General features: G+C 38.9%; 1 protein-coding gene and 1 long non-coding RNA gene across 3 annotated transcripts in view; one reads left to right on the plus strand and one right to left on the minus strand.

Moving 5' to 3' along the window:
• Positions 1-19959: 19959 nt before the first annotated feature.
• ngfra (nerve growth factor receptor a (TNFR superfamily, member 16)) lies at positions 19960-59970 on the plus strand. The gene is made up of 6 exons (XM_008416290.2): positions 19960-20339; positions 22382-22544; positions 32612-32974; positions 43931-44162; positions 46488-46696; positions 54540-59970. Exons 1-6 carry the CDS (start codon positions 20301-20303, stop codon positions 54590-54592), a joined length of 1059 nt encoding a protein of 352 aa, XP_008414512.1. The 5' UTR covers positions 19960-20300; the 3' UTR covers positions 54593-59970.
• Positions 59971-66970: 7000 nt separating this feature from the next.
• LOC103468903 (uncharacterized) overlaps positions 66971-71931 on the minus strand; it is a 20735-nt gene continuing 15774 nt past the window's right edge. Inside the window, exons 1-4 of one of the 2 annotated variants that reach the window (XR_534264.1) lie at positions 69711-69973; positions 68697-68811; positions 67341-67611; positions 66971-67216 (exon numbers count right to left, since the gene is read on the minus strand). This is a non-coding gene — a long non-coding RNA (uncharacterized LOC103468903). Of the gene's footprint in view, positions 67217-67340; positions 67612-68696; positions 68812-69710; positions 69974-71931 lie in introns of those variants that run through there. The other variant, XR_534265.1, reaches the window with a different exon arrangement.

Below are 71931 nucleotides of genomic sequence, written 5' to 3' on the forward strand. Positions count from 1 at the left end.
CCCGCTCGTTACAGGACGGCTGTAAAGGACGGGGGAGGAGAGGGAGAAATGGATCTCCCCTCTCTGCCTCTGTGTTCAGGCCGTCCTGGAGACGATTCTTAGCCCACATCCATCTCTATTAGCAGGACAGCACACCGGCCTGCAAGCACCCACTTTCTGGCTTGTATCTGGTTTCACTGCCTTCTGTTTTTCCAGGTGGGGACGAAAATCTGGAAACAAAGATGTGCAGCGACGGAGGAAAAAGCAGAGGATAAAGGATTTAAATCTACTGAAAACGAATTCCAAGCTGGAATCTCCTGGATGATATCAGGGGAAAAAGTGTGGACTGTGCATCTCACCATGTGCAGCCCATAAAAACACCCTCGGTTTTATGACCGCAAAAGAAGAAAACACAAAATGTGTAGCGAAGAAAAAGACTTTGAAGTTCAGTCTGAGGGAATTATGTCACGGTTCCACAAAAATAGATTTCTTTTTCTTTTTGCAGATGCAGTTCAAGAATAAATAAAAACCTGATCTGATCTTCTGGTTGTGTTTTTATCATTTTATCTCAGAGATGTCAAATTCATTTTCATTTTGGGCCAGATCAAACATCTGAATGCTCTTAAAGGGCCGGTTCTGCCAGAATGCGTTGATAAAACCCCCATAACTGCTAAAATAACAATAAATAGCTGTTTCTTAAAATTAAACAATACTGAACATATTTTCAGTCCATTCAGGATGTTTTTGTGATTGTTTTTGTGATTTTTCTGGTGCTAGAAATATTTGAAAATAATTATATTTGTACTAATGTATGATGCTAAATGTGACATTTTTTGAATCGCCACATCGATCACGAACTATAACTTGACATCAAGTAAGGCTGACCAATGTTTTCGGTCGTTTTTAAGAAAAACGTGCAGCAAAAATCCTAAACAAATGTGGGAATCTGTAGATTCTGTGTGAGTTTTACAGATTTGTGGAAAACTGGAGGGACTTATTGATGTAACTGGGAGTCTAAAGGGCCACATATAAAGCAGAAAGCTGAGGTCGCTTCTCCCTACATCCAGTGGGTGGCGCAGGTTGCTACAATCAATAGTAACCACACAGGCACATCCGCTAGAAGGAAACAAGCGCACCCAGTATAAAACTTTCATTCTATTGGCTGAGAGGTTGCCAGGCAACGGTGCATTTTTGTTCCAAGCACCAGCAGAAGATGATTGGAAGTGAGCAGAGACAAACAGAAAGGTTTTAAGGAAACAGAGTGAATAATTGAAAGAGAGCAGAAGTTTTGAGAAGAAAGACATGAAGTCCTGCTTTCAAACTGAAAATGTGCGCTCTCGAATTATAGCAGAAAAATACCCCATAAATTCATGAGGGGGATTCTAACCGCTGCTTTAAGATAGATTTGTAAAAATCTAAACGGTAATAAATTTTCACCTCCTCTGAGTTTGATTCAGTCAAACCCAGAATTAATAATATTAATAAATTAAATTCTATGCTTGCAGAGCGAAAGAGCAAAGAAAGCCTCTCTGCATGCTGGCCGACAGACTTCTATGCCACAAATTTAGAGAGAAAATATTGTTTGGTGAGTGAAAATCTAGTTAAGCTTCTGTTCTCAGAAGTATTACGTCCTCATTCCTGATTCCCAAGAATTGGGAAATCCAGGAAATCAATGTGGGAACTTTTGGCCTCGTTGAGACGCCATTAGGAGACGACAGTTTGCCTGTGGGGATAATTTCAGGGAAACGGTTCAGCAGTGGCCTTGCTTCTGAGGGAGTGATGGAGGAGCGCAGGTCAGAAGTAAATGAGGTACATTTGGCTTTGCTACCAGCTGGCCCAGTCCAGTACACACACACACACACACACACACCCCCCCACACACACACACACACACACACGCACACACACACACACACACACACACACACACACCAAGCCTTCCATTTTCCATCCACGTCTGTCATTGTGCCTCATCAGGGCATGATGGGGCAGGGTAAACCTCAGGGGCAAAGTTCAGGAAGCAATTAGGGGAAGTGACTGCACACCAGTGGCTGAAACTCCAGCTCCATTCTGGAAATGTGTCTGTTTCTCAGAAGGTCTCCCTCGTTAAATCATTAACCTCACGACTGGAGGCCACTAAGGAGGAAAAGAAACACAGTCGTAAGCTAGAAATTTAGATGACATTTGCGTCAGAAGAGCATATCAGAGCAGCACAGGAAGAGTCCCCCGTAGATCAACAGAGGCTTGCTGACCTCTGACCCTGAAGTCGATTTCACCTTCACACATTTATCTCCCAAATGTGGACAGGGAGGTAAAGCGCTGTTGAGGCATTTTATCTCTGCAGCAGCACTTAAATAAGATTCTTTATTTTAAGTTGAATTTTCATTCAAATTAAAGTTGTGCGATTTGACAATAAATTTGCTTAATGAATCCATGGCAATTTTGAAAAACAAAATGAAAAAAAAGGTGCAAAACTGCATCACATGATCAACAACCAGATGTTACCACTGGTGGAAATGACAAAGAAGATGACAGGAAGTGGTAGGAGGATGACACCTTATTAACTGATTAATCTTATTCATCTATGCATTTCTATTTTAATAGAAACACAGCAATTTTCTTTTTAGTTTAGTAAAATATTAACAAAGTTTGTAACAGAAATGCAGGTAGTGTCTTCCTACATCTTTCTTATGCAGCATGAAGAAGTGAATCCTAAGTTTCAATTTATGTCCAGGCATATTTACTGGCAATTATTGCATTTTATTGTCACAAATATTATAAAAATCACATTTTCATTTCCAGAAAATGTATCCTAATAACTTAATATAATTTTCAATTTCAACAATAGTGTGAATTTAATTCAAACCTTTTGAAATTAATCATTGTGATGCCATAACATACACTGTTTAAGTTTTTAGAAACTTGGTTTAGGGGAAATGCTTTATGATTAAACGCATACAAAGCAAAAAAACAAAACAAAACTTGTACATTCATCCTAAATTATAAATTATTTGTATGACATAATCCTGAAATCAGGAGATGGAATTCACATCTTTTGGATTGGAAAACATTATAAATCCATTTCTTTATCACTTTTAAGAAGCAGAAACATTTAACAAGGGAAAGTTTAACCAAAACATCAAGGAAGTGACAAAAGAAGCACAGCACTTGAAGCCCTGCAGATCTCACTGGTCACAATTAAGGTCATTAGAAACAAAAACTGGGCCAAACGTTTCATTTATGGGACAGTTTTGAGGCCAAACACGATGCGGACCAAAAATAACTCAAAGATCGATCACACATGTACTTAAAACAAACCCGCTTCCAAATCACTTATCTTTTTTGGAATGTATTCATAAAAATAGCTGGTTTTGTAAAAAAGAAGAAGAACATATAAACTACAGATAAATATGGAGGAAGAGGGTTTTGGAACGGCCTATTCAAAGTCTGAACTTGAGATACCATAAATAAGCTGTTTATTCTTAAAAACTCAAATTAAAACAACTCTCAAAAGACGAGTTGAGGGAGTTTTTCTCACAGAGGTCCAGTTTGTTCTGAGAAACTGTTGAATGTATTTAGCATTTGAAAGCTAAATTGGACGAATCTTTGACGAAGTTTTTCTGTAACATTTGTTATTTCGTAAAAAGCTGCTGGCTGAATTTTGGTGCAACAGTCGGAGTCGAACTAAAACTCGGTCATGTGGAAATTATTTTATGAGCTCTTCATGTTGCAGTGCAGGTGAAAACATTTTCCAAGTGGCTTGAAAAGCTCATCCATTTCGACAACTCAGCCCCGATAAGACGGGTTATTTTGCACATGACAGGATCCATCAATAACGAGCGGCTTCGATACGGTCATTACCATCATTTCACTGCCAGCAGCTATTTGACACTCCGACCAGAGGTACTTTTCCTGCCGAGGAAAACGAACGCCTGAGAGGAGAGACCTGCATGAATGACAACAACATAACGCGAAGTAAGGAGGTTATTGAGATGCATGCTGGGTAAAGACGGATGAGAAGGCGCCGCCTGCAAAACAGCGAATAAAAACCAGGCGAATGCATACAGATTTCAAGTTATGCTAAACGGACACATCCAGTTTGTTACTCCTGGGTAAACACACACTCTGGACGACACACACACACACACACTGATGTTTATTTAGCGTCTGTGCTGAGGATTTCCAGGACATCGGAGGCCAACCGTGAACATGACCGGTTATGGTCTTTGATCAGCGCCAGTGAGACAGAAAGCATGATGGGATGGAAACACAAGATGACTGCACACCTAACAAACAGCACTTAAAGATGCCCACTCGTCTCTGTTACTGCTGCCTGCAGTAATGCAATCAAATCAAGATGAGGAAATACCAAAACATGCACACAATTCTGCATGTTCGGAAAGCAATTAAGGCGTTTATTATGCAGTAATATCTAATTTAACTGAGCTATTTGTGGAAGTCCAGACCACAGGAAGATTATCCTCTGCAGATAGAGGACGCCTGGGTGAAGGTGGAGGAAAAGGATCAATTTATGTTTGCTCACGATTCAATATCTGCCATCCAGCTAATATTATTGCTCCAGTTTCACAGCCTGGTTTGCTCTCAGTCGATACCGACACAAATCTTCAACGCTTCTTTACTCTTAGATCAGATTTTCTTCATGTAGGGGCTTGCAGAGGTTTCCATGCATATTGAACTTGTGTCACAACCACAAAGTTTGTTGTACTTTATGACGATATAAAAAGAGCTGCAAGCTTTAAAAATATTTTACTTTTTTTTTTTTTAATCTGGAAAGTTTGGCAGGAGGTTTACCAGCTTTGCACATATTTTTAGTGGGTCAAATCCAGTCAGATTGGATGGAAAGAGTCAATTTTTAACTCTTGTTCCAGTTTTCAATTTTAGATTTATGTCTTTGAGCTTTGACTGGGCCATTCCAACACATGAATGTAATTAGATCAACTCCACTGTAGCTGAAAATGACCGTCTGTCCTCCAATATTTTTCTGATTATTTGTCCATCCATCTTCTCTGTGCCTGCAGGATGATGCTGCCACCTCCATGTGTCACTTTATGTCAAAGTTTAAGCACCTTCTCCATATATTTGCAGCAGAAAGTTATTTTTACGACTTTCTACCACTCTTCCATAAATGGCAGCAGATGTTTCATATTTTTATCCTTTTTCTCTCACTTCACATTCACCTGCACATTTTGTGTTGAGGGTTTTGTTAATTTCTTTTTCTTCTACAAACTCTGAACACACATTATGTGCATGTCTGGCTCTTGTGATGATCACAGTAACAATTAGGAGTTCATAATGGCACCATAATTGATTAATCATCAACGAAAGGCAGATTTACTGACTCAGGGCTGATCGTAATGTGCAGTTTCCAAACCACAGAATCACATCCGTCCTCGTTCACCAACGGGGAGCGAGAGCAGCTCGTCTTTTTAGACGATTACTGTGGTTAGCTGAAGTGTCGCAGTGAGAAGGACGGAGCGAAGGAAACGGATAAACATCTTTTCTCCCATTAAAGCTGATAACCGAACGATCTCATCTTCACTCTGACGACGCTTCAAACGCAGCTTTCTGTTCTCATCGTTTTCAAGGGAATGATCAATAAAGTAACTCAATACGACAAAACGAATGAGCTACTACAGTGCAGCTAAACACAAAATACATCGGAAAACCAAACCTTAGCAGACATTAAATGAAGAGCTAAATGTTGTCTCCCTGTCCCGTCTGCTGAGTTTGATTCAGTTTTTGTAACTGAACACAGTCTAGGGAATACAGCCGTTCAGCAAAGGAAAGAAAGACTTTGAATCCATGTCAGCTCCTGCCGGTAAACGATAAACGACTTCCTGTTATGGCAAGGAGGGTTCTTTAAACTGTGTCCAAAATCCATTTTCCTCCTCAGGAAGATTAAATTATGGATAAAGCCAAAAACAGCTTTGTTGTCATCGCTGAGTTTCAATTGGATGAGACGCCGTGTTTCCACCAAAATGGATGAAAAACAAAAATAAAACAGCCCTTATGAGGAGTATCCACCTGTTGGCTCGTTTTTACCCTTTTTGTTGCTTTTACGGATCAATTATGAGCAATAAAATCTGATATTTTGACAGAAAAATATCAGTCTAAATGTCAATAAAATTGAAAAAATATGTAACATAACATAAGTTGATCGACGACGGATTTGTAGAAGCAATAAAAAGAGTAAAATGTTATTTTCTGAAAACACATAATATCTGACACACAACTAAACAACCCCTTAATGTCATCTCATATTGGTTGCACCAATATGTGCAAGTGGGAATTATTTGTATTTTTATCAACATAAAAATAAATAAGAGGAATTGGGGATGGAAATGTTTCACATACTGCTCATGGTGTTAAACGCTGAAGGCTAAATAACATCAGGTTGGAATATTTGTGCCAAAACATTTTCTTTTCTACCGTGAGCAGGCATTTGGAGCGTTTCCTTCATCGTCTCCAGCTCATCTTTCACAGCCGCCGTTGCTCTGTCGGGAACCTGCTGCACGGCTCTCTGAAGGTCTGGCTTCAACATGCGTCGCTTTTCATTTCACTTTCACTACGAGAGGAAAAAATAGCTCCTTACAATGCATGATAAATAGGAAGGAAACATCTGGGCTTCAGAGTATCTTCAGTGTATCTTTGCCAGGGTCAAACATGATACAGGTTTAATGACGCAAAGAGCAAAACCGATCCAAACAGTCAATCACTTCTGCTTGGCGCTGGTTCACTTCCTGATTGCATGAGTGAGACAAACAGAGCACAGGTTAGCACCACTTTGAAACATCTGAGAAAATATGTAAGTTTTCAAGCTGCGTCTGTATAAAACACAGATGTTGCAGACAAAGAGAAGCCTTAAACACAGTATGACCCCAGCATTATGTTTTAACCACTCAGTCATTCCTTATCTTCCTGCTGCTGAGGTGACAGATTCAGTCACTGTGACGCAGCACGTTTTAGGGAACCTTAGCGGTGCTGAGAAACGGCACCACATGTTTTTAGCAGACGTCCAGGCGAAGATTAGCACACCTGTTACACATCTAAAAACTGGAGTTATTGCTGCTATTCAGCACAGAGGATGGCATGCGTTCAGTCTTCACAAATCATGTCCAGTGTTCATGCTGAAGGCAAAACCTGCACAGGAATATGCAGATTCCAGTGAGTACGCCGTCTATACTTTGTTTTATCTAACTCTGGTGTTTCCTCTGCCTTTTGTCTCTAAAATAAATACCCTCTGGGTCCAGCATGATGCACTTAAAAGTGACCTGCTATGCTTCCTTATAGCATGTTTTTTTTGTTCTAAATCTTTTTTAGATAATATTTCAGTTTGTGTAGTTTGTGCTCCTGTCAGAATGAGCTGTTTTACGGCGTCCTGTCACTTTAAATCCACAGTGGCACACCCACTAGAAGGAAAGAAGTGCACCCAATATAAACCTTTCATTCTATTGGCTGAGGGGTTGCCAGGCGACAGTACTTTCTTTGTTCCAAGTGCGAGCAGAGAATGATTCGCAAGCGAGTAGCGAGGTTTGCGAGCGAAGGTTTGATCTGAGCAGAGACAAGTTTTGAGCACTTGGAGAACGGTTTGAGAAAACACAGTGAGTATTTGACAGAGAGCAAAAGTTTAGAGGACAAGAATTCAAAGTTTTGAGAAGAAAGACATAAAATCCTGCTTTCAAATTGAAAATGTGTGCTCTCGAATTAAGGCGGGAAAAGTCCTCCATATCACACCAGCCGTTCTGGATCTCAGCTCTGGTTGCTAGGTGACGGTCTGGGCTTCACTGGGATTGCTAGGCAACGGGTAGTTCCTACTGATTTGTGACGTTACATTCTGGGAGGTTTATGAAACGGCTCATTTTCCAGACACAAAGAACAGAAACTTTCTGCTAAAAACCAGCAGCGCGATTTTTTTCTCAGTGTTCTGAGAAGCACAAAAGAAGTTTAAAAAAGTGAAAACTGTGAATTCTGAATAATAGTTTGGAGTTCCTAAGGGGAGAAAATATACAGTATTTACCCCTTAAGAGACATTTTAAAGACCTTGCTTCAGTTTTTCTACCAAGGTGTCATAATATTTCCCTGAATTGCTGCTCTGCTTGTCTCCCAGGACGTCCAGCTGGACAAGTTCTGAACAAATGCTCGAGCTTCAGCTGAGAAAAAAAGATCACAACTAATTATATGAGCCATATGCTTTACCTCAGCATACATTAACTCACAGCTTCCTTCATTAAATGAATTACGATGATCTATACAGAGAATAAGGAGCCCTAATTCCCGCTTTTCTTACATCCACGTGTTCCTTGGCTTGTGGAGTAAACGGCTCCCTCAGGATCCATGTTCATAGAGCCAGATCTTTCCATTTAAGTTATTGGAAACTTTTCCAAAATCCAGCACAGAGTCCAAATCAAAGACTTTTCATCTTGCAGTTTTTCTCTTTGTTCTCAGCCATAAACCTCCAGCGCTCTTAATGAGGCAGACATGTAACAGGTTAAAAAGATTATAATAAATCACATGAAGAGAAGACGTTTCAAAGCAACTATTAGGAATTAATATCAACAAAGGTTTGTATGAAAATGTTGTGTTTATCTATTGAAACCATCTATTTACATCTTTGGCAAGAACTGATAAACACCAGATGAATTTACATGATGTTTTGCTAACATTTTATATGAATAAACTGTAATAATGACCAACAAACATCCATAATCAAAAACACTGGAGTCTAAAACCAAAGTAGGAAAGTTGAAAGTACAGACGACCCATATATTTTTCCTCAATAAAAATCCTTGTAAAATATTTCCTTTTTGCTTTTTCAGCAATAAATTATACATACAATGTTACAATGAAACAAAGCAGGATGAACTCATTATTTTAGATTGTAAAAAGAGTAAATCTTGTTAGAAATGTTCAATAAATGTTGCCAGAATCCGTTTTTTGAGGAATGAAGTTGAAGAAAGTTTGTGACCTGACTTCCTTGAAAACAAAAACATTACTAATTAAAGAAAAACACTTTGTCTTGCACCTAAATCTTTTTATTTATTTAATTCATAAGAGATATTTAATGAAACAACAAAAAACATCAAGCTTCATGAGCTCCATTTGCTGGACGATTACATTTCTACAATTTTTAACTGCATTTTTGGGCCCAAACAAAATGGTACCAAGGACTATTAAGAGTCCCCACACCACACTTTGGCACCTGATCTAAAATATAAGGGTGATTAAATTTTAGCATTCAGTCTTTATCAGTCAGAAAAATCACCTGGACTGTTTAGTTACAGCTGAACTCAGTGAAATCTCATCTGGGTACCTCGCCGAAATTCACCGACCTCATAAGAGTGACGCATTTCTTCACCTTTGAAGGGATCTGCATAAGGTGGATTTACACACCTGTTTTCATGGCACATCTGGATCCCGGGATTGGCGCCGTGACCCAGAAACTTTGACAATATGGTGTGTCAAACTGATGGCAGTAAAATTTATGAGATGATTTATCTACTCCTCATTCTTTAACTTAAAAAAATGCAGTTATTACAGGAGTGAGACTTTTCACATAAATCAGGAAGACAGCGTGCACGCTTCTGAAAAAAGGCACAAAATTTTTACATTTCTTCATTGTGGCTCGTCTTTTGACAAATTTTCTTCTGCCTCTATCTGCACCGCTCTCTTCTGTCAACTTTCCCACTTTACTTTTGTTTTCTTTGCCTTGTTATTAACCTCTGTGTTGTTTTGGGGGTCTCGGCGTGTTGTTGCGTCTTGTTTTACTTCCCCTGCTTGTCTGCCTGTGTAATTGCCCTGATTGTTCCCACCTGTGTTCTGTCAGCCCCGTTTTGCTTTTTCTCTTCTCCTCGATGCTCCAGCCCTGAAATCCCTGCGTGACACGTAGAGGAACCCTGCAAACGGACATGTTTGACATTAACGGCTTTCTTTCATTTCAGCGTTTCTTTCTCTGTTTTACAAAGTTAATTAAAGTCTTTTGTTCCTTTTTTTTCTCCAGGAACAAAAGACGTCTTGCAGTTGGGTCATCTCTGTAACCATGGTTATTATTGTTAACTAAAACTAACAAAACAATGAAAACTGAAATTGAGAAAACGTTTTTGCCAACTGAAATAAAAAACAGCAATTAATAGGGAGAAACTACGACTCACTGGAAATATAGTGAGTATGTATAAAACTAAAACATGCTGAAATTATAGTTTTTATTTATGAACCAATGTCAGTTATCACCAAATTACGGTAATCCGTTTTCCTCCTGGTGGCGCTTGTGCTAGTCTGAAAAATGGCGACGAAAAAGTTGGGAGAAAACATGCGAGTCAGGTTGTTGTAAAGTGAATTAGACAAACAACAAAACACAATGACATAAAACCACACTATAATGAAAACCCCAACACTATTATTGTCGTGATGATTTAATTAAATGGACCCAATTGCAGCAGGCAGGATAAGTAATGAGAAAATTTAACAAAAATACAAGAATCCATCTTACAAAAATGAGAAAGTCCAGGTTAGCAGAAAATATCAAAAGAAAAATCCAGCAGGAGATAAAGAGGAGATAACAGAGGAAACGGGGAGGAGAGAGGAGACGAACCGGCAAGGAGTGACCGACAATGAAGTGCTTAAATACTGGGAGACTGACTGCTGGAACCTGGGCTAATGAGCTAACTGACTGCAGGTGTGAGAGGCAGAGAGTACACAGGTGAACAGGCAAAAAACACAAACACCAAAGAATAACTGGACTAAAGGAACCTAATAAAACTACAACAGAAAATAACCACAACTTGAATCACTAGGGAAGAACAGAAGTGAAAAACAAGACAGAGCTTGAGAAAAAAAAACTAAGGAACACCAAAAATGACCAAAATCAAACTCAAACAACCCCAGATCCTAACAATTGTCCCAATTGGCCGATTTCAGAAGAAGACGTGGCTCTGGTTCTGCAGGAGGTTTCTTCTTGTTACAAGGCGTTTATTTTTCTCTCTACTGAGAACTGAGGCAAATATTTAAAAACTCTGAAAAATAATAATGATTAAACCTGGATTTAAGTTAATAAACTATTACCTCTGACTTTTGTCACAGTCAGGACCCAGAAAACATTTGGCATGTGAGGTAACAGCAAGCTTATGATGACAGGCATGGACAACAGTGGGTATGAAGTGTCTAATGCACTGCGCTACACTTCACTGAGCATGGAAATAGTCTCATATCACAGGGCTAAAAGAAGCTAAAGAGAGAGAAAGCTGCTCTGCTTCCTCCAGCTGACACAGCTGGCCGACCTCAGCGTGAAGCCGCTGTGAAGATCTGATTAAACGGTTTGGGAGGTATGAAAATGGCCAGGCGCAGAGCTACAAATCCAAAACCATAAAGGTGCCTGGGAAGAGGCGCGCTCACCGCGTGTTGTCTGTCTCTATTCCTGTTCGTCATGCTCTCTCAGAGCGACTCGCTTTACAAGAAAACCCACAAAACACCTTCTGGCTTTGTAAATGTGAGGAATAATTTAAACAGTTTTGTTTATGATTTTAAAAAAAGGACGGAACAGACAATACATCCTGAAGAAGCTCCGGTCAGTCAGTGTAATCTCTTCTGCTGCCATAACAGCCAGAAAATACAAAAAAAATAAAAAGTCTCAACACTGGAAAAATGAGGCTGGTTCAGTTTCTTCAAAGAAGGACCATTCTGAGCTGCTACACAGACTGCTACAGGAGACCCTTCCTACTGACAGCAAGCAGCGTTAGATAATTTCAATTTCCCTCTGACATCAATACTTCTTTTAAATTAGAATTGCCTCATAATTTCAATGGGAATTAGTCAAGAATTTGACTAAATTGCAAAACCCCAAAATCTTATCAATTATTTTTGTCTGGGTTCGATTGCAAATATCTCAGTACACATGAAATGAGACTAACTTAAAAGTAGCTTTGTAGCAAGACATAGAGGCTTTTTTAAAGTAAATAACTCCTTAATACTGATGAAAAAGTAGCAGATAAATTGTCTTATAAAATGGAGAAATGTCTTGTTATAAGATCTGCCAAAGGAACTGGGACTTTATTTTTATCAATATTAAGGGATTATTTACTTAAAACAAGCTCCTATATTTAAAATGTTACTTGTAAAATAGTTTTTGTCTTATTTCAATATGTTTGCATTAGAAACTAGATAAAAAATAGAAAACTCCAAAGCTTTAAATTAGTTTATTTATGAGTCACCCTGAGCTCAGTTGGTGTCATTTGAACTCTTTCCAGGTGCAAATTAATGAATTAACAGTAGTAAGAAATAGACATTTGTGATTTCAGTCACAACAGATCCTAAAGCAGCATGTTGCTTGTTCAAATCATTCAGATTACCTAATATTATCAGACAGGTTTTACTGAAATAATTTATCTATTTCACAGGTTTGGCAGAAATCTTTCTTATTTTTTCATTTAAATTATGAGTTAAGGATGGGAATGGCACATCCAAGCAGCCAGGTTTTTGGCTGATACTAAAATATAATAACCTGAGACATTTTTTTTATTTAAAATTAACATATTGATATACACAAAGGTTTTGCAGGAAAATTATTTGGAAGAACAAAAATTATATAGCATATATCTTCTCTCAAATACAGTTTACTGCATCATAAGCAACTAAGCATCAATCAACCATCCAAAACATGTCAAATTTGAGGCCCATGGGCAAATATTAAGTCCAATCAATGCAGTTTTACTGCCAAATTATATCAATGAGTCCCTCCAGTTTCTGGAGATTTATCGTAGAAATTCACACAAAATCAACAACTTTTTTGCACTAATCAATAATTGGGAGTTTATTGCAGATTTTTCTCAAAATTTGTCAAAGACTTTACTTGTACTAAACATTTGCCTCAGCCTTAATTGATACAGCGAGTAATAAAAAGTCATATTTGCTGAATAATTAAGTGCACAAATTAGTACCATAAACACTTTGACTTTTATTACAAAATAATTACAAAAGTATCACAAAATCCTGGAGGAACTGAAACGATGTTAAATAATATTAATTAATTATCAGAACTTAGTGATATTTTAACAGTTTGAACAGGTTTTACCAATACATTCTGGCATAACCGGCCCTTTAAGAGCTTTCAGGATCTTGATTTGGTTCAAAAGGAAAATGAGTTTGGCACCAAACAAACAATAAACAAACAATAAACAACAATAAACAACAATAAACAAACAATAAAAATATATTATCTCTGTAAAAATACAGCACTATACTGAGCCAATCTACTTCATTAAACCTCGATAAAACATTATATTTGATTATTTTCTAAAAAAGAAAATATTGATCCACTCACTTTGGTTTCTTGTTCCACAGATTTATATGTGACAGAAATGAAAACATAAAGAAACCTAAAAGGACACAAACAGGTTTTCATGCTAACGTTGAAGCAGAACTGCAGCTGCTAAATGGATCCAGATGAGAGACTCTTCATGATGCAGCTCCAAAAGCAGATGAGTCATCACAACCATTGTGTAGCCATCACCTGAATATTAATTAGCATTTGGGATAATAATGATTAATTTAGCAGTTTGGGCATGACCACTTCAGAGCACTGTTTGTCACCCTGCTGCACATGTGCAGAGGGATCGTTTCCGAACAGACAGGTTGAGTCCTGGGGGATTTTACGGAGCGGTCCTGAGTCGGTTCACTGTATTTACCATGAACCAGCACACCGAACACGCCCATTCCTGCTAAAACCAGACAGAAAAACTCCAAGAGTAAGCAGGTGCACCGTTACATTTCAGGAGTTAAAGAAAAAAACGTCTGGTCCTGTTTTTGTCTTTACATGGCTGGACCCCCTGCTGTCGCCATGTGGGGCAGCAGCAGCAGCAGCATGAAAACTGCAGGCTGTAAAACAGGTGACCCCTCGCAGCATACCTGGCAACCAGAAACCCACAGGAACAGGGCACAGCTTGTATTTACACAGGTGAAAGTTTAGACATCTGAAACAAACAGCATCTCTTTCAACAAGACGTTTCATATCTTGTTTAGGTTTTTGTGGCTGCATTGAGAAAGCATCAGCTGGTAATTCGGTATTTAACGGAGCTGCTTAGCGATTCAGTAACGGTAAAAAGGAAGATTGAGGTTCAGGAAACCTTCATTTTCCTGAGAAGAGTTTATCTGTATAATCCACAGATTGCTCTGTGGCTTATCTAGATGTAGTAAGAGCAGATAAAACACGAGCTGCAGAGATTAGGCTGAAGCTGCAGTGATAACGTCTTTAGCTAGTAATAAAATCTAGCCTCCTGTCTTTAATGGCTCACTGTTCATCCTCAGCCGTAGGACAGATAAACAACTAAATGATTATCTAAATACCTGGGACGCACCTGTTCGGAAACTGTTGAAATGTCAATTAATTCTTAAAATGTAATATTATTGGACGTCTGTTCAGTTCCTCCAGGATTTTGTGATACTTTTGTGATTATTTTGTAATAAAAGGCAAAGTGTTTATGGTACTAATTTGTGCACTTAATTATGACGGTAAATGCGACTTTTTATTACTCGCTGTATCAATTAATGCTGAGGCAGATCTTTAGTACAAGTAAGAAAGTCTTTGATATATTTGAGAAAAATCTGCAATAAACTCCCAATTATTTATTAGTGCAAAAAAGTTGATATTGTGTGAATTTCCACTATAATTCTCAAGAAACTGGAGGGTCTGATTGATATAATTTGGCAGTAAACAGATAAAAACTGCACTGATTTGACTGAAAACTTAATATTTAAGCACATTAGTGTTTAGTCTAAAATCTAGAGGGCCACATAAAAAGCTACGGCGGGCCGGATTTGGCCCACGGACCTCGAGTTCTCATTATATAAACCTGATGGTTAAATGTCACAACTCTAGCTAATTATCTGACCCCAAAAATGTCAGCGTAGATGAAAAAAATGATTTCTCTTAATATGCTTTCTGGGTTTTCCATCCATCCATTTTCTTATACCCTTGTCCCTTAATGGGGTTGGGAGGGTTGCTGGTGCCCATTTCCAGCTAACGTTTCAGGCAAGAGGTGGGGTCACCCTGGACAGGTTGCCAGTCTGTTGCAGGGCAACACAGAGACACACAAACACGCACACACTCGCACCTGGTGGCAATTTAGACATACCAATTAACCTAACAGTCATGTTTTTGGACTGTGGGAGGAAGCCGGAGTACCTGGAGAAAGCCCACCATGCACAGGGAGAACATGCAAACTCCATGCAGAAAGACCGGGGCCGGGAATCGAACCCAGAACCTTCTTGCTGCAAGGTAACAGCTCTACCAACTGTGCCACTGTGCAGCCCTTCTGGGTTTTCTCATATTGCTAATTTACTATCATATCTTAGAGAAACAAATTCGTCTAACTGATCTAAATCCACATTGTTTTCTGTCTAATGGCTTATAAACTCTTTCTTCCCAATCAATTGTGCTGCTGCAATGCGATATGTGCATAGAAGGTGCATGTAACCCACCTGGAGCTTTGTCAGTGCTCATCTGTTTATCCATATCATGATGTATTGACCTCATACTCTAAAGGCAGTTTTCCATATTTGGTTGTCTGTTGGATATGTTTCCTTCCCATCTGATACACTGACGTCAGAATCAAGAGAAATGTTTATATCTGATTTATTTTTCGTGACATTACAAGAAAACCATATTGATAGAAATGCCAAAAAACATGATCCAAAATTATTTGAACATGTTGGCATAAATAACATGTTTTTTTTTTTATTTACTAAAAAATGCTGTTTGTGATACGCCAAAACTCATAATTACATCTTTTGTTATATTTTTCACCTGCTGGGTTGATGACGCGTTTTGGTCCATTCTGTGCTGGAAGCGATAGAGTAAACACATAACCTTTACTCGAGTATTTGTTTATCACGTTGCAGTTGACTGGTGTAATTTTAGATAATGCCACATGGTGTCACTGTTGGCTGTAATAAAAAAAAAAACAAACAAACAAACAAACCAAAAAAAAAAAACAGTAAAGTGAATCTAGATCGCTTCCCACACACACTCACACAAAAATAAGAGTGCAGTGGAACAGCGCCGGATCCGAACACAACTTCTGAAGGACCTATTTTGTGCCCTCAACATTTCTCTGCGGAAGACTGAATCATTTTTATGAGCAAAACTAACAAAGGCTATAACAGGTGATCGTTACCTTAACGAGCTAAAACCAAACAGTTTTTATCCGCAGAATGCCTTGACAGAGCAGACGCTGCCGCTGGAGACTCTTTAAATGCTAACGGATCTCTGCGCCAGTTGTACGAAGCCCGGATCGGACACAGAGCCATAAAAGTTCTTACCGGATCACACAGTCCGACCGAAGGAAGCAGCAGCAAAACACCAGCTCTGATAGCCAACTCTGTCCTCCTCTTCTGTTTGGTCCTCCTCATCTCAATTTGAAAAGGCTTAACAATCGCTGTTTTGGCTATAACTGTAATTGGATAATTAGACGTAATTTACCCAGAATGCATTGCAGCCTGAACAACATGGTTCATGTGACATTTGATTTAATTAAAAATATTTAAATAACAAACATATATTATTTAAATATTATTTTTAAAATATTACATTTTTAAATATTTAATATTTCGTTTCAATATTTCATATTTAAATATTTTATTTAAATATCGTCACATGAAAAACTAAACAGACTACAGTATTATTACTGTGTTGTTTTTACATCCAAATAAATATTTCTCAAATAAAGTCTAATCTTGGATCCTTTAGAGGAGGATGGAAGCAGAGGGAGAATCGATGAGTCGGAGCTTGAAGGCATTCAGGTCTCTACGGTGAAAGCTAATCGCCATGTGGCAGCTGCACCGGGAGGCTGCTCCCTCTGCTGATAATCTGCATGAAGACAGATGTCAACATCAGGAAGATTGTTTGAAAAGGAAATTAGGACGGGTCTGAAGCAGGTAGAAACTGTTTCCCTGGTGACACCAGCTGTTGTATACCACGTCTTGGATCGATATCCATCAGCGTTGTGTTTTCTTGAATGGAAAAACTAATCAACAACTAACACGATTACACTTCCTGAATGTGTGTTAGTGGTTTTAGAGTGCTTTTCCCCAAATTAGTATCATTTTGAAACAAAAATAAACACATAAAAATGGTGAAGCAGCTGGTTTTAGCGTGGATTAAACTTCAGCAAAACATCAGAGGAGTTTCCACAGAGAGAGATTTTACTACATTTGATCAACATTGAAAAATCACTAAGAGGAATTTCACAGTTTTACACTTAAAACAAGTTACCATATATTTCTGTGCACATTTACTCTAGAATCAGAGAACAACATTTCTGTCACTAAAACTTTGGCGATCATGACAAAAGGAGCCATTTCTGACTCAGCTGAGTCGACCCCTGGTGGTAGAAAACGGTCCTGCATGCTCCCGGAAGGAAAACGAAAACACATTCTTGGTATTTGCTCTATGAAAAAAAGATATATGAATAATTCATAATCTTAAGGTCGGGAACACCTGCACATGTTTTGTTGAGAAATCAGTTTGTGTTCAGCCACTTCTGCAGAAAGGTTTTGAGGCGATATATGTGGCGCACTAAGTGGACAGGTGTTTCCAATGCTCCCTCCATTTACATCCAGAAACATTGAAAACATACTTTAGCATAATGAGGTCCAGCAGAGCAATGCCACGGTCTTCAGTGATCAAGAAGAAATGTTTTCTCTTTGCAGTCACTGTCTGATTTTGTGTCAGTTGTTGTTCCTTTTGTGTTTCACTGAGATCATTTCATGTCTCATTTTGAGTGAACTGTGTCTTTTTGTGGTCGTTTTGCATCTGCTGTTGGTTGTTTTCGAACTTAATTGTAGATTTTTTTTTCTCTTTGAGGATAATTATGCTCAACTTTGATCGTTTCTAGTCAGATGTTGCCCATGTTGATTCAGTTTTACATCACATTTGTTTTATCTTACGTCTTAATTTCTGCGTTTTCTTTAGTTCCTTTCATTACAGTTTCTCTTTATTTCATGCTGTACAGTGTTAACATTTTGTGCTGCGTTTTTCTTGGTGATCTTTTAAACTTTTTATTGAAAATGCATGAGTTAGACCAGGTTAAAGTAGTGCAAAACTGTGAAGTGGAAGAAAAATGAAACTTAAAAATAAAAATCACATGTAAATGAATTCCTCCAGGGTTAACGTTTCAGCACTTCATCTCTCAGGACATTTTGGCTCAGTTTTTTATACCAAACAGCTAAAACTGGACGGGGAGAGCCTGTCAACACCAATTTTTAAGTCTCCACAAAGATTCTCAATTTGATTCAGGTCTTGGCCACTTTAACACATGAACATACTTTGATCAAACCAATCCATTGTAGCTCTGGTTGTATGTTTGGGGTCACTGTCCAGATGGAACGGGAACTTTTAGCTCCGTCTCAAGTCTTTTGCAGCCTTTAAGATGATTTCTTCCAGGTTTTAAACTGAATTTAGCTCCATCCATCTTCCTCGCCCCTTCTGAGGAAAATCTTTCCCATAGCATGATTCTGCCAACATCAATTTACGCATCACTAGCTTTCTGCCACACACAGCGTTTTGTATGTAGGCCAAAAAACATCTATTTTTGTCAAACCTGAGCCGCACACTTTCTCTGCTGTACACTTAACCACTTCTGATGTCTTTTACTCAGCAATTGCTGGGTTGCAGATGACGTAGCACCAACATCACCCAATGCAGGTGGAGGTCAGGAAGTAAGTGCAGTTTGTTTACTTTTGTTGATCCAGCATCAAAACGCTTAAAGTCTGTGTCGTGTGCAGTTCTAATAGAGAGAAAGATAAATGGTATTCTGTGAAGGCAGTTGGTCACAAAGGAGTTAATTTTTAAAAAACTTACCAAAAAAAGAGGAGAAAAGTGGATCAACAATCTACAGCTGAAAACAGGAGGTGCAGAAACTAACAATGCCAGAGTTTGGAGCACTTTCTAACATTTGCATCGTTTAAATTATATTTTCAGATATTTTATTGGACAGTTACTTAGAAAAACAAGGTAAGGTAACATGATATTTTTGCGCCCTAGCTTGGTTGAACCGTGTTTTAATGGGTTTCTGTGGATCGCTGCGAATGTTTGACCTACATTGTAGAAAAGCAGAATGACTCAACATTAACATCCAACTCCAGCATGAATTTGGGTTTACAGAAGCTAAATTAATTATTTACCAGGAGATCCAAGCTCATAGAAATAACACTGGTTAGCTTGTTGTTAGCGATAACATTGTTATCGTAGACTAATTACTTTAAAAAGCACAACTCACTACTCACCTGGACAGAAACAAGTCGGCAGCCATTTAATGCTTCTTTTGATCCTAAATTTGACCCAACCTGAAACTAAATGATTGTTTGCTTCCAGACTTTTGAAAACTTTCTTCTGGCTCGTCGTATAACATGAGGTCTGTGGCATCAGACCTCATGCCCTAAACCCTCTCAATGCCGGGTAAATCAGAATACAAATGCATGCCACACTTTTCAGATTTTCATTTGTATTACCTCACTTCACCTTATGCAGTACTTTGTGTTAGTCTGTCAATTGAAAATAAAAATATATTATAAAACAAAGTCGGGAAATGGAAAATGAAAACGTTGAAGCCGGGCTTCATGTGTGTGTGTGTGTGTGTGTGTGTGTGTGTGTGTGTGTGTGTTTTAACTGAGGGAGCCCTGGCTCCTTGACCTTTGACCTGCTGGATCCTCTCACTAATCTGTGTGAAATTATTCCAAACAAGACAAGATCTTCACCTTCAACATGATCCACTGATGTAATATAAAGATTGTCTATAATATAAGCAAATAAAAAGGGATCAACTTCGATTTAAATGATATTCCAGTCGGTGTGATCGAAGCTAGTTACTGCTACTGTTGCAATAGGGCCGAGCTAATGTGGGGGGATCAGGTTCTGCTGCAGAACCATCAGGAGGAGTGATAAACCGGAGGCTGGACGTGACTCTCTCCTCTCCGCTCCTCCGCAGTGCACTTGCAGCTGAGCAGCTCTCCGGACAGGACCGTCTCTTCCTCCTCCTCCTCCTCCACCTCCTCTCCTTTATATCACTTCTGCGTGTGCGCTGGCCAGAGTAACAGCGGCGCTGCTGGGAGGCTGCGGAGTCTCTTCCATCCGACTCCACGGTGCGGAGGTTTCCCGGACAGACGCGCGACGGTGCGGACTCTTAATCCCAATCCGACAACAATCCGTGCCTCTGGAATTAAGATGAGCGCTTCTGCCGCACGGCTCTCCTCCACATAGCGCCGCATTTCCCTGCTCCAGATCCGTTTCATGCGACTCCTGCGTACGAAGAAGGATGACTGCTACCTTACCGCTGGTGATTCTGTGCGCCTTGGTGAGTCGTGGCTTTCCCTGACTTCTGCGGGACTTAGTTATTTAGAAATGCGTGTTATTTTACGCGTTTCCTGTAAAATACACGCAGCGGTATCGCGTTAATAAACTTATTACTGAAGTTTCGCTTGAAAGTTTCCCTGCTCGGGTGTTAATTGAGGGCAAATCCTGCAGGTGTCTCATGCAGGTTAATGTTCTGCGCCAAGGTAATGTCACATTAACACACTCCAGCCTTTCTGCTGCGTTTTATCCTGCTGCTGGGATTTCCCAGAGAACTGGGGATTCTTTGAAGCTACTGTCATTTCAGTGGATTTTGATTCCAAAATAGATGCACTCAGCAAGAGCATGGGACGTTTTCAAGTTTTCTGCATAAAAACCCGGGTTATAATCAAGAAAGTTAACAATGAAGCATATGGGGGGCTCTCTGCTATGTTCACATTCACAGCAGCTGGTCTAATTGGGCTGCAAGGCTCAGTCATCATGCAAACAGCCCTGGATGTGAGGGGACACTCTGTTATGACAGCTGGCGCAAGAGAGTCACAGCAGTCGCTGCACTTTGGTAGAATTAAATTTAGAAATAAACTCACAAATTGGCCATGAAATTGACAAGAGGACAAACGAAGCACATCGCAGCTGTGTTGCTTTGTGGCTTAATGGTGGCTCCAATTTTTATTTACCCAACTTGACCTAAATGTGTTTCAGCTGAGTGAAAAATCCAGGACTAAGCTTTTTTTTTTTTTTTGTGGTCAGGTGGAATACATGTACGGTGTTTAAAATAAAATAAAATAAAAAAAAAACCCCGAGACTCGTGCAGAAGATGACGATGAGCTGATGGGGAATGACGAGGAAAAGAAGAGCAGAGAAAACGGGAGAGCAGGAATGAGAGAGAGGCAGGAGGGGAGATGCTGGCTGCTTGGTACATCTGTTTCTGAATGAAAGCAGAGAGAGGAGGGGAGCGACCAATGAGAGGCAGGGAAAAAAAGATGTCTCAGCATATGTGAATTAGCTGGAAATGAGGTTTTACTTATTACATAATAAAAGCCACAGGACATGAAAGTGATGCAGGATAATCATATTTTTTTTCTTCTGAAGAAGAAACTGGTTGCAAATTCTTGTCATTTAACTTCAGTTCTTGTGCCAGTGAGTTAAACGGTAAATATGTCAGAAGGGAAAATGAGAAACAAGAGCAGACCGGGAGAAGTAAGAAGCAGAAGTAAGTCATATCAGACAAGATCAGAGCCTGCGACAGTTTTAAATTAAACGGTGTATTACAGCAGTTACCTGTCAGAAGAAATATGCACGTTTATTTAGGCCTGTCGCCATAAAAGATTTTGCTGGACGATAAATTGTTCCAAAAGTGATTGTAGTTTTGAGACCATTTCTAAGTAATGTAATGGCAAAATAATAATGGAAGAAGTAAAATGAATTTTTAAGTCTTTCTAATAAAACTGTCTTTGCACCAAACTGCAGTTTTTGGTTGAAAGAGAGAAAAGAAGAGATAAATCATGCCAATGGAAATGACTGAGTTTGCTTTGATCTATCATGCAATTAATTAATCTATTGATTATTGTGACAGGTCTACGTATTTTTATCTCAAGTGCTTGAGTTATATCTATGGAGAGAGAATTAGTTTAATATGTTTGAGTCAGGAAACACTGGAGAGTGACGGAGAAGCAGCGCTGCTTTTAATGAACACTGCCCAGAAACAGTGAAGCTGAAGTGTTTGCGTTAATCACAAGCAGAGAGAGGCTGCGTCTAGCTCTCACCTTTGGACGTTAAGTAGGACGGGCATGTGGGTAATGTTGTGCATACATGACTTTATGGCTCCTGCCCGGCCTGCCTGCGTTTCAGGTTCGCTATTAGAGCTGATGTGCCTTTAGGGGAGCTATTAAGCCAGGTTACATGGCAGGTTAGTGCAAAGTCTTTCCAATACAGGCAGGCACAATGATTTATGGTGAACCTTTTTAGAACAGGTTATCCACCTGGCAGTAATCTATTCCACCAGTTTGCCTGTTTGGTGTAATACGTCTGTCTCTACTCTGCCAGGCGACGTTAGCGCTGGCGTCCAAGACGGAGCGGGCGCTGAACGTTGAATGCGACTCTGGCCAGTTCACCACCAGCGGGGAATGCTGCATGGAGTGTCCACCTGGAGAGGGCGTGGTGAAGGAATGTGGCGCCGCTCAGACTGTCTGCGCTCAGTGTTTGGACAGTGAGTAATGATTTCTCATGGTTTGCACCTCTTTTGTACATGCATGTGCATCGAACTCATCAGACTCAATACGCGTGACTATCGTTTTCAGGCATGTCAGCAATAAACCTCCTCATTGGCAAGTCCTGACAGATTGATTTGTAAATGCTAGGTCATCACTGGCTACTGCTTTTGTGCCAATGGGGAATCGATAATGAGGGAAACCACCTCAGAGTCCCGCACAGGGATGGTGGATTGAGACAAATCCAGCCTTCATTCTTATTGTCAAGATGATATCCGTGTTAAAAAACAGACAAATGTAGCTGCATGGGGGGATTTTTCTGCCGTAACTCGAAAGCACACATTTTCAGTTTGAAAGCAGGATTTCATGTCTCTCTTCTCAAAACTTGTACTCCAAACTTCTGCTCTCTTTCAAACGTTCACTCTGCTTCCTCAAACTTTCTCCTCACATCCAAAACTTGTCTCTGCTCAGATAAAATCTCCGCTTGTCTCTGCTCGCTTGTGAATCATTTTCTGCTTGCATGGAACAAAAATGCACTGTTGCCTGGCAACCTCTCAGCCAATAGAATGAAAGTGTTATACTGGGTGCGCTTGTTTCCCTCTAGTGGGTGTCCCTGCATGGCTACCATCGACTGTGACAAAAAATAACCAGTTGCTACAATCTATAGCAGCCACACAGGCACGCCCACTAGAAGAAAACAAACGCACCCAGTATAACACTTGCATTCTATTGGCTGAGAGGTTGCCAGGCGACGGTGCATTTTTGTTCCAACCGAGCAGAAAATGTTTTTTCGCAAGCGAGCAGAGGTTTGCAAATGGAGATTTGATCCGAGAGGAGAAAAGTTTTGAGCGCAAGGAGAAAAGTTTGAGAAAGTTTAACAGTCTTTTGAGGAATAGATGAGCAAAGTTTGTGTGAAGAAATATCCGAGTTAGTCATGTTCAGAGTCATTCCACTTTTCCTAACGTACTTGGAAAACTTCTTGAATTCAAACGTTATATTTCAGTAAACATAGGCTAAAGTGGTAATGCAGAATCTCCAACAAACAGGAAATGAACAACAAATGGCATAAACGTAAACTAAAAAAAAGGTTTTTCTCCACCAATTGATTGGTTCTGATTGAAGATTGGTAGATAAAATATTGAAATAAATGCATCATAACTAACAGCATTTTTATGAGTCTATAAGTGAATCAACATACAAAATGTTTGGCACTTTCTTTAGAATTTAGCAGAAGCCTGATACATTTCTGCAGAAACAGGAATATTCTACCCCTTAATTAGCTGTTGAACTTGAAACTAGAACCTCACTAATTGAATAAGCACACTTATTTTATGCTTTATATTCAATGTTTTTAATGCTAGATTGAAGCAACATTCATCTTAGATTTCCAGACTGTAATCTTGTCTTTAGTAAGTGTTGCACACCTTCATCCTGCAAGCTAAAAATAATGATCCATCCTGTTAGATGATGTGTGTTTTCTGCAGCTGCTGAGTAAGAATCAGTTTGCAGTGAGCTGAGTAAAGGTTGCTTAAATTAAAAGAGTAAATATTTGCACATTGGAGCATCTGTGCAGAATAAAAGAGTTATAGGGAATCAGTTTGGAATATTTGTAGAGTTAAATAATCTTTCTTGAAAATCAAGTCCAAAGTAAATTACTACAGCCAATTTTTCAATTTGGATATAAGGTAAGACTTCAGTGTTTTCTTAAGATAAAACACTTGTATTGTTTTAAGTGGGTCCAAATGTGCCTACAGTTCGACTTAAGCTGCAAACCATTAGCTCTTACTCTTTGGTCCAAAGCCGGAAAAACATTCAGCTTCAAACAAGAGAAAAAAAAAAAGCTGCAAATAAATGTTTTCCTCTGAATTCAGGAGTCTCCGTGTTGCATCCTAGCAGCTATTTTTACCCTTTGTGTTGTTTGTGTTTACTTTTCTAAGCATGCATTAAAGTTTAGGTCGCTGATTTCAGACATTTATGTATAAATAAATACTGTTTCACATCCTGTGTACAACAAAACAAGTTTTTAGGATCCAACACTGACTCAGTAATGTCAGCACTGTTTAGTTATGAGTCAAGCATTCTTTCTTCCCTTTAAAAAGTTTTCTTTTTCTAAATAAGCCTTTATTTTATATACCTTTTTTTCCCTCATTTCCCACACTTGCAGCAAAAGGTTCAGGGAGAGTTTTTTTTTTTCGTTGTCAGCATCTAGTGTGACAGTACCACAGGGTAAAAACTAAAAAGGACACAAATGCTGTGAGCCAATTTCACACAAAACAACCCCATCAAAGTCAGAGTTAGAAAAGGTGCAGGCGTGAAATCCAAGCAGGAGCGCCGCAGTGCGAGAAACGCTTCGAATTGAAGCTCTATTCTAACGCTTTTGCATCAAAAATGTTAGAAATTTCTCTAAAAGTGAACAAAATAACTGATCGACATCATCAGATAATGCATGCAAAAGTATTTCTGATCAACATCTTTGCTCAGATGTTGTTAGAAGTTTATTTTATCGTCACATAATAACTGCAAACACTTGTTTTTCCTGCACTGTCTGCCCTGGATTTAAACGTTTCGCACCAAATCCCACAAACCGTTGTCACGTCTCCTTTCTTTTTTTGCTTTACTCCACTGTGCCGCCCCCCCCTCCCCTACTTGCAGTAACTATGAGTCATCCTCTGTATTAGCGGATAAGATGGTATTAGAAAAGCCAGGCACCAAAGGGCACGATCTGCTCATTTATCATGCATACTGTTACATCAGTCTATCTTCACCCATTTGATCCAGTTAATTAGACCATATTGAAAAGCCTATTGTGCCTCCAATAGTGAACAATTAGCCGGCTCCGCTGTACAGGAATGGTAGTCACAGCTGATAAACACTCAACAATTAAGCCAGAATACCCGAGAGGTTGCACCCAATTTCTGGTGTGAGTGTTTTTTTTTGTTTGTTTCAGTTAAAGCAGATATAATCTCAGTGTGTGTGTGTGTGTGTGTGTGTGTGTGTGTGTGCGTGTGTGTGTGTGTGTGTGTGTGGGTGTGTGTGTGTGCGTGTGTGTGTGTGTGCGTGTGTGTGTGGCTTACAAGAGCACACACAATAAATAATAAAGCTGAGCTGGATTTATATTGAGGTTAAAAGCTGACCTACTATAAAAAATAAAAAAAACAGACACCATAAATACATTTTCTGAAGTGGTGAGGTGAATAATTAATGAGCAAAATTTGACGAATCCATTTCCTGCTTCATGGTACGCATGAACATATCTGTATTTACCATGAGAACCCTTCAACGTCCCACTTCCTGTTGGTTAGACCCCCTCCCCACCCAACTGTAGTCTTCCTGGCCCGGGATGTGCATCAGTAGCCCTGAAATATTTATTAGTCTCCTCCACTTCTCTCTGTGGTCGGGGGAAACAGGACCACAGAGCGAACCTGCCTCACTTAGTGAAGCATTCAGAGAGGTTTGAAGTGAAAACGGGCTGAATGACTGAGAAAAAAGCATGATGAGACTGTGAATCTCCGGGGATTTCAGGAGGAAGGAAAGTGGAATCACAGGCATGTCTGGCTGAGGTCTGGAGCCGAGCATCAGGAACCGCTCCAAACTTTGGATGGAGATGAATGAAGTGAGGATAAGCAGAGATTCTACTTCAAAGCAGAGAGAAAACTATTAAAACAGGATGCAGGGGTATAACACACAACAATGCGCAAAATTCAATCAATTCAAAATACTTTAAAATAATAATAATAAAAATAGGTAAGCAGGGTTTGCCCTAGTGTATTACAAGCCTGGTGGGCCACCAGGCTTTGCTTGTGTCCCCACCAGGCGAAGCATTGCTTATTTAGTTAAGTCTTTTTAAAATGTTTGCATTTTTTAAGACTTTATTGTTGGTGTTCAGGTATTACTCTTCCAACCTTTCAATAATACATAATTATCAAGTGATATTTTCAAATTTCCTGTCAAATTTAAACATTTTTTTAACTCAAAAACACGATGGGCTGCTGACTGAATGACTGCTGAGCGCCCCAACCACCAGGGCTTAGCACGTTTTCTGGGGGAAACCTTGGGTAAGGTCATTTTATTTATATGAATTAGAAGGAAATACAAACAAAACAACAAAACCAAAAGAAAGAAAAAAGTAAAAGTATAAAACTTGGTAGTCCATAATTTATAAACTAGTAAGAGTTTCTCTGGATTCTTGTTCTGATAAAACTAAATGTTGGTTCCAGTTGTTCTGGGTTGAGTTCTAGATTTGTACAAAGCTAAATGTTGGTTCTACATGTTTGATTCTTGTTCAGGGTTGTTAAGTAGATGGTACTATCTAAGTTCATTCTACATTTGTAAACTAATAAGAGTTTTGCTCTGATATTAAAAGTATAAAGTTAAATGTTGGTCTAAAGTAATAAGTACTCCAAAATTTATAAAAGTAGCTAAAATAGCTCAAACTAAGTTTCTTCAAAGAGTTTCTGTAGCTGGTGATCTCTTGTAGCAGTCTGCGTTACAGTGGATCTGAAACAAGCTTCTGACCGAAGGCACTCTGGTTGTTCAAAGTTATAAAATACATAAAATACAACTTAATTTTAAATATTAGGAACTCCTCACTCATGCTGAAAACAGAGTCTGCTTCAGTCAGTAACACCATTCCCACTGAAGAGTGTTGTTGTTCCTGCAACATGATTTGTTTCATTCACTTTAAAGATTGGATTTTGAATTTACGTCTCAGAGTTTAGAGATCAGATTTGATCAATACGAAACGTGACCGATTCTGATCCATTCATGCTTTAATACAACATGGAAAACTACATTTGCATCTGACTTTAGCAGTGTTTTCACACGATAGTCCAGTAGAGTTGTAACATTTGTTACATTTTCACCTACACTAAGTCAAACAAACCAAACTCTTTGAAACACCTGTTCCCCGCCTCGCCTGTGGGGGCGCTGCACTAAGAACTGCTGAAAGAAACGACACAAAAACCTGAAAGAAAACAAAAACACAACTTCTTTGCAAACAAAAATAGTGGCGTAGGATTTTTTTTTTTGTCTTTGGCAAAAGACTACAAGCTATTTTTTTCACAACCGCTTGGCTGTATTTACCCAGAATGCCCTGCACGCACTATGGCCCTCTTCCTCCTCTTTAGGTCCACTTGGCGTTCACATATTCATTTGAACTGCACCAGAGTTCACCTCTACCAGGCTGAAACCTGGGTTTTTAGGGGGACCAGAGTTTGCTTTTTTGGTCCATACCTTCTCAAATACACCAAACTTTCTACAAAAACAAACTAAAGTTCAATTAAAGTTTGAATTTAGTCTAAAGAAAGAGTCCCAAACATAAATCTTTAAGCCAAACCTTCACTTCTGCATCATGCGATTCGTTCTCCACTTGAAGTAGAGATAGATGGCACTTAACTACACAGACTTTACTTTGTAGATTCTTATTTAACCATAAATGTTTACTATCCAACACAAACCTTCCCTCTTCCCTTTTCATAAATTTGGGAAAATTTTAAAACACCTGTTTCAAATTTGGAGAAGGTCAACCAATGAAGTGGGACGTTGATTAAACACAGTAAAGTTTAAAATAAACGGAAAAAAAATTCAGCTGTCAAACATCTTTTCAAATGTTGATAATTTATCCTCCCTAAACAAAAGGTCACCAGTTTATGTGGGAGGGAAATGTGGGACATTTTGTGGAGGGGCAGAAATTTCCAGCGTCACTAAAAGCTCCCACTCAAAAGAGCTGATTGTGAAGATCATTGAGCAGTTTCAAGGACATCCACCGCTACATTATTAATGACACTAATGGGACCAAAAAAACGTGAGGGGGGCTGAAGTGGCACATTCAAAGTGCAACAAGCCCCCCACTCACATCTCACTTTCCCATCAACCAACTTCGTGACTCTAAATACTCGTTTCATCGCTCAGCTGGGGACAATTAGAAAGAATCTCATATTTTATTTAAGAAAGGCACTCCCCGTTTTTGTCTTGATGGCCTTTAACTTTCTCCTTTTAGCTCTGGATAAAAGTGCTGACGCATAAATTGGGTCCGCGGCACACCTCCTCTGTGGCTGCATATGGTCACGTTTATAAATGTTTACACGCAGGCACTGTGAAGAGAGGGCCCATGCATACGAGCTGAAATGAGCGAGGAAGCAGCCTGCATGCTGCGGGATAATTGATATGAATGAGAAAAGGAGCTTTACTGGTTCAGCTTGACTGCAAAGGAAACAAAAGCCTTCAAGCTCAACTAATTCAAATAATCGTTTACCTTGGAGTTCTGTTGTTTATCTGGAACTCGGTCACTGTCGCTCTCCTCATGCTAACAGGAGCGAGAGGAGACGCCAGATACAAAAAAAAAAACTTGTCATTTTATTGTATAACTTTTAAAGATACGGCGCCGCCGTCAATCATAACGACAGTCGGTGTAAACGCGGATTTATTTGCAGCTCACACTTTATACAAGGTAAGAAGACCAACGTTCATATACTCTATAAGTTAGTATGATTAGAAAGATATTACAATATGGCGAAGGTACGTGTCTAACGGTTAGTAACCATGGAGACAACCCAGCACCGTCATGTAGCCTAGCATGTATGGAAAAAACTGGTTAGCATCTCGTCTTCTGTACGTTTTTAATGCTGCTCCGGTTTAAGGGGAAACGCTGTTTATGACATAATGACATAAATCATGTGATGGTAGGAGTCGGTTTCTAAGCTAGCCGTTTCCAATTTTTTTTTTAAATACGGCCGCCTATGAGCCCCAATCAGGTGTGTCACGTTAACAGACAAATTAGCTGGACTTGAACAAATGTAAGTCATGAATAAACTGGCAAAAACAACTTTGGAAAACAATTTCAGTTGCTCTGTCCCTCACTGCTAACCTCCATCGTGGCGCCTTGAATGATTAAGTGACGTAGTTACAAAAGGTCAATATTTGACGGTACGTAGGGAGCAGCGCTCACAGGAGTCTCCAGTTAATCTATTTTACTTGACCCTTCCTCCTGCAGCCGTCAGCACTTTGATTACTAAATTATGTTTTTTAGATTAGGTTTGGACTTTGAGCTCCAGACCACCCTCGGAGACCGTTTCCGATTATGTCGCCGTCAAGCTGCCTCGAGATTCATTCGAGCAAATCTGCTGGTTGCTTGCACATCGTCCCCTCTCCTCCATACCTGTCTCCCTATCGTTACCCCCATCTGCTCCTCTCTGTCTGCCTGTATAATGTGACAGGGCTCGGCTGCACCGCTGTTTACAAGGTGTTTAAAACTTCAGCCGCTGCCAACGCTGAGTTGCCAGGGAGGTTTAGAAGGAAAAAGAGGAGTGCTGGGACATTGCTGCGGGGGTTTTCACACTGACAATACGCGGTTGCTCAACACGACAAACCCTTAAGCAGTTCTCATGAAGAAAAAAAAAGAAAGCAGCACACTCTGGAACATATGGAGAGGCAGATAAGAGTTGTGCAAACGTCCCACACGTCAACGCATGTGGTTTCATTTGCGGTTCAGTAAATCTTGATGATTTATGTCATTGCAACCCAAACAATACGATTCCAACCAGAGTAAACGTAGCAGAATCCTTGTTTTGTAACTTTGAAAATCAAACCCTGGTGTTAATTAAGCGGTTTAAGAAGCAGCTTTTACATTCATTCCTGTTTCATGGTGTCATGCTGTGAAACTTTCATGGTGTACGGATCGTCTTAGGGATCAAAGTGTGCTCCTTTCTGAACCGCAGCTTTCACAAGGTGACCGCTCTCGTGTTTGGCACGTCACAGAAAAGCAAAACGCAATTGAAGCTGCTTGTGTAATGAATCTGAGCTGCAGGTTTTTCTGTTTTTTTAAATCTCCCTCCCATCAGCCCCTCACGCATCTTTTTCAACCACCAAGGCGTGCTCGTATGGCACATAAACACTTTCTCTCACTGTATGCATAATTCAGCAGGCATCCAATTATATCTGAAAATAATTCTATATGAACATGTAATATTAATAGAATACGCAGCGCCCTGAGGAACTCTTCAGCGTCAGACCCAAGCTAACTTGAGGTCATCACTTCCTCAGTGATGAACTCTCCTAAATCCTCCTGTTGCCAAATGTTCCTGGAGAGCAAATCTGAAGTGTGTGAAGTAATTGAAAAGCAGCAGGCAATTAGTCGCAACAGCTTTTACCCCTTTTTATTCAGCGTGCCTCTTCACATCTCAGCTGTTTTCTAGAGTCGTTATTGCTCACAGTCCTTCCAAAAATCGATGGAAGGTGAAGACGTTGTGGACACATTGTCAACTTTTTATTTTAGTTATAAACGTTGCCAAGAAGGCAGCATGGTGGCACAGCATTGGAAACTGAAATAACAACATACTTAACATGCTATTTGCTAGCAGGAATGCTGATTGACTGTAAATAATGGAGACTTCTTGGTCGTTTTCCGCTGTACAACTAAGTCAGAAGCAACTTTTTCAATAAAATCCTCTAGTTGAGATGTAAATAAAATATGTTTAGTCTCTCAACAGACTACTCATTATCTGGAATCTTAACCAGAAGTAGAAATATATGTTTTTATGTTTGTTTAGATCCCCATTAGCCGTTGCCGTGACGATGGTTACACTTCCTGGCATCCACATCATAAAAAAAACAATTACAATTACAAGAGCTACTTAATATGACAGTAAAAATATAGTATATTAATTCATAAATGTAACATTTATAATTCTTAATCAAAATTGTACTTATTATAATTATTATTCTGCCATATTATGGCAAATTTAATCCTAAGTAACATCTCTAACACTTTAGTTATTGTGGAGGACAGAAACAAAACTAACCATGTTATTCTTGTTTAAGCCAAGAATAAAACACAGCTGGTTTTTACAGGAAGTTAGAAAAGTAGCATGTAAGATTATAAACGATGAAACGACAAACAATAATTTCTGACTTTGTTGAGCAGTTTTCAAAACTGGAATTGTTGATGATGTTTATTTATTAGTGATTAATATTCATCACTATAAAAATTTTGGAAGGTGTCATATGTTGATGGTGTGTGTTCAAAGTGAATGCATTAACGCCTCAACCATTCTCATTTAGTCTATAAACTCAAAAACAGATTTTAGCCAAAGATTATGAAAAACATACTTACCAGTGAAATTAGTTAGTGATGTAAGAAGTTTTGCCTCAATACATTTTTGATGTATTAAGTCATCAAAACGTTAAATATCAAAGCAAAACATTCTGGAAAATGGTTAAAGATATTTACTTATCACCAATAAGAATTGTTTAAAGTTGTGATTACTTCCTAATATATACTGAACCCATTCATTTGAATTATTCTATCACAATTTGTGCTTTTAAAAATAGCTTTTTAGTGCAAATTACTTCTGCTACATTACATTTTCATGAGCACAGATTTAACTACATTCCCATTGTCTCATTTCTAATTTCAGAATTCAATAAAACATTTTTTTTACTGCGGTATATTAGGTTAGATTTTACTGAAATATTCCTTATAGTCCACTCTACAGTAACTCGTGATCAGAACTGATAAAACTGGATTGTAATACAGCTTCCAGGCATGCTGAAGCTCTTGCTAAGCAGACATGATAGTCATGTTTTCAAGCTTTACAAGTCATTCAAGTGAGCAGCTCAGGATCTCTGATTCTTTTGAGCCAGATCTGATCCAAATCTGCAGAACAGCAAAATGAGTAAGATTTACAGCAAGAGGGCGTAACTGTCTTTAAAATGTAGCAATGTTTAATTCTAGGTTAAGTCTGAGTATTTGCACAGGCTGGATTTTACTTGTTGTGTTTGACTGAGGCTGTAGACGTTTACTCAGTGCAGCACAAACACATGCAGATCGATATCATAATTAGGAACCCGAGGCTTTTGACTCGCTAGCCGACAAGAGCACCTTTCTTGTCCTGCAGCGCAAATCACTGAGAGCCCTGTGGATCAATGTGTCCTTCCTGCTAATGAATGTGCAGTAAACATGATTAATGCCATTAGATTCACTGTTTATCTGTTTTATCTTCTCATATTCCATTGGCTCTTCTTGCTTTTCCTCTGACTCACTTGCCTGGTTTCATCTTCTGACCTGCAGGTGAGACCTACTCGGAGAACTACAGCCACACGGAGAAGTGCAAGCCGTGCACCCAGTGTACCGGCCTGATGCGGATGGAGACTCCCTGCACCGACTCCAACGACGCCAAATGCGTCTGCAAGTACAACTTCTACTTCAACAGCGTCTCTGGACGATGTGAGCCGTGCACTGTGTGCCCGCTGGGACAGGGTGTTTACTCGCACTGCGATGCTTACCACGACACCATATGTGAGGAGTGCGTGGACGAGACGTTTTCTGACCGGGAGAGCTACCTGGAACCCTGTTTACCCTGCACCATCTGTGAGGAAGACATCGAGACTCAGCTGGCTGAGTGCACGCCCATCAGTGACTCCGTCTGCCACAGTAAGCCTGCTGCTTGAATTTCTGACTCCAAGCTTCTCTCATACCAATATTGACAAATCCTTCATGCATGTGTGACATGCAGTTGCATCAGTTTTTGAGTTAGTAAGCTTTAGAAGTGATTTAATTCTCAATTTTTGAGGGGGAGCGATGTTATGGCTGTTCAAAAGACTGGGCTGGTTTTTGAATTAGTCATTTTTAGGAAAGAACCCTAAAAAAATAATCGGTAGCTGTTTTTCCACTACAAATGTGTGCAAAACTTTGATATTCCACTAATGTTGAAAAAAACACAATTTCATAATCGAGATGTTTCCATTAAGTAGGAAACACAAATTAAAATCACACGTAAATAAATTTGTTCGCACGATAAGTCGTTAAAAAATGTGCTGCTCTGTCATCTTCCACCTACTTCCTGTCGTCTTCTTCGTCTTTTCCGGCAGTAGTAATGTCCAGTTGTTGATCCTGACTCATGTGATGCAAAAAAGTGTTTACATTACAGTTTTGCAAAATACACACATTTCGATACAGCCAAAACAAACCCAACACCTCATCAAAAAATGTTTGTGTTTCCGTTTAGCAATTTTATTTTCATAATCCCTATTTGTGCAATTTTAAGACAAATGGAAACCCATCTGCTGCTTGGAACGACAGGGAATGAAAGGATAATATTTGTGTCAGAATCAGCATTCTGAAGTGACTTTTTGACCTGGATTCAGTTTATAGTTTTTGCCATCAGCGATGTGCTTCCAGATGCTGCTATGTGGTTTTGGCTCAGCCTCTCACTGAGAATGAATCAAGGTCTGAGAATGCATCTGATTCGGTCTAAAAGACAAGATAAAATCCCAAATAATGACACAACCCACAACACAGTCAGAACCGTTTGCACTCTTTACTTAAGTTAGTTTCCTGGGGATGCATTCAGGTCTTTTTCTCATTTCAGTTAAAGAAATCTCCTCCAGTCTAACTGCTGAATATTATTTGGTCTGACCTGAGCAGGCGGTTAGTCTTCAACACAAACTAGGCATGACTGCACCTTCGCCCAAACACACGAGACGTTTCCAGCCCACAAAGTGCCGTAAGTTATTTCAGATCGGCGTTGGAAGCCTCATATAATTCTCAATCACACTTGAACAAAACCAGCAGGGGCGACCCGCACATGCGTCTGCGTGAACACGCATGGTGAAAGGTCGGGCTTGGTCAGCTGGAAGTTGAAAGTTTTAGCATTAAAAGGTCAAAGACTGCAGCAGTGTCAACAGAGAGACGATCAATAACCTGCACGCCCACAAAAACACTGCCAAGCTTTTTGTCCAGCAGTAAAGGTGGCTTGCAAACCCAGGAAGCTGTAAATTCACACGGGTCAGGCGAGGTGGGGAATTGACCTCGGCGTTGTCTTGGGTGGCAGTGCTGACTTCTTGGAAGAAAAAAAACTGTAAAAAAAGATAACTCCCTCTTGCTGAAAGTTTCATAGACTGTATGGTTGCTTTCAGCTCTGAGAAGGTTAGAAAGCTAGAACATCTTTTAACACTTCATTGTTAACGTGCAAAGGGCCAAACTGCAAAAACACTAAATGTTACCAAGCAGTTTCCATCTGGTTTCTAGTCCAAATATCTCAGTTCACTTGAAATAAGACCAAACTAACTTACAAACAACTTTTCAGCCAGATATAGGAGCTTTAATATTGATTTTAAAAAAAAGTAATAGTTCAGATTATTTCACTTGGAAAAATGTGTTTTCTTCCATCAATATTAAGGAATTAAACTCCTGTTTCTCGCTGAAACTTTGTTAGTGTCTTATTTCAAGTTTACTAAGATAACTGCATTAGAAATGAGACAAAAATACTTTGTGTTTTTGCAGGGCACATAAATGGTTTAAATTCCCCCTTTAATCAACTGTAACGACACTGAATGTGTAGAAATGGAGCGTTGAATGATAAGATCTGGACGTGTTGATGTTGTGGAGGAAGAGCAAATACATTTTCGTCCAGTCTGCACCAATATTTACCTTTATGCAAACTCCAATTCTCTCTCCGCTGCATTTTACGTTGCATGCCACCAGATTCCAGAGATACAGCCAAACCGGCTTACAAAATATCGATGTACATTAGCTACAATGCAGCCTTTTGCTGCCCATTTATCGCCCACCCAGGCTGCTCAACTTTGACCTGCCTGATGGCACGATAGCAGCCATAATGGTAGATGCTAGAGATGGCATCATAAGTGACCTTATGAAAGGAAAGTCCTGTTAAACAGCGAGTTCGTTCCTGTGGGGATAATGGCTGCAGACACACACGCTGTGATGGTGTTACCAAACCTTCATGGTGGTCCTTGATAAAGATTTTTTCCTGCAGCGAACATAAAAATAAGTTACCCATCTGGGGACTCACTTCCTGTTTCTGAATCCATTTAAACACACGAGAAGTACTTTTAATTTCGCCTCGGAGTCTTTCTTGAACTTTGCACACACTGTGGTGAAGATGCGAATCCCAAAAAAAGTCCCTACTTCACATCCAGCTGTCAGCGAGTGTCAGTTACACAAAGCAGCGTCAGAGACAGAGAAAGAGAAAGAGGCCGGGATGAAAACAGACGGAGAGCTTCAGCATATGTGCTGTGCTGGTGTTCTACGGTGAACGGGGTCGATATGAGTTCTGGGATTTCTTCTGCTCGCGCTCAGGTTTCGCTGAGTGACCTCTGAGCGTGCACAAACACACACACACACACACACACACACACACACGCACGCACGCACGCACACACACACACACACACATGACTTTAGGACACACACATTCGCGCTCTCTCTCTTGTACAAGATTTAGACTCTTTATGAGCGTTCGGAATCAATAGAGCTGATAGAGATGTGGACTTAGAATTTTATCGCGATATTTCGTGGTGCTATTGTGATAACGATAAAGGCTATGATTAAAAAAAGATTTATTACTTAATTTTTAGGTAATAAATAGTTTTGCAGGATGGTTACTGCATGGCATAGCATTTAACAAACACAAATCTTATCTGCAATAAGCTTTTACATCACTAAGCAGTACACAGTAAGTGCATTTAATCATATTTTTTAATTTGCCTCGTGGAACTAAAAGTGGAGAAAATACTAAAATAACATTTTTGATCATACCGTTTTGTTTTCATTGCAGAAACATAAAATCTTACCCAGTATTTTGTCTCCTTTCTTTAATTTTGTCTAATTTTAAGTATACTAACTTAAAAGTAACTTTTCAGCAAGATATAGGAGCTTGATTTAAGTAAATAGTTCCTTATTGATTATTTTTTTTGAGTTTCACTTTAATTCATGTAAAGCACTTTGAATTGCCTTGTTGCTGAAAATGTGCTATATAAATAAAATTACCTAACTTTACCTTAATATTGATTAAAAAAGTACTAGTTCTAATGGCACATTTGTAAACTTACAGCATGTGAAAAATGTCTTGCTATAAGTGAAAAAAATTCAGCCAATGGAGCTAGTAAGTTTTTAATCAATATTAAGGGATTATTGACTTAAAATTATTTCCTATATCTTGCTGAAAAGTTAGTTTTGTCTTATTTAAAGTGCACCGAGATATTTGCACTAAAACTATAGCAAAAATACTTGGTAAGATTTTGTGTTTTTCCAGAATTTTACCATAACAATAAATCAAAAATTCTTCTTAGTTTTTTCACAGCTAATAGCTGAAAAACAATTCAAAGAGCGCGCGCGCTCTTCTCTTCCTCCTGCCAAGTGTAATTCCACTGCTGCATTTTTCATTAAACCCCGGGTGTTGCACACATGTGGACCTTTTTTTGATCTGCGAACCGGCATTCGCCTCGCGCAGTTCAGCGGAACATCTTGGTGCTGTTCAGTTTGGAAAGTTTCAGCCTGCGCTGGAGTGTTTGTCCTGAGGAGAAGGGAAGATTGAACACACAGATAACGCCAGACTTCTCTCTTTATTAGAGAGTCCATCACCTCCCGTCTCTTCCCACAGTGGCCCTCGAGTGGACAGGCGAGTGGAGTGATGGAAGCTGTCCAGTGTGCATTCAGTGTCTTTGCCGCTGCAGTATAATTACTCCTTCTAATCAGAGCACTTTACAGCAGCTTCTCTGTTCGTCTGCACCCCCGCCCCGCTCTCTTCCAACACTCTGCCTCTCTGTCTGCCCTCCCCTCCACTCTTTCTATTAACGCTCCCAAACAGAAGACAGAGCGCTCACTTGAATAATTTGTAGCATGAGTGTATATGTGTGTGTGTGTGCGTGTGTGTGTGTGTGTGTGTGTGTGTATGCGTGTGTGTGTGTGTGTGATGCATGCACGCCAGGCAGTTGTGATAGAGGCTCAGCTGAGACAGAAGGAGAGTGTTTGGCGGCTGATAAAGAGGTCTTTGTACATTTTGCAGAGCCTGATAGTTGCTCATCTCCACCCTGAACTGGCAGAAGCCGAGACATCAACCTCTACAAAAGACCCTGGGGTTAAATTCACCATAAAGACCTCAGTGGCTCGTAAAAATTAAATCATTTTCCTCCTCGCTCTTGTGTCCACACCCCGGTAATAAACACATCCCCGACACAGCCCCACTCTCATAAAAATCCCAGGCTAGTTTTATTCCATTTCATGAGCGTTTTAAACCCGCCGAAGCCAAACTGGGATTGTTAAAGGTTCAGTTGCACCTTTCAGCCCCCTGTTGGGCCTCGGGGCTGCACTCCGGTCTGCGGCCAGCCGGGTTCAAGTCTGCAGAACGGAGAAATGTAAAAATAAGAGAGCAGCTATAAAGACGCAGCGCTCTCACCTTCAATCCTATGTGACACATGCTGTGAGAAGATCAGTGGTTTTGGTCAAAATGATACAATTTAGTCCTGAGGTCCAGTAATCTCTACAGTTTTCTTTATACAGGCGATGCTTCTATTTTTGGGTTAAAGCTAAAGTATGTAAACTTTTTACATAAATTATTTTATTATTATGATGTACGTTAGCTGGAGATAGGCACTAGCAACCCTCCTGACCCCACTAAGGGACAAGGGTGTAAAGAAAATGGATGGCTGGATGGATGTTGTGACAGTAAGACAGATAAACTGTGAAATAAATCTTCTGCCTTCTCCCAGTGCTCCCAGTAATAACTGCAGAAATACACCAGCAAGTCAGAAACAACAAATCGAAGCCAGGAGAAGGGTCTTAGTGCTGTCAATCACTCTTGTGCTCACCTGCTCTTTGCTAAGTTACAGCTGGTTCACCACAACACAGACTGCCACAGATGCTAATCCCAGTTAGCATATCGATTAAGGATGGCAGATAGTTTTCCTTTAGCAATAATTTGTTTTTCCCAACACATTTAGCAACACGTACACAATGGTGATCGACAGCACTAAGATACTACTCCTGGCTCTGATTAGTTGTTTTTGACTGGGATTGTTGCATTTTAGCAAAACGGTAGGATGTGGAGGACCTCAATTTATTCTCACACATCGTTTCTTCCATACGGTCATAATATGGTGAGAGTTTTAATAAATATGGAAAATATGTTTTTTTTAATCTTGCATTCTGCAGCTTTAAAGGCAACTAATAAACAATTTAAAAAAATTATACAATGTTTTACAGTCGACACAAACGTTGTGGGTTCGAGGTTTTTCTGTTTTATTGCTAATCTATATAGTTTAAACTTAATGGTAGCATGTCTGGGAAGCCATGGGCCGACAAACGGCTCATTAATAATTTAATTCACATATAATTTAAAAACTATTCCACCCAAACCAAACCACAAATATGACAGAGAAGTAGATTAAGATCAATTTTGTTCATCACTAGCAACAAAAGCATGCTACGCTAATTTAGCCTGTGAACTTTTCCTTTGAAATATTTAAGACAATAAAATTAAATGCTGCTAAACAGAGTGATAAATAGATAAGTAAGATAAAACATAAGTATGAGCATCAAATCTTTAACACAGCATATCTGTGGAAGGGATTCTCGTCGAGTATTTTTGAGAGAGAAGCAGAGGCAGGAACTTCTCACAAACTCTGCATAAAGTTATTCTATCCGCACACCTTCACATCTTTTTTTTTCACACCATCCATTCACAATTTATTCTATTTGCAAGCTCATGTTGCATTGCTAATAGCATTACCCAGCGCGGCATTAGCTGGATGATGTATGGCAGAGCTGAGGAAACCTGACTACATCCGAGGAAAGGTCAAGAAATGCATGTAATACAGACGCCCATGTTTCGACTTCTCTAAACAGTCCCTCCTTTCAGACGGATTCAAATCAATACTGTTGCTGTAAATAGCTCTCTGCATTCTGCATGTTTCTAAGTATGGCATGCACATGTGCTGACTTTCTGCCTTCTGAGAGTTGTTTTCCACCGTTCAGGAAACCAAACCACCTTGTGCAGGTCGTCCCATCACCGCTGCACTGACAGACTTCTCGATATGCACACTTAATTACAAACAGAAACTTTATGTCTACGTAAGCTGCCCATTAGGATCCCATTGGACTATTTAATGCAGAACCGTTTGTAAATTATGCAGCGAATCAATGTGGAGGAGCTTTACAGTCTGTCATGTCAGTAAAAACAGAGAATAAGTGCAGCCAGTATCTGTAATGGTCCACTAATATTCTTATGCGCCACGTCGGTCTTCAAAGTAATCAATTATATAACATTAACAATCTTTAAGTGGATGTTTTTTCATGAGATGGTCCACTAAGTCAATATACAAAGATGATGGGACTTTAATTTCTGCTGCTGTTACCTCGCGCTACTGGTAGAGGAATATGTAAAGTACTTGGTTGATTCCTACTTATTTCGGGTCAACGTCAATAAAAACTGTTTATTCAGGAAAAAAAAAAAAAAACAGGATATTGTTTCTCGAAATGCATTTCTGTTCAATTATTCAGTGAAAGATTTCAGTTGTTACCAGTGAATAAGAGTGGAAACGCATCTAAAAACAAATAAACCCAAACTACCTAAGCATTGATTATTAGCAATTACCCAAGTAATGATGCTAAAATAAACTGATGGAGATCAACTATTGATCCACACTGTTAAAAAAATGAATATGTTTCACCTTTAAAATCAAGCAAGCTTTAATTTAACTATAATTAGGACTTGGCACATATTTTTAAATGAAGAAAAGTGAATATAAACAGCTGTATGATAGCTATACAACTAATAAAACTATATAATTTGCTTTTATAGCATTCCACATCAAGTAAAAACTACAACTAAATTTGGTAGCACTGAATTTAAAAAGATTTAAATAAAGGAAAGCATTTTCTAATTCTATCCAAATATGATATTTATTTGAACTGTACAGTCGTGTTAAATCAAACATTGAAATTAACAAATAATTTTCATCAAAATGTTGTCTAAATTCAAGCTTCTCCTCTGATCTTGCATGAATTAAAAAATAGAAAGATTTCACAAAAGTAACAAAAATTATTTATTGATTTATGGTGTAAATTTGTTATAAGCAAAGTATCATCAGCATAGAGTTGCTACAAATCATTTTGCTCAAGTTTCTATGGTAAATTACAATTTTGTACAAATTAAGGCATTAGCTGTTTCTTAAATTCTGTCTGTTTTTATTCATTAATGCATTTTTACTTTACATTCTTCAAATATTTTCTATATTTTTAAGTGAGGATTAAAATTTACTGTTAGTCTTTGGTGTGAAACAAGAAGCAGTTTTAGACAATTCAGAAGCTCCCAGTAAAGGACAGAGTTTCTCCAGTGTGGAGGACGTTACTGTCTCATCTTCTGGTGGTTGGAGGTCATAGGTCATATTGTCAGGAGGCTGTAGTGTTACATGCTTCATGGCTTCTGCAACACTGTGCTGATCACTGAGGAACAATTACAACCCACAGTCTGAAATGTCAATAAAAATCTAAAATTGTACCCAGAATTCATCAGAGCTGATAAGGAGAAAGTCAAACTGGAGAAATGTGATCCTTACAGCTAATCCTCTGGAGAACATTGTGACTTATTCTGGATAAGCTTCAGGCTTTCCTGTGATTTCTTTGAGCTATTTCTGCACAGGAAAATAAACATTCGCAAGACGAGATGTTCCAGATTTTATTAAATGTGGTGCTGATTAAAAACCAGGACACACACTGCACTGATATACCTCTGGCTTCATTCAGCTGGAAATGAACTATAACAGCAAAATTATATTAAACTTTTACATGTTTTTTTTTTTTTTTTACCATTTGCACCACTCCCGATCAAAAACCACCAATCAGAGGCAAGAGGAGGGTTTTAGCCCTGCCAATTACTGCTGTGTACTTGCTGCTAAATGTTTTAATGGCAGAGAAACAACTTGCAGTTACAGGAAAATCGTTTATCCACCATCATTGGTGGCCATGCTAACTAGCCCTAGCTAGTTTGTGGCATGTTGTGGTGAACCAGCTGTTGCGTAGCAGAGAGCAAAGGGGAGTGGATGAGCATGAGAGTGACTGAAATTGCTTGTTTGTTGACAAGCTACTCCATCTAAGGTGTTAAATATTAATAACACAAACATAATCATAAGAGATAAAGTTTACATATACCTAAGAGAAATGTAATTCAATATAAGTGAATATGAATAGCATGCAGAAGAGCATGCACATGCAAATATGTTAATCTTAAAATAATCTATAAATTAGTGCAGAGAAAATTAGGTATAGAAGTCTGGAAAAAATTATCAGTTTCTCTGATTAACATTGTTCTTTTATTCTATGAACTACTGACATGTTTTCAAAATTACAAGCAAAAATGTAGTTTTTATTTGCAGAACATGAGAAATGCTCAAAATAACAAAAAAGATGCAGAACTTTCAGACCTCAAATAATGCAACGAAAACAATCATTTTCATTTAGAAACAACAACACTAATGTTTTAACTCAAGAAGAGTTCAGAAATCAATATTTGGTGGAAAAACCAGGTGGTTTTCAGTGCAGTGGGCTCTTCATTTTTTCCACAGCTGTATATATGGTGTGTTTCTGCAGTTTGTACTGGGATCACTGGGAGAAGGTAGAGGAGCTTGGTTTTTTTCTACTGTCACGACATGATAACTTTAACAAATATGTAAAACCATTTTTTATAAAAGCTACACACTGCAGCTTTAATGAAATTATTGCATAATATAAACCGGTTATTAAACGTTGATAATAGACACTTTTAATTGTTCTAATAATGCTCAACAAAGCCAGAAGCGTTGCGGGCCGAAGCCCTGGGGGTCGCCACAGGGTTAATCCCGTGAAGGGCCAGAACAAAGCTAACGAGGAGCAGCCCAGCAGAGGTTCTGCTGGAAGTTCAAGGCTCCGATCCGAACCAGGCTCCACATTCTCCTTCCCCAACTGTCGGCTGAGCTCAAAGACGTTTTGGTCTTTCCCTCTTTCTGCTTCTCTATTCCCCGAGGGGACAGATACTCAAGTGAACTTTTGGACCATCTCACCAGATCAGCATGTTGTTTCAGAAAAAGGTAATCACTATGCCGTTAAACTGATTGGGACTAATGTCTGCTGGTGTGGGCGGCTTGCAACACGAAGATGGGAAATTACAGAGTCATTAAAGAGGAAACAGGACAATCTAGGAAGCTTGACGTCTCTGCAGGCTTTGCGATGACAGAAACCAGATCCCTTCAGTTGCAGTGATCTGCCGATATCTCTGGCCTTAGCACAGCTTCCACCAGAAAGATGACCTCCACACTCAGTTTTCCAAGGATCCATATGGCCTTCAGGCCATGCAACGCCCAGACATCACACGGATCAGCATGCGATGAGAAGAAACCCGGTGTGCGCGGCCCAGGCCAGGTCTGGTCTGGGCCGGTGGATGTCATAAATTTGCCACCCCCTCCTTCCTGTTGGTGCTGAGAAACATTCCTTCTTCCTGCTCACAGCAACTTCTCCAGATCCCATCTGTCTATCAGAAGCAGCTGCTGCATCAGACATCTGGTTGCACACTAATCACCACCAAGTCTACAAGCTCTGTCATCAAAACAAGATCTCTATCTCTTACAAATTGTTGAATAAAAATAAATATACATATTTTATTCTGGAGGCTCAATTGCTGCACGAGAAACATCCAATTAACATTTAACTTTTACAAAAATATGTTTTCTACATGTTTTTTAAAACTGCCACCATGTTGTGACAGCATGTTATGAGACATATAATCTGTTGCTGTTTGTAGAAATACATCAAAACCAACCAATTAGGTCGTAGCGCTGTCAATCATCCTTGTGTACGTGACAGTTCAATGTACTAACTTACAGTTATCTGCCGTCATCGTTTGCTGTATAACTAGCCTTAGCATTTGTGGCAGGCAGCGCGTACACAAGCATGACTGGCTTTGCTGAAACCCGCCTACTGGCTCTGGTTGGTTGTTTCTAGTTATCACTGTGAGAAGGCAGAGGACCTCAATTTTTTCACAGATTATCTGTCTCATAGCATACCGTCATGATTGTGACAGTTTCAACAAAAATGTAAAAAAAAAAAAATGTTTTAATAAAAGTTACTTACTGCAGCTTTAAAGTGTTTCGGGCTTCCCAGGATGGGGAACAAAATGTAGAAATTTTACAACAACTGCATGTGTGACATACATTCATTGACATTTAGATAAAAATAAGAAGAGTCTTACAATAAATCAATTTTGTATCTCAGTAATATAACTCAAAAATGTAGAAAGATCCAAAGTTTAATTAAAGTTAGTTTGTTTAGTGGAGGGGAAAATCCTCCATTAAGGAATAATTGTTTTAACTACATCAATGGAAGCACAATTATAGGTGTTTTCGCTGTTGGTGTCTAAGAGTCGGATCTTTGACTTTTCTGTTTGCAGACCAGTGTCTTTTTGGTTTGGTTAATTATTTCTGCTTGGCCATATGTTTCTGCTGAAAGACTGTTTTTTAAAATATTCTAGTACTTCAACTGGTTTGTAGAACTTTTCACCTTAACGAGATTCCCAAGGTCTTGAAATTAACCCTTTCTCCTCCGTTTTCCTCCATACAGACCCAAACATGCCTACAGACTTCCCAATCACAAACAGTGAAGCATCGAATTTTCCCGATTACCCCGACCCGGATGGCTCGATCAGCCCGTTCCCGAGCGGAGAGACGACCACATTAAGCAGCGGCGCTCCTCACTTTCTCGGCCGGGGCTTCAACGAAAACCTCATCCCGATTTACTGCTCAATCCTGGCTGCTGGTGTGGTCGGCCTGGTGGCATACTTCGTGTTTAAGAGGTCAGTCAAAAGCTTTTCTGAATGAAAAACCAATTTGGATTTGGTACCTCAGGTGCTAAGCCGTTCAGTCATTTATAAACAAACAACAGTATTTTAAATCTGTTCTCTGAGCTACGGGCAGCCAGTGGAAGGACTTTAGATCTGGTTGATGTCTTCCTGGTTGTTGTCAGAACAGCAGCAGCAGCATTCTGGACTGATTTTTTGAGTGGCATGGATGAGTTTCTCTAGGTCACGTGTGTCAAACTCGAGGCCCGTGGMCCAAATCCAGCCCGCCGTAGCTTTTTATGTGGCCCTCTCTATTCTAGACTAAACACTGATTGTAATCAATCGCTACAAATCAAGTTTTTGTCTGTTTACTGCCAAATTATATCAATCAGTACCTCCGGTTTCTTGAGAATTATTGTGGAAATTCACGCAAAATCAACAAATCTGCAGTTTTTTGTGCTGACAGTTATTGCTGATTTTTCTCAAAAACTTTCTTACTTGTACTAAACAGCTGCCTCAGCCTTAATTGATGTCAGATTATAGTCCATGAACTGTATAAAAAGTCGCATTTACCGTCATAAATAAGTGCAAATATTTCCAAATTAGTATCACAAACACATCATCAGTCCTCTCTATTCCTGGAAATGTTCTTCAGCTGATAGAAGACCAACTTTGTAACTGTCTTTATGTGGCTCTGAATGTTCAGGTTAAGAGTCCATCACTACTCGGGCCTCATCGTTGGTATTTAACTGTAATAACTGAACCATTGCGTTGATTCTAGATCGTTCCTCTTTAGGGAGAGAGAGAAAAAAAATATTTACACTGAAGTGAAGAAATATTCAATCCAACTGATCAATTTCTTTAAACGAGCCATGATTGTTTTCCTTCAAGGAAGAAAAAACAAAACTTTATGCATTACAGCGATCACAGATTGCTGAGGACATGAGGCTGCAGCTCCAATCTATCCTACTGACAGATACAAATTCAGGCAGACACACATTTGAAGCAAGTAAACAAGCTGATTAGATGCATTGATTGTCTAAAACATGCCAACCAAGGGAAATTTGAGTGCCACACACATCTGCTCCACATTTGTGCATACCCTTCGTCATGCACAAACAAATGATAAAACGCTGTGAGTTTGACAACAGGCTGACATTTATAACTGCTCTGTTTCATTCAAAACGTCCTGAATTTTTAAATCGTTATCTCGCGCAACTTCGGAGAACTGGTTACATTTATTACATTTAGTTAACACTTAGATAAAAATGTATAAATTACTTTGTTGTCAGTTGAGTTGGTTGATGAATTGGATGATTATTGCACGTTTTACAGGACCTTTCCACTGAATATTAGGCAGATAAAAAAACACATCAGAGAGCCTTGCACGCATCCCAAAGGAGCTGAAGAGTGATGTCTGAGTCAATCTTCTAAAACTATTACCTCAGTGACAAATATACAAGCCAAACTGCCCTGTGTGTGGCAGCATAAGCAGTGGAAAACGGGTTTATTTGATTGTGAAGTGGGTGCAATCAAATGGAGATGTTGCTCCTTGAAAACATGTTTGCGTTTATGGAAATTAGGCTCTGTGTTGTTACATCCAATTATTTCCTGGCAAACAAATTATGGCTGTCATTTTCCCCCCTTTTTTGCCAAAATCGGTATTCAAAGCAGCGTTTTTAATCTCTTAATTAAAAGAAAATGCAGAATCATGCCTCAATAGCTGTGATGTTGTATCAGCATTGAGGCCAAAGGAGTACCCTGCACACTGCAAAAATACAAAATTCTACCAAGTAATTTTGGTCTAGATTCTAATGCAAATGTCTTAGTAGACTTTAACTGTTCAGGAAGATGTAAAGGCTTATTTTAAAAAAATAATTCTTCAATATTGATGAAATTGTACTTGTTTTATTGACAGATAAATGAACTTACAATATGGGAAAATGTTTTGTTACAAGTGAAATAATCTGCCAATGGAACTAGAACATTTTCATTAATATTAAGGAATTGTTTTCTTAAAACAAGCCTCTACATCTAGAAAGTTTCCTGTAAGTTAGTTTTGTCTTATTTCAAGTGTTCTAAGATAACTACTTGGTAAGATTTTGTTTTTACAGTGTAGACCAACACTGAAGTTTGCAATCTGCCTATAGATGCCACGATACTGGAGGTACAGCTACTTTAAAATTATGCAAATTGCTCAGTTATACAAAAATATAGCAAGAATAAAGTTTGTAAAGGCTGGTAAAAAAAAAAAAACATTACTAATCTATGCAAATTAAAAAGACCTCAATCAAGTTTAATCAAGAATTAAGTGTGGTTTTCTGTTTTACTCATTCACAGGTGGAATAGCTGCAAGCAAAACAAGCAGCCAGCTAATAACCGTGCGGCTACAAACAACCAGATGGTAACACCGGAGGGAGAGAAGCTGCACAGCGACAGCGGCATCTCAGTCGACACTCAGAGTCTGCAGGACCAGCAGCAGCAGCAGCAGCACGCACAGGCTGAAGCCCAGCCTCAGCCGTCACGCTCACACACACAGGAGCAAATAGGTAAGCTTTCAGGTTTGCACCAAAACACCGCCATTAAGGAAAAGCATTTTCAGAAACTTAGATGAAAGCCAACTAATACCACCCTGAAAATGTGCCTTCTTATGCTTTGTGTGTACCATTATTAAGGTTGGAAAAGTGGTTTCTCTTTGGCTTGATGCAGCATGCTGAAGGTTTTATGGCTATATTACATAGAAATAATGATCTGGAGGTTCCACTTCACTTTGTTATATCTGACATTTCATCACAGAACCCTGGGCTCGCTACAGCACAGAAATAAAAAATCCCCCACTAACTCTGACTTTAATCGTCTGAGAGCAAAAGTCAGGATTCTGAGATTAAGGCCAATATTTTGAGCTTAGTGTCAGAATTTAGAGAAAAAAGTCATAATTCTCAGATTTAAAGTCAGTTCTGAGGATAAAGTCTAAATTCTGAAAAGAATTCTGAGATTAGAGTCAAAATTGTTACTTTAATCTCAGGTTTCTGACTGATCTTACTGAGAAAAAAGTCAGGATTCTGAGAATAAGGCATATATTGTGAGTTTAATGTCAAAATTACAGAAAAAAACAGTAAAATTATCTGATTCAAAGACAAAATTTTGAGGATAAATTAGGATTCTGAGATTAAAGTCAAAATTCTGACTGATCTTCTGAGATCAAAAGTCAGAACTCTGAGAAAAAGGGTCATAATACTCAGATGAAAGTTAGAATTCTGAGAATAAAGCCTGAATTCTGAGATTAAACTAAAAAATGTGACTTTAATCCCAGAATGCTGTCATGTGGGTGGATTACGGTCATTAAGGTCAATCAGGTGTAAGAGCTGAATTTACACCTGATTTAGCTGTCAAAGGCTGTTTGGGGATTCTGCATGAAAGCATCTGTAAACCTGAGAATCTGAGGCAGAGGTTCAGTGAAATAAGGGCGAAGGACATAGAAAAGGGTTTGACACGCATCTGAAACCCTTTCAGTTTGGATCTGTTCATGTCAGAGGTAATGTACCAACGTCTGATCTATATCTGTCTTCTCTGGTTTATATTTTCCTCCGGGGACGTTAGGAAGTATTTTAAGGTCTGATTCGCCATCAAGCCAGACAGAATCGAAAAAGGTTTTTGTAAGATGAACTCAGTAAATGAACTCTGGCATGGACCCAACATTATGCACTTTGCTGATCTATTATAAAGCAATTTACGATGCACTCAATTTGCTTCTATTGGTGGAGTGCATTAAGAGGCATAAACACAGATGAACTTTACGGTAGTTTGTTAGCTTTCTCTCATTTGTGCATCACAGAGCTGAACACATGCATGTGAAAGCTCCTTCACTGATCAGTGTCCATGTGCAAACCACACCCTGATGTTGTTTTGTGCAAAATAAATGCAGCACTGCACAATTTACTGACATCTCATTAGGGTTGTTTTGCTCCTGTTAGATTCACTCCAGTGTCTTGAATTAACACTTTGAATATCTGGAGTTGATTGAGCTCATATTTGACCGCAATTCAGCTCTGAATTACGGTAAAATAAATAAATAGGTTTATTTTCACTTATTTGTGGGGGGTTTCATGTTTTATTTGAAAGATGCACCACATGTGGTTGCTCAGGTTTAAACTAGCTGATTTTGTTAAATTGTAAATGCTTTGATCACTGATCTTTGTATTTTTCTGGTCTTCATTTTTATTTTACGTCAAATACTTGGCTTCACATCAAAGCAGGTCCTGGAAACATAAAAAAAAAAATACTGAATCTCCTTAAGATTTAAAAAGAAACATGAACTTTTAAAACAGTTTTTGATTCATCCATCCATTTTCTTTACACCCTTGTCCCTTAATGGGGTCGGGAGGGTTGCTGGTTCCTCTCCAGCTAACGTTCCGGGCGAGAGGTGGGGTCAAACCTGGACAGGTCGCCAGTCTGTCGCAGGGCAACACAGAGACACACAGGACAAACAACCATGCACACACACACTCACACCTAGGGACAATTTGGAGAGGCCAATTAACCTGACAGTCATGTTTTTGGACYGTGGGAGGAAACCGGAGTATCCGGAGAAAACCCACTCATGCACAGGTAGAACATGCAAACTCCATGCAGATAGACCGGGCCGGGAATCAAACCCAGAACCTTCTTACTGCAAGGCAACAGCTCTACCAACTGCACCACTGTGAGTCATGGCCACAAAATAAAATAAGTGCCATGTTTCCATGGATGACACATTTACTTCTGCAGTGACACACAAAGAGTGAAGCCTGTCACGGTTTACGGCTGTGAACAGAAAACGTTTGTTTTCTTAACTAAAAAAGGCCTCTGAAATAGACATTTTTCTAGTGGTGAATTTTATTGGCAACAATAAAGGACATCCTGAGTTTTTGGATTTAAGTGAAGCAAAAAAAAAAAACCAAGACAATTCATAGCTGGACAGAGGGCTACACAGACTCGCCAGGAGGTGACACTTTTGTTTTTCTAGGTGGGTAAGCTTCATTAGGTACAAAAAGTTTCTTTTTGCACATTATAAGTTATGGTAGCATTATTTTTTTTAATAATTTCAAAGCCATCTGAGCATTTGAAGTGTCATTACATTAACTAAATATGTAGTTAAAGTTAGAGACGACACAATATGTTGTTGTGAAGAGATGATATCTGGAGTTCAAGTGCCAGGCCTCTCATGTCCTAGCAGTTAAATTCTTAATACTAGCAACAACAAAAAAACTTATTATATGAACAAAAGTGAGGCAATGTGTGGCTTCCTAATATAAAGTATTCTGCTGATATCCAGAGGTGGACGCAATTCTTGGTACCCCCCAGAAAATGAAAGAAAAACCCACAATAGTCACATAAATAACTTGTTTCATGAGTTTATTTTATTTTTTAAAATAATTCTGTTGAAACGTGTTTGAAAAGCAATGTCTGACTTTCATTTGTTCATTTTCACAGAATTTGTATTTATTATCTTTGTCAGATTCAAGTTATTTCTGTGACCATTGTGGGTTTTTCTTCCATTAACAATTTTGTCCATGTGTGTATAAGAACGCAATGCCAGTCAGAAGTGGAGCAAACAAATCTAAATTTTAGTTTTTCTAATTACAGCTGTTGCTTTAACATGTGCTTCCCTTATTGTGGTGGATTAAAGACAGATTGGGTTTAGTAAACCCTCATTAAAGTGTTTTGTTTGTTGGTCCTTCAGGCTACCACTCTGAGAAATCACAACATTTTTGTAATTGCTATAAGAGCCATTTATCAAGATTCTTAAACAGAATAAATTTTTATTGAGTTTTTTTGTTCTAAAAACCTCCTTCCTTTCTTCCAACCAGGGAGAACAAAACAAAACAATAAAAGGCTTTATACTGGAGAATCAGCTTGGCGCTGGTTCACTGACTCAATGTCTGACTGGTTAACCCTGTCCCCTCGTTAACTTGTTGGCTCATTAGCAGGTGTTACGAGATGGGATCCAGGCCCAGTCTCTTTGGGTTTCCAAGTCGGATGTAGCATCGCTGTTTAACAGGTGCTAATTGGCATTTAGCACCACTTGTCTGTGTGAAAGCGGTTTTAAAAAAACGTCACATAAAAGAGGCTGTGGATTCCTCCTCAACCAACAGAATTCACACTATTAATCCATTATAATCGCAGGGGGGGTTTCCTGTTTCCGGAAAAAACTCAAACAAAAAACAAAACATGTTTTGCTGGTGGGTGAGAGAAACGGGAGCAGTTTTTCATTCATCATACGTCAAGTACGCTTTTATGAAAGGAAGTAGAGCGAGGAAAATGCCCCTCGATGTGACTGACAACTTTCAGAAAGGGGTATTCCCTGCATGAGTCACTGGTGAAGGGTGAGAGATGCTTCACGAAGGGAGCGTGGCCTCATTTCTGTCAGCTCATCAAAGAACCGTCTATCTCTGCCGCCCCTCACCCCCTTTACTTCCTCGCCCCTCTCAATCATGCATATAGATGGAGTTTAAAATTTAAACAAGAGCCTCAGCCTGGTGCTCTACCGAGCGTCTCCGTCCTATATTTGACCCCCCGAAAAACTAAACAAAAATAGCTTAAAAGATTTCAATATCGACAAGGTCACTGCAAAAACAAAACATTTTACCAAGTATTTTTAGTCTAGTTTTTAGTGTAAATCAGAAGTAATTTTTAGCAAGAAATTGAGGCTTATATTAAGTAAATAATTTCTTAATATTGGAGTGGTAGTTTCACTGGCAGAAAAATTAACTCATGACATGGGAAAAATGTCTTGTAAGTGAAATAATCTACAAAAGGAAATACTACTTTCTCATCAATATTAATAAATTAGTAACTTAAAACAAGCTCCTATATCTTGCTAAAAACGTTTCCTGTTAGTTTTGTCTTATTTCAAGTGTACCAAGATATTTGCACTAGAAACTAGACTAATTGTACTTGATAGGATTTTGTGATTTTGCAGCGATAGAGTGAGGATTACGCTGCGTCCACACCAAACACAGCGCGTTTTGTGCATGTAGTGATGCGCTATTTGAAGCATTTGGAGCATCGGACGCACATCCACTGGGTCCAATGCTGGAGTTGGAAAGTCTGCGGAGCGTCAACCTATCAGAGAGACTCGGCTATGTGACGTAGCATTCTGTAGTTGGTGTCCTGCCAGGAGATGGAGGCACCGATGCGAGTCAGCAGGTCGTCACGCTGGGCTCAGGTGAGACAAAAACAGCTGATTGCAACAGTCATCAGCGCCCAGCTAGCTTGTGAAACTCCCAAATTACCTCTGAATTATCGGGTAAATTCAAACACGCGCCCGACGGACGCATTTTGTTGATTTCAGTAGATAAAATTTAGACACTTAATATTTCATCCATCATTGTTCAAAATAACCAGAAGAGCGAAAAAAGGCCAAAGCCTCCAACGCGTGTTGTGCCGTTATCCGCCATCACCGTTGTTTGTTCAAAAGAAACTGAACACAAAATGTTCAGCAAAGACATCTGAGCCTCCGTTATGACTGCAGAAGCTTTCACTGCATAATATTTTGGTGCCACTTTCTCAGTTTCATCCGCCATTGTACAAAGAGAGCGGCAACGGAGAACATCGGCTCATTCCAATAAGCGTCCAGAGCGATTTTGACGTGCCTCCACAGAGATTTGGAATGTAAACCTGGCGCACGAAAAGCGTTTGGTGTAAATGCAGCATCAGTGTTAAACTTCTGAAAATTTAACTTCTTCCAGATTATTATATAAGCAAATACAAATTTACTTTTTCTAGGATCAAGGAACATTTGTCACGACGGTAAAGTGAAAGCTGTGGAAATTGTGTTTAGATTATTTTACATAGAAGACAGAGAAAGAAGAACATTCATCTCAAGTTCACAGGAACGGTTGAGTTTCAGAATCTGATCTGCAAGCAGGAGCTCTATCACATGTACGTAACTTTATACATTTCAAAGTTACTGTGAAATAAAGTGTTCTCACTGCAAGATGAGCAATGCAGTTTCAGGAATACACAAGGCGTGACTCATGACTGGAGAAGCAAGTCTCTGTTATCACACTGAGCTTTCAGGATCAGACTAATGCGTTCCAGAGAAACGCATGGATGAGTTTCTCTAGATGCTGCTGGAACATTAGTCCTGGAAACGTCCTGGTGATAGAAGACCAACTTTGTAATCGCCTTTAAATGTTCAGAGACACCGAGTTCATCACCACACCCAGACTTTCAGTCCTGATCACTGGTTTCCAGCTGTAAAAAAACATTACATAAAAACTGAAAATACCTACATTCAGTGGAAGAGGAAGAGAAAATCTGCTCCTCTTAAAACAGATTTCGGCATTTAGGCTTGTTGATTTTCCCTTTGGGAATGCAAGTTGCTATAATCAGACATGATAAACAACTCCGAGTCACTGTATTTAGGGTATTTTTAAAAATATTTTAAAATATGGGAACGTCTGGTTGCTCTCCTGGGAACAAATCTTTCCCACTACTCAGAACAAGTCAGAATAAGTCTTCAGCTGATTCTGACAGACCCTGAGGTTTTACCACGTCAGGAGGGATTCATCATTCCTCCTGCATGGCTGCGGTTTCCAGAGGCTCTTCCCAGAAAACCTCTGAAGAAAGGTGCAAAGCTTCTTGATCCAATGTGAAAACGGCAGAAAGCCTGAACTAAGCCTCAAGGGCAGCTTCATCTGATTTATTATTTACAAAACTCGTCTTTCTTCAGCTGAGATGATAGTTTTAATGTGTGGATTTTTTTTCCTGTGGAAAAAAAAGAGTCAGTAGCAAAAAATATGACAAAAATATTTATGTATTTATACAGCAATGCAACAAGGAAGAAATGTTCATTTAATGTTATTGCTAAAGTGATAAAAGCACGTCTAATACATATAAAACTATTTTTTTGCGCAATGGGAGGTAAAACAATGGATTAACTGGTTAAACAACTTATTTGAGATTTTAAAATATATATTTTAAGCCAAACAAAGGCCAAATTCAGAGTGAATGTCTGGAAGTCATAAAAATATTGAGATGCTATTTTAAATAAGACAGATTAAGATTGTAATTTTACATATTATAAAATTGAAAAACCCCTGTGAGAAAATTATTTTTTCATAGATCTGACTAAACAATTTCACATCATTTTATTTTTTATTTCATTCACAATAACACATCTTAATGGCTCATGTAACAACAAAAAGGAATCATGAATAAAAAAGGAGCAGAAAGAAGTATAAACTTACATCTGCCTCCTATTTACATAAAGAAAAAAACATTTAACTCAGAATACTATAATAGATGTTTTTTTTTAAAACAACAAGACAACACAATTTTCAAATTTCCTGAGATTCGGGTTGTTTTATCTCACTGGCAAAAATGTTCCATAAACGGACATCTTGAATTGAAATGTATCTTTCCATCATCGCTGTTCTGACTTTAAAACTTTAGAATTTGAATTTTTAAGGCTCTCTTCTTCCAAAAAGTTAACATATATTTTAACATTTTTTAAATAGATTTTACATACATTTATTTTAGAAATGTATTTATAAATAATTTATATAATATATGTAATAACTTTTACATAAATGTTGCAATTTATGTAAAAATCAAAATATTACAGAAATCGTAAAAAAAATATGTAGAATTTTACAAAATGTACATTTTGTAAAAATAAATTATATACATCTTTACAAAATTCATGTAAAATTTTGTGAGGCTTTAATCTAATTTTGTATGAATTTATTTTACAAAAAACTAAATTAATTGATAAAGTATAAAATGAATTGAAGTTATTGAAAACTTTACGTCTGTAACACAGGAAACTGAGTGGCTATCATTGCTTCCAGTGCTTGAGAGCTTTGGCTCTGCTGATGGTTCCTGTTTAAACAGGCAGGAAGAAAGTTCTGGACTTTGGCCATCACTGGCCCGCAGACGCAGACAGGAAGCTGAGAGGTCCGGTTTATTCATCTCAGTGCAGATATATTGATGAAATTGGTGTTAAAGTTTCTCTCGGGTGGTTCTCTTGGAAGCTTTTGACGAAATGTTAAAGATAAAATTGGTTGCGTTGCTCTTCCCTGACACAAAGATGCATTGATAAAGAAAAGAAAACACCCAGTGCACTTCGGGGTCCGCTCACAATCGTCTCTGCATTCCTGAGGCGTTTCCCCGACTCCCCTCAATATACGACAGGTTAAGAGGTTTGTGGGAAACTGGAGCGTTTGTTTCCCATCCGCATCTAGCTAATGGCTTCAGCTTAAGTGGTTCGGATGGATCCATAACACCACAGGGCCCCCTTCAGGGAAGAGTTTGTTTAGAGGAGGCAGCCTTTTGGGATTAAACCGCGATGGCACAAGTGAGAAATTTCTCTCTCGTGACGTATTTCTCATTATTTCCTCTCTGCAGTGGTGAGGGTAGATGGAAGCCCCCAGCCCGACTCGCCTCCACCCGAAGTCTAAGGAAGAAGAGGAGGACGAATTGGCAGGGAACAGAAGGAAGGGGGTGCCACGCAGAGAATGTAAAAACAAGACATTGATTCATAATTCAAGTGGCCACAGAAAAACGTACACAACCCTCCAGTATGCTTGGGGCAGCCGACAGAGACTCTTCGTCCCTGCATGTGGAGTCAAACTCTGTCTTATAGCGTGCCTGGACCCTCAATCTATGGCAATATCAAACAAGAAGACGTATAACGACATGCAACATAGTTTTTAGGAGCTGTCAGTTTAACCTGTACTTCTCTTTCAACGTCTCAGTTTTTAATTCCATGTTTATGCTTTTTTTTAGTATTATTTTTCTTTATTTGGAGGGCATTTTTTCCCCTCCTGTCTTTCTCTGTTGGCATCAGAGATACAAAAACAGCAGGGGTGCCATGAGCAATTCCCAGCTTTTTCTGGAATTTCTTCCTTCCCTTTCATTTAATGACCAACGTTAATGTCATTGTTTGAGAACGGCTGCAAGAATTCATCCTAGTGACTCATGTTTTGATGAGACTGCTCAGTAATTAACTCTTTTTGTGTTTTTGAATAATTAGCTGGCTCTTCCTGTGTGCAACAGACATAAACTCCCTCTCTAGCAGTGCCTCCAGGGATTGTATTTCAGCAGCTTCATGTTCATAATGTTTGTCTCATGTTTGTGTTTGTGCGGTTCTTTCATTTCGAGGCTTAAGTTACACGACCGAATCAGCAGGCTGCCTTCGCTGGATGTGCAACGTGAGAGGAACATCTCTGGACTCAGCGCCGCTGCTGACTCACCGCGATGAGTCGTCTGAAGGGAACCGGGGGAGAGGGGGGGATTCATTTACGGAGCCAAAAAACAAACAAGCAAACAAAACAGGATCACGACTGCTAATTAAACTACTTAAATGAGTTTGGGACTGGAAAAAAAAATAAAATCTGCAGGAGGAATCCCATCCACAATCATTCTTCGGTGAAATTGGGACAGCCCTCAGAGGAAGCCGGCACTTCCACCTCCACAAGCTCACTCCTACCGTAAAACACACAGCCTTTCTTACACGAGGCTTACCTGGGAGGCGGGTAGTAATTACCTCAGGGTTTTAGCTTCATTTACCCTCTGCTTGCAACACAGTTCCTGCTGAAGCCTCAGTGTGACATCATATTTTCATTTTCCAAGGCAGAACCACCCGACATTCACTGCATTTCCCAGTTGAAATCAAGCACTTAAGCATAGGCTTACATCTCAGGCCTGGTGGCATTTTTTTTTATGGAATGCCCCTTTAATGTGCCCCTTCCTGCTGCTTGAAGCGAAGTGAGCTTAAATACCATGTAAAGGACACATACTGTAGCCGAGCTTGACTGCATTCATTGCTTACAGTGGCACATAGATTCTCAGGATTTAACTTGTTGTAGTATAACTGAGATTAAATGAGTATTTAAACAATTTAAAATGAACAGTAGCTTAATACTTTGATTTGGTTGTTTACATCCTGTTGATGTTATCAGTGCAAATTGTTGGCTTATATCTGGGTAGTGAACCAGATTCTTGCCCGTTCAACTAGCACCAGTAGTTTAAAATAATGTGTTATATGAGCACTTCGTTAAGGGGAGACGGGTTATTGTTTACAATGAGGTGGAAGCTAATGCTGCATTCACGCCAAACACGTTTGAGCATCAGGCACGTCTGGTTTATGTTCAAAGCCTATGTGGACGTTTCACGCGTCTAGGAAAATCTGAACTTTCACTGCACTACGCGGCGCATCAACCAATCAGAGAGACTCTGCTATGTGACATAACGGCCTGTAGTTGGTGTCCTGTCAGGAGGCACTGATGCCGATTAGCTGGTCGTCAAAAACTGGGCTCAAGTGAGATGAAAACATTGCTGATAAGTGACCGTCGTCAGCGCCCAGCTAGCTTGTGAAAACTTACAACTCACATTCTGTTGATTTCAATAAATGAAACCTAGACAGCGTTTCATCTGCCGTTGTTCAAAGTAAGAAAGGGGAAAAAATTTCAAGAAGCTCCAACGTGCATTGTGCCGTCACTGTTTTTTGTTCAATAGAAACTGAACGCAAAATGTCCGTCATCTGAGCCTCCGCTATGACTGCAGAAGCTTTCACTACATAATAAATTGGTGTTACTCTCTCAGTTTCATTCGCCATTGTACAAACAGACCTGCAACGGAAACCAACGGCTCGTCCTAAATCAGGTCTAGCGCGATTTTGATGTGCGTCCATATAGACTCTGAATGTATCCAGACGAGGCTGACGCTCAAATCGCTTTTGTTGTGAACGCAGCATTTGCGTCAAGCGTTTGACTTCAAAGCTGCTGAAGCCAGAGGCGTTTTTGACGAGCAATGCGTGTTCGGTCTGAACGCAGCATCAAGGCCAAAAGTGCATGCGCGTTTGACGATGAGCTAACGCCACAGCGCCATCTAGTGGCCTGGCATGACAACTACAGCTGACTCGAGGTGCGCAAGAGGAAAATTTCCCCAATTAACAATGGAAAATACCGGCAGTTTCCAGGCAATGGTCTTATGTAAATGTAGCCTTATTGGCCATTTACTATAAAATCTTGGTTGTTCACAATCAATTAGCCATGATGCTAGCGGACTGCAAAATGGAACGTGGCAATTAAGCTAAATCAAAAGAACCAGCTGATGGAAAAGTAGAACAAAAAATGAAGTTTAAAAAAAAAAAAAAACTAATTTAGTTACCATTTTGGGAATTGCTTCACTCCAACTAGCCTTTTGCTTGAATTACCACAAAGGTTATTCCCGGTTTCTTGACACAACCTCTTCAGACGACAAACTGTCCGTCTAATTTTTGTCAAAGTTTTGTGAAAAACTATTTACCCTTTTAAGATTTCCTCTGTTTTTGCCAACAGTTCAATTTCACTTCCAAAGTAATCCCTCAAATATAATCTGCCAGACAAAAGAAATAAAAAGATATTTTCTCTTTTTGACAATCTGGAACACTTAATCTGGAATTACCCAAATGTGAGAAAAATGTAAAAAAGACATCTGTGAGGGCACGGATACATTTTCACTGCAGTTTGAATGCATAAAGCTCAGAAAATATTGCGTTGCCCTGCCTAAACCCTGTAGCTTTAATGCATATTTATTTAACAAAGAGACAAAAATAGTAAAAATCATTCGGTACTGACATTATTCCCAATTTTTCTTTTTTTTTAATGAAAAATGTCTGGCTTGCTAAGTTGAACAAGTTACAGTAATGTTTACTTTGTTTACTATGCTGGTGAGGAGAGCAGGTTTCAGATAACCTATGTATCAAAAGAATGTGTGCCTGTCTGTATTTTTAGGTAGGAAAAAATGTTTTATTGCATTAGAATATAAGACATGAATGAATAATCTGATCAGATGACAGTTGGTGGATTGGCATAGATTTGTCTAGAAATAACCAGATTGCAAGTGTTAGAGAGTTTCACACTGATTTATTATTTTTTTTCTAACTAACAACACATTTTGCTTAGGGAGTCACTTTTCAACAATATCCGAGAGGTATCAGTTTTGTCATTTTATTCTCAGCAAGAGTGTGAATTCAGACAAAACCTTTAAGGAAACAAAAGATGTTTTTTTTAGCTTGTTAGCGGCGCTTTTAGAGTTTAGTGATAGATAGGAAATGTCTCGCTGAGGGAAGAAAACAGTGAAAATGACTCATTACGTCCTGTGTGGCTCTGCATGGATCAATCACTCGGCCACAAACACCCCAAGACAATTAAACTTTCTGGTCGCCTCACTTTTGATTCATGAATCAGTGCAGTGTAATAAATGAAAGCAAACAAAAGTCTGCTGTAGTTTGCAGCTCTGTAGCAGATGTTGGTGTGAACACGTAACCACACACACACACACACACACACACACACACACACACAGAAGTGTATGATTCACTCCTCTATTGAGAGCTGGAGTGATTCATCCTGATCCTGCATGAGGGACTGACATTAAAGCAGACTTCGCTACACTTGGTATGAAAGACCAGAAAGTTGATTTAAAGGAAAAAAAACACATTTTCTTCATCTCCATCCCCCCGCTGAGGTTCCATCAGCCCTCCAGCAGTGCCCTCATCCTGCCATAAAGCTGACGTATTCCCTTCTCCAACAGATTGAGACACTTTGTGAGAATGTACAGCCTGGGTAGAAACAGAAAAATATGCAAGACATGTTCCAAGGAATAGTTTTCATTAGGGATGCCCGATATTATCAGCATGGCATCGTATCGGCCGATATTAGCGGTAAATCAAAAATAACTCACCAATATAAAGGTGTTGTTTTAATAGAGCAAATGAATAAATTTGATGGTAAACATACTGCAAGTTGAAAGTGTTGAATCATTTTCAGTCTCTATTTCTAGCATTTGCATTTGGTAGCAGGCTAAATTGACAAAGATAATACAGTATTTTAATTCCACAGTAGAGAAAGCCGTATAGTTTCAGTAAGTAGGTATCGGGAAAAAAAAAAAATATCGGTATTGGTATCAAATGAGTTTTAGCATATCGGCATATTGAACAAAAATCCAATATCGTGCATCCCTAGATTATCATGTTTGGCCCATTTCTGCAGGTCTGAATTGTTTTTCTCCTGACATTTCCACTTTATCAGTAGTACCACCATCTTGAATAAGCATTTTTTTTCTAAGTGAGCACTTATTAGATATAATATGATTGCACTCAAAGAGTGTACCACAGTTCAAGTGCCTGTGTACAGTGTCTAACGTTTTTTGAGTTCAGATGTTTTAACTGTTACTTATGTTTTTATTTTGCATCTTTTTTCCATTTGTGTTTTTTATGTGCTTTCTTTTATATATTTTAGAACTAATGAAGGATTTTCATGAACTGAAGTCACAAACATGGAGCCTTGGAGACTCACGAAAACTGTAAAAACTTGGCACCATTATAGAGACTTACATTACAAACAGGTTGCCAATGAACACATACTGTATGTTAATATGATGTATTAGGGTCATGTAGCATTTTGAAAGCTTAAACATGTTGCCAGGTACTTTCACAAGGCTGTTTGTCAACAGAAATGAGCGCTACTGTACAGATTTAATGCATGTACAGTAGTTTTATCAAGTACCTCCATTATAGAGGCATCAAGATATGTAATCTTCAGCATAGTGATGTCTGTGGGGAGGCTCACTGTGAATCTCTGAGATTTTAATACTTGATACAAACACATCAGGACTTGGTCCCCCCCCTCCCAAAAAAACGCTGAATGTCCTATGTAGTTACCTACTAATGTAAAATGCATTGTGTAAATGTGAATTTCTTAGAGTTGATACGAGATAGAAAAACATGCTTTAAATAAAACGGAAAAAAAACTGAAATGTGTGCAACAGTAATAAAATCACAATAAAAAGATTTAATTGCACCATTTGTCTCGTTTGTGTTTGTTGTCAGTGTGAGATTGTTTACGTCCAAATGCATAACTAGATCTGAGGTTTGTATTTTGTGACAGGTTGGTTTCCTCCAAGTACTTAAATTTCCTCCTGCAGTACAAAAAATATAGATTTTCGGAATATATATATTCCGTTAACGCGTCCTCTTACACACACACACACATATATATATATATATATATATATATATATATATATATATATATATATATTTATTTATTTATTTATTTTTTACAAATGATACTAAATAATAAAGACATGAAAGCAAAGCCACGAGAGGAGGAGGATGGAGGTCCCCAGGTTCAGGTGGTGTATCCGAGTCGTCCAGAGGAGAGAAGGTGAAGCAACAACGTTTGCTTCATTTCTAGTCTTTTGGCAAACGTTTTGACTAGATTTAACTGTTTAACCCCCAGTCTTAGCGCGATGCTCAGGAAGAGAGCAGCAGATGTCACGGCCGGCCAACTGGGTGACCCGTCAGCTCTTCAGTTAATGAAACTACAAAAAAATCTTATAAACCGGTGAACCGCCAAAACCGCACATATGGTAAAAATGTGAGGCGGGATCCAAACGACCGCTCTTAGAACTACAAGAGGTTTCAAACTCCACTCATTCATTTTTAGCTCACAGACAAAGAGTCAAGTCACCAAATAACAAAAGTAAACTGACCAATGACATTTAGGATTTGGCATGCCCACCCCCACAGACTCGCAGATGTGCGTGACGTACAAGATGATGCATAAGATCTTTTTCTTCATCCATAATTTTAAAAGAAGGTTGGATAATAAAAAATCTCAAAGATATTTTCTTTTTTTACTTAAAGGAAAATCTCAAGTACAGCTGTAGGCGCTCCTGACCCAAATAATGTCTGCCTCTGCTTCCAGAGCATATATGAAGTAAAGTATTGGTAAGGTGCTGCTAGTTATATCCAACTGGGCAACTAATCTTCTGCAAGCCTTACCGTCACTTTAAAAATAGAAATCTGTCTGCTTGTCTCACTGGAAGATTCCCAGCTGTTTCTGCTCGTCAACCACTGCTCATCATTGAACAGTGAGAGACAATATTTGCAGATGGAAAATATTTCACACAGTTGTCAAACTTCCTAGAAGACAATGTCCCGGCACATTCACTCCAAAGTCAGACGGAGGAATGCTCAGAGAAACTGCAACCTAAAAATAAACACGGCTTGTTTGGAATGGTTTCCATGAGAACAGTATGGAAGCATGAAGGAGTTGTTAAGATGCAGACATGTCCTCGAGACGGATGGGATTAAAGTGGATAAATGTGCGTGCTCAGTGTTTTACCAATCGGTGCAAAAAAGTAGTGCTCAGTGTTTGCTGAAGTAAACATGGACGCTAACGATTTTGAAGTTGTCCAATCGGAGCCAGTACATTAACAACTTTATTCTCGTTATTGTCCACCATGTTTGTAGTTTTTATTCTCCGCTTGCAGGATGCTATAAGTGACATTTGTTGAGCATCAATGACATTAGATTCTGGTCACATTTGAAAACATCAGATACGAATCGGACATCCAAGCGGCCTGAATTGCATTCGAAAAAAACCCAACCTGTGTTGTTCAGACTGTCATAAAAATATCAGATACAGGCAAAAAAATCTGAATTGGGTCACTTCGAGCTGCAGTGTGAATGCAGCCTAATACAGCAAAAATAACTTGTACCAATTGTCAAGCATGGTGGTGGAGGTATTATGATTTGTTGGAGGTTGTCTTTCAACCTTATGTTATGCATCTGTAGCTGCTATCAAGTCAGACATTGTTTTTATGACGGTGTTCTTTTGTCAAATGCATCCAAAAATACAACAGCAGATCTCCATTAAAGTCTTTTAAAAAGGTTTTGTAGTGCGCTCAATGACAATGACCTGAAAACATTTTTTATTTGTAGTTTTTGTGACTTTATTATACAGGATGTTGGAAAATCATGCACTACTTCAGTAAACATTTGCCTAATTTGTCTTCTGACAATTTATATTTGAACATAAAGTCCTGGGCTTGTGACGAGGTTTTCTATCCACCTTCGCATTTGCCTGCCCCAAAATACGAAGAGAGAATTTATCTTTGTTGGCTGTTCATGGTTTCTCTCCCTGCAATCTGCTAGCAGCAGCACTGATTCAGCTCATTACTTCTGTCTCTCTGGATTTGATGCAGAGCCGTGCAGTGCTGACACCAAGTGAAGCATTACGGCCTTGAAGGAGAGCGCGCTTTTTAGAAATTTTGTCCAAAATTTGCTTGTGCTGCAGATTTTCCTCCACTCTCAAGATGGTGAAAACTTGCAGAAATATATAAATATATATTTAGACACAGCAGTTTTTTTAAAATTATTATTATTATCGTTCAGCACATGCTAAAGACCAAACCTCTATTTATTGTAAATAAATTCAGGATAAATACCAAATACCATCCTGGATGCTTTTGTTGCAATTAAACTTCTATTTTAGAATTATTTATGAGTTAATTTATCACGTTATACCATATCAGAACCCCCTACAGCAGGGGTATCAAACGCATTTTCATTTTGGGCCATTTCAAAAATCTGAATGCTCTTAAAGGGCCGGTTGTGCCAGAATGTACTAATAAAACCATTAAACTGCTAAAATATCAATAAATAGCTGTTTGTTTATTCAATAAGCGTTTCTTTTCTTTCTGCTACCTTCTTTTGGAGTAAACGCCAGTTAACACTGGTTGCTTGATCAGACAGATTCAGCTCAGCTTTAAAACCAGTTCCACGTGGGTTTGAGATCCAGTTTGCCATAATTCATTTGTTTTTTCTGTGGTGATCTGAGAAACTTTACCACAACCAGTTTTGTGCTTGCTGTAAAACACAAGACCTCTGGTACTCTGGCTGGACTTAATTTCATACCTGACTGCTTCATGAAAATATTTTTTTACTTGAATAATTTTTTCTATTTTCTGTGGAATCATTTCCATCCATCCGTAGCCACTTCATGGTTTTCATGGCCATGGGGGCAGGTGCTCATCTCCAGCAATCCGTGTTCAAGAAGGGATAACTGCACATGCAAAGTCTCACATCATCCAGGGATCATTCATAGGTAAATTAATCTAACATGCATGTTGTTGGAATGTGGAAAGAAGAAAAAGTACCCAAAGAAAGGCTATGCATGAAAAAGGGAAATGGAGAACAAGCGGGAAAAAGTCTCAAACCACTTTTCCTAGCAAATCTTTCTCTTCTGCTTTAAGCACACCTGTTCAGATAACACTGCTGTAAAATGTTAAACAGAAAAATTTAATGAGCCTAAATATAGATCTTTTATAGTGCTTTATCTTTCAAGAAAGAGAATAATTATGAAAACATTTCCCAGATGCGATAAAACCTTAAGAAACCAGATCTTGTAAGCCTGGCGGGTCACCAGGCTTTATTTGTGCCCCCACCAGGCTTAGCATTGCTTATTTATTCAAATTTCCTGTCAACTTTAAACATTTTTTAACTCAAAAACACGACGGGTCACTGGATGAACCCCACCCACCAGGCTTAGCAAGTTTTCTGAGGGAAACCGTGGAAACTGCTGGCAACTTCATATTGGATGTGGAATTGATGTAGTTAAATATTTTACTAGAGGGTCTTAGCTAGTATTTTTCAACATTCTAGAGCTATATTTAACAACTTTATTGTTGACAAACTCAACCAGGTTCTATAATAAGAATCTGATAACTGTTGAAAAACCACCTAATAGCTTAAACCATTTCGTCTGTAAAATCTGTCAAAAGTCTCAGAAATCAAATTTGGACTCAAGAGGTTCGCACAAAAACATCCAAAACGCTTTGCTTTGAGAAAAAAAAAAGCGTCAAGCAAATAAAAATAAAACTCAGAAACCAGAAAGTATGAAGTGATGGAGTCGCTGCCAAACCACAGTTAAAAGCAGAACCATATGTGACTGTCTAAAGGCTGGGACTGTGGTTCTCTACAATTTTATCACCACTTAAACTTCTTGGGGTCCAGGAGGCTCGCTTTCTGTGTCCGATTTATCTTCATCGATAACTGCTTCACAGACACTAATTGGCATGATGTAAGGAAAGAGTACGGTACAGATGCACTTGTGGAAGTCTTACTTACATCAGTTTGTGGGAAAATGCAGCACATTTTTTGGTGCCGAATAGTTTTTACCCCCCTCTGATTGATTTACATATGGGGTCCTGAATGCAACCAACAGACCAGGACTTACAAACTAGGATTTGAATTTGGTCAGATGGAAGAGGGAGGGGGAAAAAAAATCTAAACTCTTTTTTCTGTCAAAGTGAATCAAGATTTTGTCGTAACAGATGAAAGCCATAAAAGAATGAAAGGAAACAGGCAACAATCTGAAACCTGTTTTGTGCACTGCAGATATATTTAATACAGAATAAAGGTTTCTAAAAACAAACCTGCAAAATTCACACAAAATAAAAATAAAAAAATCCCCATTTTTTCACTCATTTTTACTGCAAATTTCTCTCAAAATTGGCCAAAAACATTGGGTTTAAGTGACTGCTACAATCCGTGATTGATACAACCATTAATCAAAAGTCACATTTAAAAGTTATATATATTAGCATAACGTTAAATGTTAAATTACTCCTTACAAATACAAAGAACATGCATAATTTAGCAAATTAACATACATAAATTATGCATGTTATTTGTAAGGAAATATCTGTATTTCCTTACAAATATTTCTAAATTAGTGCCACAAAATCTGTGATTTTGATTATAAAAAGAAAAACCCAAAAACATTTACAAAATCCTGAATGGGACTGACTGATCGGTGTGAAAAGATGTTCAATAGTATTTAATTTTAAGAAACACTGACTGAATGCTGACACATAACTATTTACTGACATTTTGGCAATTTAAAGGGTTTATCCATTCTGGCACAACCGGCCCTTTAAGAACATTCAGATGTTTGATTTTGCCCAAAATGAAATTGATTTCAAGACCCCGTTACAGAATTAGAAACCAACAGACCAGTTTTGCTTCCCCAACAGAGTCTAGCCACTGAAAGCCATAATACGCCACACTGACATACGAAATGAATCAACCATTCAAAACATCAACCAGCATAAACCGCCGTTCACATTCCGTTTACAATTTCATTCCGACTGACCTGAATCCGATCAAAATGTTCCCATTTGAGGTATTTCAATCCTACCTGCCATTGTTTCAGAAATGTTGAAAACTACCCAACATGTCTCCAGACTCACCATTTACAATCATTCTTACATTGCTTTGGTGTGGAGTGCTTCATACAACATCTTCAAACTACTTTTTCTGCGTGATAATAGAGATGTGCACACCCTCTTCTGAATGACTAATAATTACTGGTGACCATAGTCCATTGATCACATAATTACACAATTTCATTTATTGAAAATAGATTAGCTTAATGAAAACATGGCAATTAAAAAACAAAAAAAAAACAAACATATTTTTTGATAAGAATGACTTGGTTCTTCATCGTTTTAGAATTGGTTTATTTCATAAAACTGTAATGGAAACACTTTCTTGCATCACATGATCAACCGGATGTTGCCACTGGCGCAAACCAAGAAGACGACGACAGGAAGCAGTTGGAGGCTCATCCAGTGGAACGTTTTCTAACGACATTGTAATTTTAATGAAGTTTCTTATTTAACAGAAACACTGCAACTGCAACATTGTGGGTTTTTTTCAACAATACTGGAATACTGACAACATTTTACAGACATTTGTAATGGAAACTCAGCTACTGAGAAAATAGCATTTAGTGCGTCTTTTTTGTCTTTGTTTAACTTTCTATTTTAAATCCCGGAACGATTTGTAATGGAAACGAAGATCATGACAGATGTTGCACTATGTGCCTCTGATCTAAATTTAAAATGCACCCAAAATGAACTTGAAATTAACTTTTTAAAGAGGATTATTTATTTGATAAATGTCACTTTGAAAACATTCAGAGGTACTTGTTGCATGAGAGTGTTTTGAAAAAAAAAAAAAAACTTCAATGCTGGTTAAACATTAAAGCATATGTGCACAAAATGTTTTGGACAGCAACCTCAGTTAGGCAATCTTCATCTGTAAGCAATGTGGGCTGACATTGGATGTTTTTAGGCAGGAAGAAGGCAACGTGTGAGCATGTTTAACCAGGCTTTCAGTGGAGGAACCGTTCATGTTTATGTGGAAATACCTGACAGATAAACATACAAGACGTCAGGGTAAATATACAGCATGCAACCCAAACAGCTGCCGTCAAAACAAGAAAAGGAGCCGTTTCTGCAGATATCTGTCCGATCTCATCAGCGTTCTCCCTCGAGTTGCTGCAGGATAAGGAATCTACGTGTGAGAGCTGGCAGACGGCCACGAATACCAGCTCTGCACCATGTTTGGGGCACATGAGGAAACCATTCAGCACAGCAGCAGTTAACACATAAGCACATAAAATCGTAAAGCTAGGCCTATTCTACTCGAATGCATTAATAAGAGGGGGCTTTATGAATAAAGACAGCGGAATTAATGAAGAGCACGAGTCAAACCGACAGAGCTGGAGATGGAAGATGATAAGAAATTGACATATGAAAGAAAGAAACCAGCTGCGGAGCCTCATTCTCCAACACCTCATTCTGGCAGACAAGTAGAGTGAGGCACACCCTGCAGCGAAGCCTTATCAGTCAGAATTATTGTAATTTATTGGTCTGCACTTGTTGCTGTGGGACTTTTAATGCATTTCATCTGGAGGAAGAAAAAAAAAAAAAAGAGTAGGAATTATAGAGAAACGCTTTGTTGTTTTTGCCTAGAAATCTGACTCTCAGCTGAGCAGCAACACATTTATCTTCTTTATGTTCTGTAGAAGCCCATAAATCAAATAATCATTTAGGCAGAATGTCTGCCTGTTATCTTATAATAGAAAAGATAAGCAATCTTGTTTTTCACAATTAATTACAGGAGAATCAATAAGTTCTACACCTTTGCAAGGATCCAGGATTAGTCGCAACAATAGATTTTATTTCGGAAATAAAAACAATACAGTAATAATACTGTACGTTAGTTTTTATACATTTTAGTAAAATATTGTCACAGGAAAGTCACCATGTTGTTCACACTGCAATGCATTCTGGGTAAATGATGTATAATGGTCCAACTGCCTTTGCTCCATCCAGCCAAAACAGTGGTATGCAACGTCTTTAAGCCTTTTCAAATTGAACTGGAGCACACTGAAATCGATCTGAATGTAGAGATCACAAGAGGTGATGGAGATGAGGAGGACCAAATAGAGGAAGAGGACAGAGTTGGTTGTAGGAGCTGCTGCTGCCTTCAGTTTCATAAATGAAACAATGAAAAACACATACCTCTGGTCGGACTGGGTGATCTGGTAAGTACTTCTATAGCGCTGCGTCGGTTCGGCAACAGTTGTTAATGTCCGAACTTCATCTGGTGTCACAGTGGTTTCACATCCAGTATCGGTGTTCTAGCTCCATTAGCATTTCCAGTAGCAAGAGCTCCGTTAGCGCTGCTTGTCTTTGAGGTTTCTCCCAGCGTTTGTAGCGCTGTGTCCAGTTCGGCAACAGCTGTGCTGTTAAGGGTCTGATCTTGGTCCGGTCGGATTGGTGGATTCAGTACCTGGAGAATTATAGCTTCATTAGCATTTCAAAGAGCTTTCAGCTCTGCCTGTCTCAGTATGGCAGCATGGCATTTATTTTTAGTTTGTTAAGGTAACCATCAATGCTGATGGTTAACAGCATTGATGGTTAGAGCCTTTGTCAGTTTTGCTCATACAAATGACTCAAAGCCTTCTAGAGAGAAATGTTGAGAGCACCGATGAGGTCCTGCAGAAGTTGTTTTCCACTGCGTTCTTGTTTCTTTCATGTGGGAAATTATCCAGACTCAGGTCTTTTTTTTCTTTTTCTATTACAGCCAGCAGTGACACCATGTTGGATTATTTAAGTTACACCAATCAACCACAATATGATAAACAACTACTCAGGTGAAGTTAGCCTTCCTGTGTTTACTTTGTAGATTCCAGTGAAGAATGGACCAAAACGCGTCATCAACCCATCGGTGACAAAATGGTGTCACCATGGGTGAAAAATGTAACAAAAGATTTACATTTTTGAAATTTTGGCATATCATAAACATGTTAAACTAATCCTGGATCACTGTAAAGTGTTTTTAAATCGTTGAAAGAATAAATGCAGGAACTTTTGCCGGAATATGGTTTTGACCTACAGTGTGTAGTTTGACCATATCCATAGGTTTCCTGTCATCTTGTATCAAGATAGGAATTAATTATAATTTTTTTCAACACTACAATTAAGTTGGTAGAAGTAAAAGTGAAACCGGCTTCGTGCTGCAGGCAGCTTCGGTTTTAAGACTATTACAATTCAGCTTCCTGAATGAGAAGGGATATTTTATTTAGGTGTAAACAAAGCAGAAATTGGGTCATTTCTGTGACACATACAGAAATAAATTAGTCAGAGAAGAAATGCCTTTGGTAGCACACTGAAAGTAAATAATTCACCAAGAAAGGCTGCTCTCAAATACGTTATTACAAGCTTGTGGAGAGAAACAATGTGCTGATACTTCAAAGCATACTTTGTCATTATCATCTCTTAGAGGACATTAAATAATTAAAACCAGAGAAAACAGTGTGTTAAGTCGTAACATATTTCATGTGACACATAGAAATATAACACTGAAATATTTACCCTCCCCTGCTGCCTGCTGTTGAAGCTGCTTGGAATTTGTTTTCACAGGATTTTGACATCGACAGGAAAATGAAGGCTCAATTTATCTCCCAAAGTGGATAAAACGTTTTATGAGCTGCAAAGGGCAAATTACAGAGTTTACAAATTCAATCTTTAAAAGTATTCACTGAACTTCAACTTTTTTCAGTTTGCACCATTGAAACAACACATTCCAATACATTTTACTGGGATAGACCAACAAAACATGTTGCGTAATTGCGAACTAGAATGACTATGATGGACAGTTTTCAAATTCTTTTTGCTAAAATCTTTTTTTAAAATGTGGCATGCCTTTGTATTCAGTGTAAAAAAATCTAATATATTTGTACCACTTTTGCAAATCAAGTTGGCATTTTTACATATTCTTCTTTCTTTCCTGTGTTGTTGCATGACATAAAATCCCAGTAGAATAATATTTGCCTAGTGGGTGCAATATGACAAAATGTGGGAAAAGTTAAGGGTCTATGAGTGGGCATTATGTTGACCATTTGCAACTTAATCATTCGAGGCGCCGTGATGGACGTCGGGAGTGAGGGACGAGAGTATTGAACAGAGCAACTGACAATGTTTTCCAACGTTGTTTTTGGCAGTTTATTCGTGGCTTCTACTTGTTTGAGTCGAGCTAATTTGTCTGTGAACGCAACACACATCTTGTTGGACGGCGGTAATTATAAAAGTTGGCAATAGCTAGCTTAGAAACCGACCCGTACCTCCTCCCCCTTGACCTGTTGATGAAATAACCGACTTTGCCCGAGTTCACACAACATGATTTATATCACTATGTCATAAACAGCGTTTCCCCTTAACACTGAAAACGTTCAGAAGACGAGATGCTAACCAGTTTTTTCCGTACATGCTAGGCTACATTACGGCGGGCTTTGTCTCCATGGTTACCAACGGTTAGGCACGTACCTTTTCCATAACGCGATATTTGATCTTTCTAATCACGCTTATTTATAACGTTAGTCTTCTTACCTTGTAAAAAGTGTTTGCTGCAAATCCACGGTTACACTGAAGGTTGATAGTCATTATGATTAACAGCTGATATCAATCGCTGCTGTATCTTTCCATTTTAAAAGTTCTACAATAAAATGACAAGTCTGGTTTTCATCCTTGTCCGTTTCTGCAGCCGACCACGCAGCATCCTGTGGCCATTTTTAGAGGGAAATCAACTGAATAGAAGCGATATTAGGTTACAGATGTCTGTTTTTAGACTAGCTTTAAAGAAGCGCATTGGTTGTCCGTCATGGCGGAGTGGGCGGAGCTCTAGAGAGCGTGACGTCACGTGCTAAGGGTCAATAACTTGGGGCATTTTTATTTCAAAATCTGAGTAGTTGTGGACATATGGCAATCAAACATTTAGTTTCCTGTCAACATTTCTGATAAATAAATACAATTAGGGCTATTAGAATCTAAATCTTCAATTAACTTTATTTAATATATATTTTTTACATTACTATGATTTTTTATTATTTTTAATGTTAAAATGAAGCCATTTGACTTTTCCTAATTACTGCCTTAACATTTCTTGTATGTAATTAGACCCTTCAATCTAACCCTTTTGCTATTCCCAAAACTGAAAAAGGGTTAGATTGCAAATAAAATAAAATTAGAAGATATCTTTTTCCTTCAATGACTAAACCTCCTTTCTTTTGACATTTTTGACATCATTTACCAATAAATCAGCAGGACAAAGAGCTCTTACATCACTCACATTAATCTGCTGGCCATAAATTAGTGCTGATCTACATTGACAGCAGTCCTTGCTTTCTATGCAGTCCTTGCTTTTCTAGTCTTAACAAAACAGACTAACGCTTAGGGATGATTACTTTTGAGATCAGTGAACAATCAGGCTTTGCTCATTAGCCTGCAAATCCCCACATTTAATGGACCGTTGGTCTCAGCAATAATACTGAGAGCAGTTCTGTTTTCCCTCCTTGCAAAGAGGATGCTGCAGCTACAGTGGCCACATGATTTCAGCTCTATGCCCCCTGAATACTGAATATCCAGGGGATACATGGAAAGAATTGATGTTATTGTCTGTGTGGTCACATATGGAACAGAAGAGTTTCCAATTAGTAAAAGAAACCGAGACAAGATGATGATAAAGAGGAAGAGTGAGTGCTTTTGGAGCTGTAATGGGTAGACAAAGCCAACAAGTAGCTTCTTCTTTTTGCCATGGAGTATTCTTGGTGGGCTGCTACATCTGGACAGTTTGTGTGACAGTGTGTGTGTGCGCGCGCGCGTGTGTGTGTGTGTGTGTGTGAGACATGGAGAAGAGAGCTGGATGTGCCTCCAAACACACTTTAGAGCTGCAAAGACTACTAGAAATCAGCTTTGAGATAAAGCTACACTGCAAAAACACAAAATATTACGAAGTATATTTTATTAAATTTTTAGCGCAAATATCTTAGCAAACTTGAAATAAGGCAAAACTAACTTACAAGTAACTTTTTATCAAGATATAGAGGCATGTTTTATTGATGAAAAAGTGCTAGTTCCATTGGCAGATCTTTTAAGTTATAACAAGACATTTTTCCAATGTTATAAGTTAATTTGTATGAGGACTTTCTCATCAATATTAAATAGAGGTGTGCCGATCGATCGGTCACCGATCATAATCGGGCCCATTTTCGTGAAAAAGTGCATGATCGGTGATCATTGGCTCTTGTTGCCGATCACACAAACCGATCACCTGCATCTCATTTCGCAGCCTGCCTGTGCAGCTGGTCTCCTCTTTCCTTCACACTGCGCAAACGCGCAGCAACAAATCCTAAGCGATGTGTAATTATAACGCACTTAGTGAAAGAGGACGTCTGCGTGTTGCGGCGGAAAATTGAAGCGCGTCAAAATGCATCAACACAACGAAGCTAATATGGCATAGAAACAATGCCATACTTGACGGAGTTTGGCTACATCGAGGCTCACTGCAGTAAAAAAGACACTGCAGTAAAAAAGACATGGAGGATCAGATAGAAGGTAAAGCGGCGCACAGCTACAAACACTCACCCGGATTAGCATGACGGTCAGAAAGCTAAACAAATAACCCGCAAAATTATTTAAGTCTTCGAGCTGCGATTTAAGACGCTGGTTCTGCTCTCGCTGTTGAACCGCTGCTACGCGCTACAAGGTAGTAATATTTCACAGACGGAGCGCCGCTTCTGCTCCACCTGGTAGTGACTCTCACACCGAACCT

This window comes from Poecilia reticulata, linkage group LG8 (assembly GCF_000633615.1).
Source record: "Poecilia reticulata strain Guanapo linkage group LG8, Guppy_female_1.0+MT, whole genome shotgun sequence".
NCBI classification, from domain to species: domain Eukaryota; kingdom Metazoa; phylum Chordata; class Actinopteri; order Cyprinodontiformes; family Poeciliidae; genus Poecilia; species Poecilia reticulata.

Excerpts from the sequence above, each read along its gene's own strand:
- ngfra (XM_008416290.2), top strand. The coding sequence starts at position 20,301 with ATGACTGCTACCTTACCGCTGGTGATTCTGTGCGCCTTG. Across the intron at positions 32,975-43,930 it reads CAGTGACTCCGTCTGCCACA|ACCCAAACATGCCTACAGAC; the intron begins GTAAGCCTGCTG and ends TCCTCCATACAG. Across the intron at positions 44,163-46,487 it reads GCATACTTCGTGTTTAAGAG|GTGGAATAGCTGCAAGCAAA; the intron begins GTCAGTCAAAAG and ends ACTCATTCACAG.